This window comes from Mytilus trossulus, chromosome 8, assembly GCF_036588685.1.
Source record: "Mytilus trossulus isolate FHL-02 chromosome 8, PNRI_Mtr1.1.1.hap1, whole genome shotgun sequence".
Lineage (NCBI taxonomy): Eukaryota > Metazoa > Mollusca > Bivalvia > Mytilida > Mytilidae > Mytilus > Mytilus trossulus.
Window position 1 is genome coordinate 26,961,633 of NC_086380.1, and position 72,089 is coordinate 27,033,721.

At 32.4% G+C, this 72,089-nt stretch overlaps 3 protein-coding genes across 3 annotated transcripts; 1 reads left to right on the forward strand and 2 right to left on the reverse strand.

Moving 5' to 3' along the window:
- The first annotated feature begins 6,090 nt into the window (after positions 1-6,090).
- On the forward strand, positions 6,091-25,430 carry LOC134681789 (potassium voltage-gated channel subfamily C member 3-like). Its single transcript, XM_063541435.1, has 4 exons — positions 6,091-6,252; positions 14,017-14,106; positions 22,588-23,060; positions 24,379-25,430. The coding sequence occupies exons 3-4, from the start codon at positions 22,596-22,598 to the stop codon at positions 25,270-25,272; spliced, it is 1,359 nt and encodes a 452-aa protein (XP_063397505.1). The 5' UTR covers positions 6,091-6,252; positions 14,017-14,106; positions 22,588-22,595; the 3' UTR covers positions 25,273-25,430.
- Positions 25,431-37,751: 12,321 nt separating this feature from the next.
- Positions 37,752-39,332, reverse strand: LOC134681790 (uncharacterized). The gene is made up of 2 exons (XM_063541436.1): positions 39,299-39,332; positions 37,752-38,921 (listed from the first exon to the last, which is right to left on the reverse strand). Exon 2 carries the CDS (start codon positions 38,916-38,918, stop codon positions 38,388-38,390), a length of 531 nt encoding a protein of 176 aa, XP_063397506.1. The 5' UTR covers positions 38,919-38,921; positions 39,299-39,332; the 3' UTR covers positions 37,752-38,387.
- Positions 39,333-58,112: 18,780 nt separating this feature from the next.
- On the reverse strand, positions 58,113-62,700 carry LOC134727524 (uncharacterized). Its single transcript, XM_063591905.1, has 4 exons — positions 62,583-62,700; positions 59,701-60,201; positions 58,724-58,795; positions 58,113-58,144 (listed from the first exon to the last, which is right to left on the reverse strand). The coding sequence occupies exons 1-4, from the start codon at positions 62,698-62,700 to the stop codon at positions 58,113-58,115; spliced, it is 723 nt and encodes a 240-aa protein (XP_063447975.1).
- Between the last annotated feature and the right edge of the window lie 9,389 nt (positions 62,701-72,089).

The window sequence follows — 72,089 nt, forward strand, 5'->3', positions numbered from 1 at the left end:
CATATGTATGTGTTATATTAAAATTTTGCAAATTTCAATTTTGAATATGATAAATAAAGAAACAAGAATGACCAGCAGACCGATGATGATGTCAGAGGCATCGTCATAACCTCCAATTGCAAATTCATCATAATTCCGATTGTATTCGTATCTCGATATTTTTACTGCGGTACTAGTATATTTTTAATGATAATCTGGCTTTGAAGTTCCTGGTTTCTTCAATTTTTCATGGCATATTTCGTGGATCTGAAAAGTTTATAATATGAATACTGAAATGATCTCGTGTCTATACATTGGGTGTTACTTAATATTTGGAAGTATCTTGAAACGAAACTATGTCGAACATAATAAAAAAAACGTAATAACAATAAATGGTACATTTTAATACGTTGGATGACCAATTTAATGTCACTGTAGTGACTCAAGAGGCCAACATATTATGAAAATCCGAAACATAGCACACACATAGTAACGTGCATTATACGAGTTCTCAGTGACTGTATCACAATTCCGTTCCCAAGAACAAAGCAAAGTTAGATAGGCATCAACAATTCATACCAACGACGAAAATAACCTTTCATAATTTTCTGTCAACCTCGGTAAATGATGAAGGTTCAGTTGAAAAAATAAACTTATTTGGCCTTTTCAACTTTTTAATTCGATCGTTACCGATGAGTCTAAGACGAAATACGCGTCTGGAAATCAACATTTTAATCATGGTATATATGATGAGATTCAGGATTTCATGCTCTTTTATAACGAGTTACTGGAGCCTGAATCACTTACGAATATCTTATACATATTCTTATTTTGTACTGTTAATCCTCTGTCAAGACAGGACCAACCTTCAAACTTGTTTAACCCTGCCACATCTGTCCGAGTCAGGAGCCTTTATCACAGTGATTGTCGATCATTTGTTGCTTTTAATCATATTTGTAAAAGGCCCCGAAATGACAAATGTGAATCATTTAAAACAAAAAAGCTTATGACAAGATTCTGTAGAAATCATTAAACGAAAAAGAAATATGATAAAAACAAAAACAAAAATACAACCACCGAAGAACATCTTATTAACATGGAAATGCCAGATACAGACGGTGGCGAGATTGAACATTTATGCCGATTTCAAACTCTGCCCAAAACCCGAGACATAACAGTATAACAGTACACAATCAGAACAACATCAATAAAATTGAGAATGGAAATGGGGAATGTGTCAAAGAGACAACAACCCGACCATAGAAAAAAAAACAACAGCAGAAGGTCACCAACAGGTCTTCAATGTAGCGAGAAATTCCCGCACCCGGAGGCGTCCTTCAGCTTGCCCCTTAACAAATATATACTAGTTCAGAGTGATAATGAACGCCATACTAATTTCCAAATTGTACACAAGAAACTAAAATTAAAATGACACAAGACTAACAGAGGCCAAAGGCTCCTGACTTGGGACTAGCGCAAAAATGCGGCGGGGTTAAACATGTTTGTGAGATCTCAACCCTCCCTCTATACCTCTAGCCAATGTAGAAAAGTACACGCATAACAATACGCACATTAAAAGTTGATACCATACACACACACAAAAACCGCTAACAAAATCACAAATGTCACAAAGTACAGATCTGAGAGTACTAGCAGTAACTGAAAGCTAGTCCTAAAACAGACACAATATTCAAAATCAGTGTTAGATTGGTAATCTTTAAGAATACATTTGTTTGAAGAATGATAAATACATTTGTATTCGTAATTAGAGTTTGTTCATTAACTCATAATTTTGGCTAAAGATCTGAGAAAATATTATAAGATATCAAATTCTTGCAGTTTAACAATTTTCTGATATTTAATCAGTATATAGCGCTTCTCCTGGCGCATACCATTCTTTAATTGTTTATATTGTAACTTTTATATTTATTTTTTAACCAAATTTTCAATGAGTGAAGGTGGCGTCACTTACCACATCACGAACAAAGGGTAGAAAAAAGTGACAAATTTTGATAAAAAATTGCTTAGAATAAAATCTATTCCTATATCACGCTTATTTAGACATAATTATGAACCTTGCCGCGAGTTATACAACTTTTGTTTTATTTAACTATTACGATTTATACATATTGCAAAACAGGGCGAAAGATACCAGAGTGACAGTCCAACTCATAAATCGAAAATAAACTGACAACGCCATGGCTAAAAATGAAAAAGACGAACAAACAAATAGTAGTACGCAAGAAACAACATGCAAGTTGGTGCGAACAAACTAACTGTCCACAAGAGGAAAATCAACAATAGGAAAAATCAAACAAACAAACAAACAAACAAACAAACCCAAATAAGGAACGCAAAACTGTCCATTTATCAATGTGCAATACATACTCATTATCATTGTATTCGCTAAAATATTTGAAGTTACTTGTTTGGCTTAATAGATATTTTGATATGAGCGTCACTGATGAGTCTAATGTAGACGAAACGCGCGTTTGGTGTACTAAATTATAATCCTGGTACCTTTGATAACTAATTAAAAATACAACTTTACAGTGCCGTTCATTTTGTTACAGGTTCTACTGTTGTGTGTATGGACATGGAAGACAACATCGCAGTAAAAAATGGGACGAACTCTTCCGTTTGCAATAAGATTAATACACGTGTACACGAACAGATAATCTTCCAAACCAAATATTTATATCAATAGAAGAAAATGTAGAATAAGTTAATTGTTTGAAGTAATTTGTGGTAACGATTGACTTAATAATTTACCAGTATTACATAGATTGCCTTCATTTAAATCAAAAACGTCATTCTAGAAATATTCATATCGAACGAGATAATAACAAATGTAAACACCTCGAGTTGACACCAAACAAACTTAACCTTCCACAGAGGAAAATTTACAATAGGAAACGCAAAATTGTACTTTTATCAACTAAATGCACGTAAGTGGGTCTTTATGGAGTTTATTCATAATCTGTGATTCATAATAACAGTACAGAAATAAGTATTTGGTGAAAGGGTGGCCACACTATTTGACCATTTAAACGTAGGACTAACTGTCGATAAACTTTATTGCCAAACCGTACATAGTTTTTCCTTCAGGTACGCACATATACTACATTGTCATTTTAATTAGGACAATCAAAGACGCATTGACAAGTCGGTTCAATTGGAAGATTCAATACAACTATTGTAAAATTGGAAATGATTGTTGACAAGGAAAGGAAAATATGAGTTCGTTGCCATCTAAAACACAGAAATTCCAAAACAATAAAAACAATGCGTGATGTAATCCTTTTTTTTAAACTTTCAAAGAGATAACATCAATGCATTCAATAGAAACTCTTTGTTTTAAAAGCTGCCTTGTACCCAAAACATTCTCCGAACAACGAAATGTGCAACTCTTGAAATTTCGTATCAATTTGAAAATACAAATAATCCCTTAACCAACCATTTCAAACAATGAATGTTAAACTGACGATAATACTGTTTGAGTGAGGTGTTAGCAATTTGAATTCGAAGAATGATATATTTAGCATGAAAGATATGTCATAAATAACCATCTGTGCCGATAAACTTCAATTGGCTATGCTAGACTTTACAGGACTATATCACTATTTGGTTTGTATAACAACTTACTAGTTTCAAACGATATATGAACATGGAAATGTGGTAGGATTGCCAATTATACAATTTATTATCAATAAAGACAACCATGTAACGATAACAGGGCACCGATATGTATCGATGTTAATTTCCATCCTTTATATGATTTCACTTGTAATAGACCACCAACCTGGTAGTCAGCACCCTGTGCTACAATGACATAATTTCATTGCAATTCTTTTTATATTGACTGATGATGGATGTTTTTTTTTTATCCCTGTTAAAGTTGATATTAAAAAGATATGACACATTTTTTCTTACATTTTAAAATATATCTTTTACTTCGTAACAAGTTTAGCTTCCCAACCATTTTGGTCTCAGCAACACTAACATGATTGACACGTCTAGCATAGAAAAATTGTGCGTCGTATGTCATTTATTTGAAATCTTTTAAACATGATTTGAACTTGACTTGTGGTTTACACTTCAGTTTTATCATGTATATTTATTGTATTGCTTTTGTCTAGAAATTTAGTATATTGAAGGACTTTTTGTCTTATTTTAAAAAAATATGCTTTAAATTGTAAAAATATTCGAATTAGCTCTCGCCGCGATATAGCCTTTGTGTGCTAATGCAGCGTAAGCAACCAACAATCAATCAATCAATATATTGTATAGTCATTTTATAAAATTTACTCTTTGCAAAAGTATGAAGTATTCTAAATAATAAGGATGTTCTTATCCCAGGCAGAAAACTCTAGCCGTATTGCATGGGCACATTTTCTTCAACTTTGTACTTGTTTTGGCTTTCGAACTTTTTTCATCTGAGCGTCACTGATTAGACTTATGTGGACGAAACGTACGTCTGGTGTATTACATTTAAAACCCGGTACCTTTTTTTAGCGTTGGTGTTTTTCTCTGTCCTATGTGTTCTCCTATTTAAGTGTATTGTAGTCCTGTCATGTAATGTTGTCATTTAAATGTTATATTTAACGTTGCCGTATAAGCGGGAGGTTTAGCATGTCACAAAACCAGGTTCAACTCATAATTTGTTTCTTAAAATGTCCTGTACCAAGTCAAGTCAGGACAATGGCCATTGTTAGTTTATAGTTAGTTTCTGTGTTTGTTACATTTTAATGTTGTGTTTCTGTTGTGTCGTTGTTTTCCTCTTATATTTGATACAGTTCCCTCAGTTTTAGTTTGTAACCCGGATGTTTTTCTCAATCGATTTATGAGTTTCGAATAGCGGTATACTACTGCTGCCTTTATTTACAATGCTCTTTATCGTTGGTATCGATTTGACTTTCCGTCGGTTTTTATCAGATCACCATTGTTGAGTTTTTGAAGATGAATCATGCGTCTGGCGTAATAGATAAGATCCGTTATAATTTTGACGAGTTTAAACATTGTTCTTTTTTTTTATTTGTGGTTGAAAATGACATTTAACACCGTTATAGATTTGACAAACGCGTTTTTTATATATAAAATCACCATTGAATAGCTATAGTATTGCGAAGACAAAATCGTCTGTCTTTGTCCTAGATTAGAACCGGATGTATTGTAGCCATACATATGTAGTTTTTCTTGAACTTTCATTTCCGTATGCTATATTCAAACACATGTACGTGCATCACTACATGTAAATGCCTACAATTGATGTGTAGGGATTTTTAAAACATTATCGTGCATCGGGATGAGACGTATTTTGACGGTTTGATTATCATATTAATTTTTGCACTGCATATACCTTTATCTTACCTCCTATACATTTCTAGGAATGTGATTGGTTAAAGGCGCCCTCGTGGAGACCGTGTGAATTTGATATTAGTTTAGTAGGGAGGCGGGCTTATCTCATCTACGGTTAGTAGTGGTGTTACGTCCCTTTATAAAAACAAAACGGTACTGAGAAAAAATCGTAAAGGTATCAACAGACGAAGGAAATGATGATTAAGATTGAAATAATTTCATAAAACATATTTAAACCTAACAAGTTGTTATTGTTGGTATCTGTTTTTGTAGGATCAATGGAAGTAGTTTCTTAATGCTTACAGTATTGAAGACTTGCTCATTTTGATAGGTCACTAGTAAAAAATTTCACACATTAAGATAGTCTGTAAGATAAATTCGTTACATAGTGTGCTAGTGACCTAATACATTATATATGTGGTTAGTAAATTCCATATGGGGATTCGAGGTTCGCTCTAACCTCATATGGAATTAACTGACTCCATATATACCGTATTTGGTCACTAACACACTATGTAATTAATTATCACTTACATGCATGCAAATTTCAGAGATCGAATACGAGAACGCAAATAATAAAAGGGGCGTATATTGATCATTGGATACTCTTTTAAAGGTATCTTGTTTTTGATATTTTATAATCATTTAAAGGTTATTAACCAGAAGTAGATGATTAATTATTTTCTGGTTAATAAGATACATATAATATCGACTGTTTAACGAAAGTGTTATCTTATAAATCTGTTATGAACGTCACATTGGCTTCACTTGGTATATCTACTGATGTGGAATAATCGAAGGTAACAGGTGGTACTGTTCATTTACCGACGAGACATCATCGTTTGTGTTCCTGCTTTGTTTATTTTGTTTTATTTTGGTGTCTATAAGTATTTAGATATAATTCGGAAACACGTGGTAAGTTTGTTTTACAATTTTCTCTTTTTAATTTGATTTTTCACTATATTGCCTTTAAATTTCATAAGTTTTGAACAGCGTTGGTAATATTAGTTTTATAGATTTTATTAAGTAATGATATGCGTGTTTATTAAAATGATCGGATAATAATATTTTCTCCGTTGTACCTATACGATGCATGATTTTTACAATAGATATTAAAGCTTATTTTATTTTAAATAATATAGGGGCGAAGGTAACTATTGACAAAATATAAAAAGGCTTGTCGCATTTTAATTCTTAAATTATACATTACATTTTTGTAGTTTTTTGTTTCAAATTTTATAATTCGAATGTTGTTCTATACTTTGAATATTTTGCATACAACTTCATTCGAAAATAAGCTTCCATCTTTTAAATTAAACGTTGAAATCCATTAACTAATTAACACTGTCAGGATTAAACTAAACATAACAAAACAAAAAAACAAACGCAAACAAGAAATACAAAAGAATACTATTATGCTAAGGTAATTGTTTGCCGCAACAAATGTTTCAAAACCATAACGCATCGTGTTATCACCAAAAAGTGTGCTTTTTGTCATTTCGTATTAGATTTACTAAAAACGAATATCTGTTGTTCGTAATTAAAAAAAAAGTAAAATATACCTGTTTGTTCTCTGCTTCACCAATTTATTTATTGTTATATTAAATGTAAATTGTTTTGTCGACTGAAGTTTAGCCAGCAAATGAAAATTTAATGAACATCTTCTTTAACTCTTCAATATTTTCACTTCATTCTCCTATTACATCAATATGATGTTTTTTTCTTCAATTTTTCAACTTTCGGTTTACTGGTTTCTTTAAGGAATAATTACTCATAAGTCCTATCATAATCAATGAACATAAACCATTCATATTCACAAATAGCTTTGTATTCGAAGCATTTTATTTGATAAACATTGTTAACCACGTTTTGGATCAAACAAATGAAAAACCAAAGTCAGGTCAAATATATGAAAATATTCTGAACATGAGAAGAATTTTCACAATACAATTTCAGGAATATAGCACTTGTTATCCATTCGTTTGATGTGTTTGAGCTTTGGATTTTGGCATGTGATAAGTATATTTAAGTTTAACACAATTTTCAGAATCTACTGCCAATTTATCTCGTGGAACTATATAATGATAGGAGTAATACAAATATAGAAAACACATATAAGCATTATTTTTGTTCTAGTATATAAATAAACTCATCATAGATACCAGGATTAAAATTGTGTATTTGCGCCTTTAAACACGATCTTGCGTGCATATCAAAAGACGCTTATATTAAATAACTACAGGCCTCTCTAGTCTTAATATTTCCAATTTGGGATAACGCCATAATAAATGAGGTAATTATAAGTTTTGTCCCATTATTTTTGTACTTAATATTAAATTTGTGTTTTGTGTTACACAACAGTAAAAAATAAAAGATTAAGCGATGCAATCTCCACCAATACTTACTGTAATATCCGGTGCTTCGGACGGGTAAACAAATCTTTCTTACCGGGCAAAGGCTTCATTTTTCTCTTAGTTAGTGTGCAACTAATTATAAGGGTCATTTGGGGATCAAGGAAAAGAGTACATGATAGTAATAACGACAAGTGAACCAAAACCCTGAAAAAATGTTTCTGTTGACCAAAAATAGATGTGTATTTGTGTATCTCGAAAGAAATATTTCAATGCACATTAGTGGACGAACATGAAGTCTGTACTTTTGATGGAAGTTCTTACAATAAAATAAATTCAACGCTTAAATCATATTAAAGTTTTCTTGTTGGTCCAAATAGCTATTTTCGACTACAAAATTCGACTTTATTCAATTGAAAATATTTACCCCTGAACAGGCTATTTTTCGGTCTTGTCATTTCTACAATAAATAGTATACCAGATGTAACACAACAATTGATTTCCCCTATGAGCCTTCGTTGAATTTGCATTGTGCAAACATTATATTTTTTCAAATAAAGAAATAATTGGCATGGTTACAGAAAAGAGGAGCGCAAGATACCGGAGGATCAGTCAAACTCACAAATCGAAAATAAACAGATAAAACCAATTGTATCCTGTTCAGTACAAAAGCCCTAAGATCTAAGTTCAGGGGTTAATTTTTTTCTGCAATGCAATGTAGGATTAATTTCAAATTCATAGGATTTTTTTTCGACCCTTTGTCATATGAAACCGTATGTGATAACATTAAATCTGATAATTTTGCATAATTTTTGACCGAAATTGTTTATATTTTGGTCAATCTAAATGCATTTGAAAACGAATCAATAAAAACAACCGTTGGGTTTAATAAGTAGTTGCGCAACGATTAAGTTTTAAGGCATTGGACTGAAACTAAATTAAGGCTTATATCAATACAACATATTAACTAATTCTTGGATTTTATTTTATGAAGCAATTCCTCAATGTGTTTTAAGATCAACATGAAAAAACCACTTCAGAAAATATTCAAAACAAAATACTATAAGTTAAATAATGACAGAATCACTCCATGTAAAATTATTACAATATGGACGCCTTATTATTAACATGATTATTTTCACATCAGAAAACAATTACATCTAGAGTGGTTTCGATCCTAGGGAAAAATCTATAAGATCCTACCTGCTTACGTAACAATAGAGAGTTTTTAAACGTTTTGAGCAGGTAAGCATATACAAACTGGAACTAATAAACATTAAATATATGAATAATATACACTAAATATATGAATAATATAAACTAAATATATGAACAGTTCGTTATTAGGGCGCTACCATCTGATTTATTTTGTGGATTGGGGGTTTCTTTGGATTAGGGTGGGGAGGGACGCTAGGATGATTTTGTTTTGTCAGCAATTTTTTTAGTTGTAACCTTTGTCCTGTCTTTTTATTTTTCACTCTTTTCATTCCTCCTTTTATAATAGTTTATCCTAACTTTTTTAAGCTGGGGTCACCCATTCACGATTTTTACTACCGTACTTGACAGGACCATTCCCGATTAAAATTTATTAAAAGTCTGATCAAGATCCTGTGAATCGTGGATGGAAATTCAAACTTAAATTAAAAGTTGTAAAAAAAAATTTTGATCACGACAACAATCAGATAGTGTTCAGGAAGCGTCGATATTCAACCGTTTCTAAGCGAATTAGTCCCGATAATCCCGTTCTGAATCCGCTTCTAATACGATTTGTATATTTCGACAGGTAAAATTCAACCGAGTCTGTCACGACTGCGTCCCGACTCTACCGAATGTTATCCGACAGATATCAGACAGTGACCAGACAGTGAACCGACGCTGACGGAAGTTATCCGTTCGAAAACTGTTGGCATATTCGGGACGATCAGGTACTATCGAAGCGTAATCCTATCAAGGTCCGCTCTATCGCAATGCAAACGGCTTTGTCTGGTCTCAGTCGTATTGTATTCTGTAATTGTCGGGACTCTGACGTGGGTATCATTGACGAATTTCGTATTAATAACGGGACTCTTTCGGGACGGTTTCGGCAAAAAACGGTTCGCAATCGGCAAGATCTGGATGCAATTTGGACTCAATCGGCAGAAAAACAGCTATGAAAAATTACTCCAGATCATTCCCGTTCAACAGGACACCGTCCAGAAAACACAAGACATTGTTCGGAATTCGATCCGATACAGCAGAATCTATCACGACATAGCCAAGATTGTAATCCGACTAGACAAAATCGGCTGAGTTGCCCCGAATGTTACGGGACGCACTTAACTGTCGGGGTGCTTTGCCGAACTATTCGGACCATTCCCTACCCGTAGGAATATGTTACGAACTAAAACGACTGCGTTCAGACAATGATAGGACATTCCAGATAATTGAGGATACTAATCCGACTTTTTCACTTTTCGTGTCGTATTGCTGTCTGGTCTCAAACGGGAGCAATAATCGGCAATGTGTGAACCCCGCATTATATAAATTATCATCCTACATTTAATTTTTCATTACTCATTCTGCCTGTTTTTTACTGAAAACTTTTGTCCTGCCTTTTTGAAAAATTAAATCAAATGGTAGATCATTTATATGAACTAAGGTATGATGTAGATTCTTTTCCTGCACGTGAGGCCTTGTGTGAATAGAAAAGTTTTGATTAAAAATAAAAACCACAGGACTATTGAACGTTTCCAGGAAAAACGTTACCGATTTTATAAATAAGTTTCAAAGCAAAACTTAAATTTTCATGTTTCCAATAAAATCTGAGTTATTGATTAAAAAACTATTAACCATATTATTCTTTAAATTTTAATTTAAAAATGTTGTGCATGATAGTTTTTTCATTTGTCGAAAAATTATTGTAAATTAAGAATATAACTAGAAATTTCTCCCTGCTATAGAAAGCGAGATGGCTATTAAATGTTCTTATTGTCGGTGATTATTATAAGGCTTTTATTTATCGATTGATAATATTTAGATATAAGTTAATGTTTTCTTGATGCAAATACAATATGATTTATTAAATAATATCGCTGACGACAACAAATGCTACCATAGTATTGTATGTGAATGTCAAGACTAACATATTACTGAACTGCATGTTATTAACTTTATCGGTTTCATTTTTGGTTAGTGTTAATGTCTCTCTCTGCATATGGTTAGATAAAAAATACAAATATTAACACATGTTGAATTTCAATGTAACTAATTTACGAAAAAAAAAAAATAAGAACCAGCGTTATTTAACATAATATTCTTGAATTTCAAAATTAGTATAAAATGTCACATTTCGGCAAAATACAACACCCAAGAATTTTTTTTTTTGGCCTCACACATCACTGACAAGATACGAATTTTCGTAATCCGCATCTGGTGCACTAATAGTTATCAAAAGTACCTGGATTATAATTCAGTACGCCAGACGCGTGTTTCGTCTTCATAAGACCCATCAGTGACGTTCATATCAAAATATTTATAAAGCCAAACAAGTACAAAGTTGAAGAGCTCTAAACTTTGTATCGTTTATGAAAAAAAACAAGTTTGAGTTGTCATGTGCTGAACAATTGACGTTTTTTTTTGTATCAGGATAGGCTTATTCTGACGAAGCATGCAGCCGCGTGTTCCTCGATTTTTTTGTAACCTGGTTTATGTAAGCGAAAAGGAATACCTTTGACTCGATTACACATGTTTTTCTCTACCTTCTGTAGTTCATTAAAACTCGGTTCATTGTACTATGTTTTATTATGTCAAACCATGCAACTGATAAGACAGTTAAATCAACTACTATAGAATAACAACAGACAAGTCATCACAGTGAACAGTAAATAAGCACACGTACAATCTTTTAAGACTCGAATTCCACTTTATTGTTGCTATCGAAGTGCTGCTTAATATTTCTTTGCACATATTTTTTTGATTTCAGTTTTCGAATGTTGGGATTCCAATTTAGTTATTATCATGCTTATGTCATATTTTCTTTCTCTTCCGTTAAATCATCTTCTTAATTTATGAGAATCAGCTTGAATTTTAACATGTAAAACGTAGTAAAATTTTTGAAGTGTTACATTACGTGGTCATTATTTTTTATATTAAGAAATAATCTTAATTTATAACCCTTTTTTAAGATTTAAAAAAAAAATATTTATAAGAAATAGTTGAGGTTAAAGTATATTGACCAGGGTAATTTATTTTTTTATACTTAAAGTACCGATTTTGATCACGTATAGTAATACAACCTTTAAATGAACTAGTTTAATATATTAAATTGGACGGTATTGAGTCTTTAGTAAATCAAAATCCATACTTTTGCTTTCAAATGACATACCACAAGTACCATTGCTCTTTTGGCAAAAATTTCATAATAGCCATGTAATAAGTCATGTATATATTGCAGTATAGTTGTAAGTTTCACATTTCGTATTTTATAGTTTCATTCAAAGTTCTTATTAAAGCCAATTGACTTATCATCGATTTCCCTTACATTTCCTAGAAGAGTCCGTAAAAAAATAATTGGTAAAAAGTAAAATCACAATAATACTGAACTCCGTGGAAAATTCAATCGAGTATATAGTCATATGGCTTAATCAAATGACAAAACACATCAAACGAATGGACAACAACTGTCATATTCCAGAATTGGTACAGGCATGTTCAAATGTAGAAAATGGTGAATTGAACCTTGTTTTATAGCGCTTAAACTTTCACTTGTATGACAGCGATGCGTGAACAAAACAGACATAATAGGTAAAATAGTCAAAATATGGATACAGCAGTCATCAATGTGTCACAATCTCAAAACAAAACAATCATTTACAAAAAAAAGCACAAAAGAATCTATCAAATTAAAAAAAAACATTCATTGTTAGAATTTAAACTATAATAAAACATATGAAGTCAGTTTCCTTAGAATATAATTTAAAAAAGGGACTAAAGATACCATAGGGACAGTCAAACTCATAAATCGAAATAAACTGACAACGCCATGGCTAAAAAAGAACCTGTAATGTATTATCTGAAATCAAAAGATACACATTTGTAACTAAATTATATTACGAACATTTATTTGTATTCAATCATCTCTTTCTACATTCTAATGAGAAAGCGCATATGTTCAGGAAATATTTCATTAACGACAATACACGTTTCGTTCTCATGTTGGAATGTCAACATTTTAACTTCTCTAATTGTATAACAAAATTGCTCCGTAGCTATATTTTGTTTGTTTATTTATGTTGTTTAGAGTAAAAATGTTAAAGTTCAGAAATACATGTTTTATTTTACATTGTATTAACACCACATATTATGTATATAGATGTGTAAACAAAGGGTGAAAATACAAGAGGCAAAAATAATAAGTCGTTTAAGATTTTAGATTACTAAAAAAAACTGAAGAGAACACAAAAAAACAGCATAAAACATTATATAGAAAATTAAGGACTGATCGACACGAAACCCACATAAAACATGAATGAACTAAGCTGTAGACGAAACGCGCGTCTAGCATATATACAAAATTTAGTCCTTGTATCAATGATGAGTTTATTTGCCCCGGAAATATCCTTAGTTTCTACTCACAAATGATAATAATAATTTGACTGTGAATATTTCTAGATACAAAATACCATTTTATACAAACTGTAATGATACAGATAAGGTGATGTTCTTACTTTTCATGCTAATTTATATGAATAAGAATATATGACTGCCAATGAAGCAACTCTCCATCCAAGACACGAGGTTTAAAAAGATAAAAATTATAAATACTGCCTTTAACACAAATCATTGGCTCACATCGAACAGCAAGCTATAAAGGAAACCAACATAACTGTGTAAAATAATTGAAAAAGGAAACCCAAGGGTCTAGTTTACATCCAAAACGAAAAACCATATTAACAAACGACAACCACTTATTTTCATCTATCTCATACGTGTTTTTCCTATGCATTATCTGAATTAAATGCTTGCGTTCGAAAACCTTCAAAGTATACTCATTTCCATACGTAATACCATTCGCATATACTGTGGTAATATCAAGCTTTAGAATAAATACAGCGTAAAATACATTTTCATCACAATGAAATTACAAAATTGCAGAAATTCTTGTTTAATATAAAAATGTTACGCACAGATTTAAGTCAATAATAAAACTAATTGTGTTTGTAAAAAATCTCACTTAGGAAAGTAAATGATCATCAATTAGTTACTTTTACTTATCAACTGTGAAATAACATTTATGTTTTTTAAAATTATTAATATATTGACTTAAGTATGTAACATATGTATTTTTTAGTGTGTTTACTAAAGATGCAGACATGATGATGCGAATAGAACAGATTCTAATATTTCACCTGTGATGTTAATTCTGCATTCGCCAAACAGGGTAAGTATTATATTGATAGATATAGCCCTTTGATTTGTATTCATTCAAAAGGTTTAAATCAGAGTTAGGTTACAATTTGAACGAATTTGATTATCAAAGATGTTTTATACTATACCTGTTCCAACAATTTAACATTTATCCATAACATTAAAATATTGTTGAGTACTACATTTTTCTGTTGAGGACTTCATTGATGCAATGTTTGCCAAATTTAACTTATTTTGAAAACACAATGGACATCTGTTCACAAGCTGATTAAAATCATAATTGATATTGCTGTTGGCAGCACAAGATGAGAGGAGAGGGGTAGTGGTTGGGTGGGGTAGGTGAAAGTGGGAGAAAAAAACAACATTTGGTTTTGTAAAAATTAAAAAAAAAGAAAGGAAACAGCAAGCCAGAGCAAAATTAATGGAAAAATATAGAACTTTCAAAATGTATTCGATATTTTTTTTGGGTATTTTTAGGGCATTATTCAAATATTTTTTTGTAAAAGAGGCAACGAAAAGTTGAGGTTCAAATAGACACAAACACATCAAATGCAAGACAAACCTAACCTTGACATTTTCTGTTTAGATTGTTCTGTTTCATTTCATGATTAAAGCGAAATAATTTCTCTTTACACATTAATTCATTGACTATTTTCTATAACCTTTTTCTTTTTTGAAATCATTTCTGATTTTTGGTCACTTTTACAGTGTTATAACTTATTTTTATATGATGTATTATTACATATGCCCAACTTCATTTTTTGTAAAGTTATAGGCGTCTTGCTGCATAGTAACTTGCATTTCTGTATAGTAACTTGCATTTCTGTATAGTAACTTGCATTTCTGTATAGAAACTTGCATTTCTGTATCGTAACTTGCATTTATGTATAGTGACTTGCATTTATGTATAGTAACTTTCATTAGCATATGCTAATATACAAATAAAGAAAATCCATACGCATTATTTAGTTAAATGAACCGCATATCACAAATTAGCTGCACATTTAGATTCAGATCAATGGACATAAATAACATGAAAACCACCAGTACAATACTCCGCCAGTTAATGAATATGTGATGCTAGGGGCCAATATACTTGACCTACAGGTTATATTAAGCGTTGTGAGTTGATTATATATGAATGTGGAACTGTGTTGTTATATAAGGGGCATACAGCTAGACACATGATTTATCTGATACATTGAGAAAATAACAACATAATAACAACATAAGATGCGTAAGAATATCAATGACGATGATGGAAGTTAAATGAGAAATATTAGAGTACCAGCTTATGTTGTAGTAAAATTTGTCATGCTTAAATATGATTATAAGATATGATTTGTTTCATATCTGCAATGATATGCATGGAGTCATAACATAACAGACATCTGAGATCTCCGCTGTTTCTATAAGGCTGAGTGCTTTGTTTTCTGTGGTTTTCGTTTTTTGTCATGGTTTTGGCGTCTTTGTTAGATTATTTGCATGTTTCTTTGAACTTTTAAATCAGGTGTGGTGTATGTCTGTAGTGATTTAAAAAAAGATGTGGTATGATTGTCAATGAGACATCTCTCCCCAAGTGTGACCAAATGACACAAAAATTAACAACTATAGGTCACCGTACGGCCTTCGATAACGAGCAAGGCTTATACCGCATAGTCGGCTATAAAAGACCCCGAAATGACAAAATGTTAAACAACTGTTTACATCGTTTTGTCATATTAATCCTATTCTGTCTACTTGTGTTTATCAACAACGTATGTCAATACAATGGAACTATAAAAAACTGACACACCAGTGAGAGGTAAAGCTAGCTATAAAATCACGAACAAAGTCAGGAATATAATAGTTTTTTTCCACTTGTTCCGTTAATTGATAGTGTTTGAATTTTGTCTGTTTTTATGTTCTTCCCTTGTTTTGAATTTGCCTGGTATTTCAATATTTTTGTTAAACTTTTAGAAGTTCTTCGACATCTGAATTTACTGTGTATCTTTCTAGAAAAATGTTCAGAAAAAAATACCAGGATGTTGATCTAAATTGTTGTGTTAAGGATTGATGTTTGCATTTATAATTTTATAAATATGAGATTATAAGAACATAATCTAGTAAGATGGTAATGTATCAATGTGACAGCATTTAACATTTAACTCTGGTTTATACCTGTTTTCCTTAAGAACATACAGTATCTGCTGTAAATAGGCTTACCTAACAGTGCACAAATCTATAAAACTTAATCTGCCTTTCGAATCGATTCAATTTCTTTGCAGGTTTATTTGTGAATCTAAATTTTATTCCAAATGTCATTCTTTGTTTATTTTTGACTGACATTACATAACATGATAACGTTAGACTACTGAAATAAATAAAAATATCCTCTGCATTCTCCAAAGGAAGACAGTAAAACAAATCCCTCTGTTTTCTTCTAATTTGACTTTTAATCCGACAATTTTACTCATAGCGAGATCGCTTGAATAGTATAATATACCATGAAAATTTCTGTTAAAAAGAAAATTAATACACAATTAGCATAATTATATGGTAAACCGATTTCATTCTGTACTTGAAATCTATACGTTGATAATATAAACTGTCCTAGTCGGAATTGCCCAGGCGCTTATCATTTTCATACATGTTTGACTAGAAAGATACATTTTTTTTGGTTATAAAACAGTAGACTAACAGAGAGTAGACAAACATTAGTATCAATATGACACCTGCAGCAATTAGAATCACAAAGAAAGTTGGGAAACATACCAAAGGAACTTCTTATCGACATACGTTTCTGTGAAGTCTTTTGTTTTTTTATTGACCATGATGTTGTTCATTTTTTTTTTTTTTTTATAAAAAACATTTAAGGAATATTATATATGTAACTATACGGTTTTGATTTTTTAATAAACGTCGTAAAGTCGTCTAAACTTTGTTAACTCGTTAGAAATCTTGTCACAAATCATTGTTTTTATCCTCTTGAAAATATTAACATTCACTTAGTACACATTTATATCGACAGACACATTTTGTTTCAGTTTGCCATATAATTTTGGCTGTTCTGTTAAGCACGTTTGAACTAAATGACCCTAACTATTTTGTCAATTAACCTTTCAAAAGATTTTTGGATTAGCTGCACCTGATTTTTCATGAACACAAATAAAAGAAATCAAGCACTCTGAATATCTGATTTAAGACTGAACAATAAATCATAATGGACTTTTATGCAACTGCCATACAACTGAGAGGTTTAGCTAGCTTTAAAATTTGGTTAAATCTACCATATTCTACAAAAGAAATGCCAGCAACAAATCATTTGTTATCCACTCGTTTGATTTTTTTGAGCTTTTAAGAATGGCATTTACTTAGAGACTTGCCGTTTAGAATTCCTTTCGGAGTTCGGTAATTTTGCTATTTTACTTTTCATTAAGTCGTCAGTCCTTTGGTCGATAGTCAGATTTATCCACTGTGATAAATAAAAAAAACTGTACAGACAGTTTGTATCCTGAAATTAAAATCCGTTCGGTCTATTTTCAGATTGTTTTGTTTACCTGTACAAAAAACATATACCAAATTGTCTTAAAAGGCACCGAATAGTACTTAATTGTCTGAAGAGATACAGAACAGTACTGAAGTGTCTAAAAAGGTACCAAACAGTACTAAAATGTCTTAAAAAGTACCCAACAGTACTGGATTGTTTGAAATGAAGGCAATAGTAGTATACCGCTGTTCTAAATTTATAAATCGATAGAGAAAAAAAACAAATCCGGGTTACAAACTAAAACTGAGGGAAATTTATCAAATATAAGAGAACTACGACACAACACCGAAATGTAACACACACAGAAACGAACTTGAATGTAACAATGGTCATTTTCCTGTCTTGGTACAGGGCATTTTATGAAAAAATTGTGAGTTGAACCTGGTTTTGTGGCATTCCAAACCTCCCGCTGTAATGGCAGTGTTAATTATAATATTAGAATGACAACATTACACGACATAGTTACGATAAATAAACAGATAAATGGGAAAAATATAGGAAAGCAACAAACGAATAATAGCCACCAAAAGGTAACAGGTAAAAAAAAATTGTTTATACGCCGTAATTAGGTACCAAAGAGTACTGAATTGTCTATAACATAAATAGGAAAAGGGCTTAACAATTAATACTGAAGGAACAACAAGAAAATGTCAGAAAATTGAAATAATCTCTAAACCAGACTTCGCGTATTAAGGTTCAGATTATATTAAAAATAACTTTTTATGACTGTAATGCATTATTAGTTACAAATTTAAACAAATGCTAATTAAAAATGATTTAGACATACATTTATAATGTATCTTCTGCCAAGTTATCAAAGGTACCAGGATTATAATTTAGTACGTCAGACGCGCGTTTCGTCTACATAAGACTCACCAGTGACGCTTATATCTAAATATTTATAAACCCAAACCATTACAAAGTTGAAGAGCATTGAGGATCAAGGATCCAAAGAGCATTGAGGATCCAAAAACGTAACAAGAATTTTGTCAACTTTAGTAGATGTCCATAGCTTTATTCATAATTGAAAAAGGAGTTAACAGATTGCCGAAATCCCACTTATTTTTGATTATTCATATTAATAATTTCAAACACCCGACTGATTGTGCCTTAAGAGGGAAAAGTGAATACAATATTAATACTCACGTCCAAATGTTTTTCCAATCAGCTAAAATTGACATTTGATCAACAGTTATCTTTTATCTAAATCTGTAAGCAGTGTTTCAAATACTCAACTTAGCTTTTACATTTGTTATACCAGACTCAATTTGTGTCTACATGAGACCTATCAGTGTCAATCGCAAAGATCCCATTGAAGGCAATCCACTATGAATTAAAAGACCATCTAAGACCTAACGTTTGGAAAACATATCAAACAATTTAGTGAAAAAAGAAAATATGCTATTCAATTAAACCAAAAATCACTTTGAAAAAGTTGTTGTTTGGTCTATCCAGTATATGACCTAAATATCATATATACTAGATAAAATTTTAAAGATTAGATACCTTCAGTAAAGAAGGCGATTTGTTCAAAATTATTGTATTTTTATATGAATCACTGACCATAGCTTTTACATTTATATTTTCGTCACTGACATCCATACAATATTACTTTCATAGTATTGGAATACCTATCTTATGACTAATGATGTATGACTAAGGTTTCATTGAACTCAAAGATCAATCTTTTGAAAAAAGAAATTGTCTTGTGCCAATGAAAAACTACTATTTTGATATCTAAAGTGAACAAAATGTAAAGGAATGATCTAAGTAGTGCATCCGCCATGATTACTTGCCTCTTTACATTAAGATTGGTAGTTGCAACCACGCTTGGTGGTCTATGAGTTCCGACTAATTGACTAAGATTGATAGTTTTCTTGCAAAAGGCCGTTGTTGTGGTTTCCACTAGTTTATTTCCCTTTTCTATAAATAACAACTGGTCACAATGAAATAGTAAAAAAAGTGTTGGATGCCTGAATGCGATCTTTAACTCCAACAATCATTAACAAAAAATTCTCAAGAACATATCTAAATTAATAGTAATGAAAACACTGTAGTATTATCTTGCATGATCAATAATGTGAAGTACACATCTGAAAACAATCGCATATCAAGGTGGATCCGCAGTACATATTTCCTCGGAAAGAATTTTCTTATTCTTTTTATAATCTTAAGAAAAAGTAAAAGTCATCGTTCTATTTTTCGAACCGGAGTTGGGCAAAATTGCCAACAATAGCATAGAACTTTCATGAAAAAACAATCTTTTGTGAAAGAAAGAAAAAAATGGAGGTGACATAGGACTATACGTGACAACATATTCAAATTCCCTTATAAGAGCGCATCTAACATTACAGTTGAAAACAAAATAAATGGAAAATGAAGTTCATGAATATATGTATAGGTACATTAACCTGACTACTGAAGCTTCTAATGGATAAAAAGTGTTCTTAAAGGATTTTGCAAACAAAAGGCAGGATGTGTCACGATCATACGTCCAATCATGTATAGAAAATAACTGACTGTTAAAAGGTCGGCAGCCATTTTCTTCGTGAATATCAAGGCGGGAAAATGTGTCTAAGTGCTGTGATTAAAGCAAGATCTGAATACCAAATTAAGCAAATAAGCTTTACATGTTATGTAATTTCGCAAAATACATAAGGTGTGTAAATAAAGATCAATCAGAAATGCCGAGACCATGTAAAAAGTGCATACCCAGTAGATTAGAGAAATGCATTTGTACGATAATACTTAAACCAAATAATCATTTGTACAACAATTTTAAAACTCAGGGAATAGATTTGAATAAAACTACCGTGTTAATACAGTTATAACTTGTAAGTTTTCCAGTTACAAGGTCATGAATTTGGCGATATTGGATATATCCAGTACCTGATGACCACTTATATTATTGAAGGATTAAGTATTCAATTAGTAAGTAGTAAGTGAATTATATACCATTGACAATATTTTTTGAAAAAAGTTTAATGTTCTATAAATGACATTATCATAAAATTGATAAAACGAAATACTATTTTGTGAAGTGTTTTTTAAGAAAAGTATCCTACGTAGCAACAAAGTTTATTAATATCATATAGCTAGTTATATCAGTTATTGAAAGGGAATGCATGCAAAAAGTCATATCATCGCTTTGGTCATCGCTGATTGAAATAATGTAACAAGACTAGCAACCACAGTGTTAAGATGATATTCCTCATTTGAAAATATTCTAGAAAGTTCATATCTTTGAGAAATAAGATATCTAAATTTACTTTTTTCCCCCATTCGCGTTATCTGTTCTAAACTTCTTTCGTAAAATTCAACAAACTATTAATTTTCTTTTTTATCATTCGTCATCCTAAGAGTTTGAATAAACGTGCTTAAATTGATCATTTTAAAGATACTTCTTATAAACCTGAGCAGTAAAACAATACTTTCATATAGTTGTTCGCAGACATAGTAAAAAAATAAAGGCTGACACATTTGGATTTAACACATGATTGGACAGATGACCGTCAAGTTCTTGCTGTGTCCAATACATTGGAAAAAATCACTGTTGTACAAAAATAGCATTCTATTTTCCGTTTTCAAAATTCCAAAGAGAGTATAATATTTGTTTTTGAAAATATGTTTCGAAATTCCCTTTTTTTATTCCTTGGTCTTCGGTCATTATTAAGATGTTTTATGCTGTTTCCTAAACTATAAGATTAATGCATTGGGAACACATGGGTAATGTGCACCTAGTAATGTTGTTAAACACAGATTTTGCAATTTGTTAAGGGACTTTCCGTTTAGAATTTCCTCGGAGCTCGGTTTATTTATTATTCTACATTTTGCGAATGTTGTATTACAGCAAACAATGACTGACTGACTTTAGATTGATTTTGAATTTTAAGTATCAATTAACAGAATTTCAAAAGCATACTAGTATGTAGTTAAGTAAAATAATAGGATTCATACTGAAACCTTATATTTGCCCGCATTTGATCAAATGATCAATTGTTACTTGAGTTATGCGACATGCTTCAAGAGCGAGATTTTCTTTAAATATCAATACAATAGCTAGACTTTGAAACACAGATAAATGGTTTATATTTCAATTTCTACAACGAAAAAACAATGGTATGTTGGATAGGGGCAGATATTCCGTTTTTGCAACAAATCACTTTCTGATCCCTTAAACAATTAACATGCTAGGTTCTTTAACATTGATATATATCAATATATACGATGTAACGTATAAATATTTATAAAAGGTCCCGGATAACAAATTGTGAAACAGTACAAAAAAGAAAAGTAACGACAAGATTCTCAGTTTATCATACAACATGGCAACGATATTTTCGTACTTTATATGATTTTTTTTTACATCATTTGATTCGAATATTACTTTTGAGTCTATTGTACAAGAAACACGCGTCTTGTGCAGTATAAAATGTCAATCCTGGTATCTATGATGAGTTTGTTTTTGAAGGAGTTGAAACATTAGTTGAAGTTATTCTTTATACGTTTTTTTTTAAAATTGCAATATTGCAACTACAATGCACCATCTAAAATCTTGTCTGTACAAAAAAACAATAACAACTGAACGGATATGGCACCCTATTGTCAATCAGAATAGATATATATTTTTTATTTATTTTTCTGGCAATTACCGTTTGCACTTTTATCAAACTATTTTTGTTACTGTAATAAAATTTAAGAAATGTATTGTACACGTAAATGTTTACTTATTGAAAAATATATTGATTATTTAATGCAAATTAATGACCAGTGTCAAATGTTAAGGTTATGGTGTCGACAAACAAGCTGTATAAGTATTTAACTCGACGCAGTGATCAAAGACCTGTTCTGGTAGACTGGTGAATTGAAAGCATATTCCTTTTGATTTTGATACTTAGAAAAGAAAAAGAAACATGGACAGCAATGTTAAACTTGTAAACTTTAGCTTTTCTTTTCTCTCCACAGATGTAGAAATGGAGCATCATCGACGACATTTGAACTTTGAAAAAATAAAACTCAATGTCAGAGGAAGGCGTTTTGAGGTAATTTCGTCAACGTTGAGGAATATTCCTAACACTCGACTATCGTCTCTTGATAAGAACTCAAAATTTTATGACGTGGCAAGAGATGAGTATTTCTTTGACAGGGACCCGGATGTGTTCAATTCTATTATTAATTTATATGTAATGGGAAAATTACACATTCCTAAAAATGTATGTGGAGCGGTCATGAAAGAGGAAATGACGTATTGGAAAATTCCTCATCACAAAGTTTCCGAATGTTGTTTGCGAACTTTTTATCAAGTTGAAGAGGACCAAGGGATGATCGAAGAGATAAAACGAGCGTATGAATACACAGAGACGTTACAAACAGAGACCAGTTGGAAAATCAAAGCCTGGCTGATGTTTGATCAACCTGGGTCATCAATACATGCCAAGGTATTCTATACATATTATCCTACTTTTGACTTTGTAGTATATATATATTTTTTTTACGGGATCATATTCTTTAGGTAGGACATTCTGATATTCGATAAAGTATCACTGTATTAAGACCCATTGATGGCCTTCAATTGTTTTCTGCTCTTTGATCGGGTTGTTGTCTCTTTGACACATTCCTCATTTCCATTCTCAATTTTAAGATCGCATAAAAGAAGTTAAAGCAAGCTTACAATCCCGTCAATTTTTTAGGTATAGGGCATAATACAGATGATTTTTAAAAACATGAACCATCCTCTATGTTCAGTCAGACACAATAATAGGAATAAAAATATATTTTATGAATGTCACTTATGTAAGGGAGCTATGCAAATGATCTAAAACAATTCATATTTCCCGAGGTCATTAGCCGAGAGAAATACATTTTTTTAGGGTGAACATATTTCAAAATGAACACTACCGGTAAAAAGTAGTTATTTATTCTATGACATTTTTTCTGTTTTGATCTTACGGATGAAATGACCACGATACTGACTTTTAAATATGCTATCAGTCTCAGATATCTAAACTCGTTTACAACTTGTTGTTTATCAACCGCGGGCAATGTCGCATTAGGTATCTCCATTTTGTTTTAAATTTTATTAAGACACTGTAGCTATATTTCCTAACATGGCAACAATATCAAAATTTATTTGAATTTATAAACAAAAAACGTACAATGAGATATTTTAAGGATGACTGCTGGTCATGTTTTTGAATTCTTGTCAAATTTTCGATTTTCTCAGGTTTTATCCATCCAAATGTATAAAAAAAATAATTTACACGACACCCCACTTTTGTCTATATAAATCTGTTCAATAGATCATTTCAGATTTAGTGATCCGGCGGCATGAAATCCTTGTTATTTTTTCTTGGTTTAAAGGGTAAAAAACAATTCCAATGTTAACAAATAGTAAAGTCTGAAGAAAACCCTTTTCCCGCCATTTTCTAAATGTCTCGTATTTTGAAAACTACACACGAGACTAATGATTTTATTACTTTATTTTGTTTAAATATCAAAGTTGTTTTCATTTTAAGCAACCACATGAAATCCTTGTTATTTTAAATTAGAGCAGCAGACATCCTTAACCTGTATTTGTGTGTTGATGTTTCATTTTGCTGTTACTTATACAAATCGTTACGTTTAATTGAAAGGGAATGGGATGTAGAGGGGGTGTGCATAAAGTAAAAACCCATGCAGTTGTAGCATGAATAACAAAATCTGTATTTGAATATTGTCATTATTATATTTTTTTTATAACATTCAGTTTTATTTCAGGTATGGCATGGGTTTTACATGGTAGTTCTTATAATGAGTGCTGTAGTGTATTGTTTGTGGACCACGCCTTCACTAAGGACGACATTATACCTTTCTGCTGTAACTCCAGAGGATTATCCTTTCATCAAAAGTGGCGCTAGCTTAAAATTAAAACAGTTAATCTTAATGGATCCTATACCGACATTATTTGCACTAGAAATTTTCTGCTTACTTGTATTTACAATAGAGTGGACTCTTCATTTCTCATTTTGTCCTCAAAAGGTTAATTTCCTAAAAAGACCACTTAATCTCATAAATGGTCTCTTAGTAGTTTGCATGTGGATATCATTTGGTCTGGAGTTTGCTAAGGGACACCTTGCCGCTAATTCGTCTACAAGGGAGTTGTATTTCGTATGTAAAGCGGTAAACATGATGCGATTGGTTCTTTTTCTGCGGTTAGAGAGACAGATAAGTACATTACGGGTATTGATAATGACTATAAAAGGAAGTATGAAGGAACTATGTTTACTATTGATATCGTTTGGAATGGCAACCATGATTTTTTCTACACTCATATACTATGCAGAAATTCATGCTAACGATGGATTTGATAGTATTCAAATTTGCATGTGGTGGTCTGTTATTACTATGACAACTGTTGGTTACGGTGACTATGTTCCGTCAACAACGATTGGATATTTAGTGGGTGTCGTCTGCGCTGTCTGTGGATTGTTGCTATTAGCAATGCCAATTGCGATCATTGCATCGAATTTCTCAGAATATTATTCTCATCAGAAAAATCGTGATAGGTACATTACAGCAATCAAATCAGAAATAAATAGTAGTCAAATGAATGGTAGTGGAACATCAGTGAAATCCAATAAAACCATTCCCATGAACCACAACTGCACGTGATCACTAACACTATTCCCGTGAACCTCTAGCGACACGTGGTCAATTACACCGTTCCCGTCACCCACTAGCTGCACGTGACAAATAACAACATTCACGTCATTCACTAGCTGCACGTGATCAATTACACCCATTCCCGTCAACCACTAGCTGCATGTGATCAAAATATTTTGTATGCATTCCTTCATTAAATCATTTTGTCACAAAATTCATGTGCTTTTTTGACAGTTTTTGAATGTGAAATAAAGTATTTGCGTTAAAGTATAAACACTATGGAAGATGGCTTGAACAAATATATCAAATGACGTGGAGTAGCTTATGGTCAAACTGGTGTATACACATTTTTACGGATAAGTATATTAAGAGACGTAAAAAAAATCTAAATATATGTTTAATAACACTGATCTTTGTTAAATAAGGCCTGACGTTGCAACGGAATTCGTGAAACAAAAACCTATGCAAAACAAAAAAAAAAACAAAAAAAAACCGTCATAATTCGGGGAATCAAAAAACCCTAACTAAACCAATCGAAATATAACAATGACTGATAAAAGTATTTATCATAACAAATCTCGTGTCAACCATTTTGTTAGTAGGCAAGTAGATGTCACTGAAGTGGACAGTCAAAAACCATAAATCAAGGAAAAATCGACAAAACACCATGGCTAAAACCGAGGAAAAGACATGCACCAGTTATAACACTACCCAGAAACCGATACACTGAGTAGTATTAACCCCACAAAACACGGGAGTTATATCAGGCGATCAAGGAAGGTAAAAAGATACTGCCCTACGCGTTGCAACCTTTGTGTTGCTAAATAATGATAAATCCGGTGACAATTTGCATTCGTTGAAATTGATGGCAGAATTGAAGAAAATAGGACGAAATTGTGGCTAAGACAATATGACATCCATGACTATCTGTACAACAGATATTCCATAACGGCAAAAAATCATCTTGTCCTTAATGCAATGTTCGAAAGGTGACTTCAACTTCACCATTTTTAAAAACCATGGCTCAATAGCGTCAACTTTCTATCAAGGAAAATATGATAAATACGAAAGCTCGGTATTGTGTTTCATGTTTTTAAAACTTTTATAGGTGTGCCATTTCTGTATATTTGATCTCTTGTGAAAATTTGTATTGTTGGCAATCATACAAAATATTTTTTATTACCTTTTGGTTATATGGTACCTCTAGTGATGATCAGGTGAGCGAAGATCTTGATTTGTTTAATATATATACTAGTATAAGAAGATGTGGTATGAGTGCCAATGAGACAACTCTCCATCCAAGTCACAATTCATAAATGAAAACCATTATAGGTCAAAGTACGGTCTTCAATACGGAGCCATGGCTCACACCGAACTGCAAGCTAAAAACGGCCCCACAATTGACAAGTGTAAAACCATTCAAACGAGAAAAAAATCAAACAAACAAATGCTTACCCTTTCGGTGCACCTGATTTCACACCGATTTTTAGTGGAGTTTGTGTTGTTTCTTATTTATTATTTGTAACTGTTGATGTAAATTGTCCTTTGGTTTTGTGAGTCTTTGTGTACTCCTTGGTTTTGATTGTTATTGTCTATATGGTGAATAAAACAAACAAGATATGAGAACACACAAACAAACGACAACTACTAAACTTCATATTCCTGACTGAGGACAAGTGCAAATGATTGCAGCGAGTTTAAAGAGGTGTCAATGCAACCTTCAACATGATCTCAAACAATAGTGAAATATCACAACATAACACGCTTTTTATCCAGCTTCATCATTTTAGTCCCAAGACAGCAGTTCGGTAGGGAGAAGTTATTGTTGTTTGCTATCTGTCTACCTTTTCCTTTTATTGTTTTAACATAATTATATATTGCCCTCGTTTTTAGCTCACCTGGCCCGAAGGGCCAAGTGAGCTTTTCTCATCACTTGGCGTCCGGCGTCCGTCGTCGTCCGTCGTCGTCCGTCGTCGTCCGTCGTCCTGCGTCCGTCGTCGTTAACTTTTACAAAAATCTTCTCCTCTGAAACTGCTGGGCCAAATTAATCCAAACTTGGCCATAATCATCATTGGGGTATCTAGTTTAAAAATTGTGTCCGGTGACCCCGCCAACCAACCAAGATGGCCGCCACGGCTAAAAATAGAACATAGGGGTAAAATGCAGTTTTTGGCTTATAACTCAAAAACCAAAGCATTTAGAGCAAATCTGACGTGGGATAAAAATGTTCATCAGGTCAAGATCTAACTGCCCTAAAATTTTCAGATGAATCGGACAACCTGTTGTTGGGTTGCTGCCCCTGAATTGGTAATTTTAGGGAAATTTTGCTGTTTTTTGTTATTATCTTGAATATTATTATAGATAGAGATAAACTGTAAACAGCAATAATGTTCAGCAAAGTAAAATCTACAAATAAGTCAACATAACCAAAATGGTCAGTTGACCACTTTAGGAGTTATTGTCCTTTATAGTCAATTTTTAACCATTTTTCGTAAATCTTGGTAATCTTTTACAAAAATCTTCTCCTCTGAAACTACCAGACCAAATTTAAACAAACTTGGCCGCAATCATCATTGGGGTATCTAGTTTAAAAATTGTGTGGCGTGACCCGGCCAACCAACAAAAATGGCCGCCATGGCTAAAAATAGAACATAGGGGTAAAATGCAGTTTTTTGCTTATAACTCAAAAACCAAAGCATTTAGAGCAAATCTAACAGGGAGTAAAATTGTTAATCAGGTCAAGATCTATTTGCCATGAAATTTTCAGATGGATTGGACAAACTGCTGTTAGGTTGCTGCCCCTTAATTAGTCAATTTAAGGAAATTTTGCCGTTTTTTGTTATTATCTTGAATATTATTATAGATAGAGATAAACTGTAAAGGGAAACAATGTACAGCAAAGTAACACCTAAAAATAAGTCAACATGACCTAAATGGTCAATTGACCCCATAAGGAGTTATTGCCCTTTATAGTCAATTTTTAACAATTATTTGTAAATTTTAACTAACATTTTCCACTGAAGCTCTTAGGCCAAGTTCAATATAGATAGAATGATTGTAAGCAGCAATAATGTTCAGTAAAGTAAGATATACAAACATCACCATCACCAAAACACAATTTTGTCATGAATTCAAATGCGTCTTTGTTTAATATTCACATAGACCAAGGTGAGCAACACAGGCTCTTTGGAGCCTCTAGTTTCTTTTCTTTCTCTTTTTGTCATGACGGGCCTTTTATGGGTCCTTGTCTTATGCCGAATAGTGCACTATATTGGATGTAAACATCTTCGTTGTTTGGTCTCTGGTCGAATAGGTGCGATCAACATAGTTATCTCCTTTTTTTGCCTTGTCACCTTGTGAATGAGTAAAAAGTCATCCTCTATATACATCGGAACGCGTTGTAAAAGAGTAAAGCGCTATTTTCTTTTCATTTATCATTATAATTCCCCGTCATAGAAATTCCGATCGGAGAGAGACCAAAGAATTCTTGGACGGTTTAATGCAAAAATGATTTTGTTTTCGCGTTTAAAGGAGGGGTGTAAGTAAGTGCACTAACAGTACAATTTTTCATAGAAATAATATTTCCAAATACTAGTAGTATCACCCTTTTTCAAAATATTTTAGAAATTATTATGAATTAAGGATTGTATCTCCCTCATGCAAAGCTCTGATTCCTTTTACAGATTTGGCTATACTTTTTGGAATTTTTGAATTATAGCTCTTCATCTTTTATATAAGCTTTGGATTTCCAAATATTTTGGCCATGATCATCACTGAAGAGACATGTATTGTCGAAATGTGCATCTGGTGCAGGAAAATTGGTACCCTTAATGTTATTATGCAGATAAGAGCGCTAACAATTGCAAGTGTCGATATAAAATATTCAAATTTTGTAATTATTTTAGAAGAAGTTAGTCGGCACTGCTTTTTGAACTTGTTCAAGGCATCAATAGTTGATATAAACCTATATAAGTTTTATAAATCCCTGCCAATAATTGAACACGTCAGAGACAGGACGAACAGTCGGGTGGATGGACATACTGACAAAGGATGAACGCTGACATTTTTTTGTTGTTCCCTCGCTTCATAGAACAATTATTTGTAAAAAATTGGTTGGGCAGTCTTGATTTTAAACAAAGTTTGATAATGTAACAACTACAACTGAAAATATAGCATCATTATAGAAAGTAACCGTAAAAAAATAAATGAATGAGGAGTATTAATTTATGGTATTAAACATGTCCTATTCTGGCGAAATATGTGTACAAACAGTATGGGATTGCTATATGTACATTTGTAGGAATCACTTTTTTATACAAAGTCGATCATCTTAAACATGTGTGAATTTCATAAATAAAACATATTTAAGGATTCGAACAGATTTTTTGTTTTTATCAATTACATGACGTAATCATGCAAGTTTATACAGGTATTAAAATTTTGCCAAACCATACTTTGAATAATATAATAATAGTATGATAGATTTATAAGTATTTGGCGTCATAAGATAAAATTTTCACTCTTTTTGAGTATGAGTAATAGTAAGAACATCTATGAATAGCACTATATTATAAATGTACATGTATTTAAATGTTATATCTGGACTCTACTATCAAGTGTAAACAATTTTGGGTCTTGTATTTGGCGTCCCCCTTTTATCACTAACTGGAACATTCTGAGGTGGGGGTGGTGGTGGCGGTATATATACTGGTTTAGATGATGGATTTCCTCCTACTGGAAAAATTCCGCCTAAAATAAAGGAGAAGACGTTTATCATTCAAAACAAATGACAAATACTTTATATACAACAACTAAAAGAGACACAAGATTAGACCAATATAGCATGCATATATTTACTGCAACGATCAGCTGATATGAAGGCTAAGAATGTAAATGGGGGCATAGAAACTGAATAGCACTCCGAATATAACTTTATCTTTTAAACTATTCAAAATGGACAACTGTAATTTTTCTATTTTATGTATTTTACTAGTATTTTATGTATGTTAAGTGACAATCTTATAAACTTGAAAGAGTAAATACTTGTTTTATTCTCTATCACTTCAAGTGCTACGAATTATCAAACAGTGAACATCAAATTTTGCAAACTTGATTGAAAATCTGGACCTTAAATTCTCTGTTTTTTACAATCCAAAATAACGAAAGACACCCATACCACCTTAACTGGTTATACAGCACTCACACTGTCGGATAAGGAGTGCCATACTCCTGATTTGCTATTAACATTTGATATATAATAGTGCACGTGGTGGTTCTGTTGTACGAAGCGATGAACCTTCCAGCGAGTTAATAGATATAAGAAGATGTGGTATGGGTACAACTGAGACAACTCTCCATCAAAGTCACAATTTATTAAAGTAAATCTTTATAGGTCTGTTAACACTGTTAAGGAAATTTCTGAAAGTTCTGTTTAACATTGCCCCGAAGCCACATTACCAGAATCTTTATCAAGATGTCATTTACTGTAGCAAAAATATCAAAAGATATTACGAACCAAACTCACATAATGATACCATTTGATGTTCCTCGTAAAATCTTTGGTTTAGCTATAGGAAACACCAAAAATCATTAATTCATCAAATGAAATAGGTGGTGCAAAAATACGCCATTAGATATAGAATCTGTGAGTTCTTTCCAGTGGTTCATGAGCAGTAACGGACACAAAACGAATGTATAATAAACAGAATGAAAATCACATATTATCTTTTTTTCAAGGTATTTGAAATTCGAGATGAGACGTCTTTAATGTGGTATTCTAACAATGGTAACATAACTTAGAATTGTATTCTTTAAAAAAAAATATTTGTCGGAAGATTTCCCAAAAAAAATGTTTCATAATAAAACTATCCATATGACACGTATACATACAGTCAGGATTCTACGTCGTCAAAATTATCTCCCCATTACACCACTTCATTTTCATAATCGTAGAAATGGAAGCCACTGTAGGGATGACGCGCTACCAGTTTTACTCTTTGAAACCGACAAATTTATCCACATTGCACCATTACGATCCTTATATGTCAGTTGTATTTTAAAGGACAAATGTATCAACTAGCTAAGTAATGAGCATCAGTTAATGATCTTGTCTGCATTGATTCAACTTAAAACTATTGTCTGATCGGTTGTCAGGTGGAATTTTTGAAAATTCATAAACATTTAAAAAGAATTCTAATGAAATATTTCGTGGAAGGGCAGACTATATTTATTTAGTGGATGAAGACTATACACCCTAGTTATCACACACAAACGATTAGAATTTTTCGAAGATATGCATTTTCATCATCCAACTTGAAAGAATGTCGTCAAGTACTTTCAGTAAAAAAATAGCTATTCGAACCCCCCTACTCTTTTTTTGTGATTCATTAGATAGGTATATTTCACTTTACCCATATATTGCATCTTTTAGTACTGTATTGTTTTACGTTATAAAGTCAACCTGTATCTTTGATATATAAAAATAATAGAATCTGAAGCGAGACGATGTATGAAATATTCTTGATTTGTACGATATCAAGACAAATTATTCAACTCAAACACTCCCTAACATTACGAGGTGCACTCGAATTTCTCCTTTCGATACTATTGTTACTTATTTTTTATTTATTTTTCTTGAGTCACATAATGGAAGGGCAGACATGAAAATTACTGAACTGATAGATTGATATGTTTTCCGTCCTTGGTATAAAATAAAATAAAAAACGGAGCTTATGCATGTTTTTCATCCATCTTGAAAGATACCCATTTCGTCGACTTGATATATAATTGTTCTGCTTTACAATGTACTAGATGAATTGAAAAATTATGCAAATGGTGTTTTTAAAATAAAATACTTCGTAATTGAGAAGAAAATATTACTTTTGTTTGTTTCTTTTAACTTTTTTTTTGTCACTATAGTAAACATTACAGTACACATTTATCGCCTTCTCAAACAAAGAGCTTCGATTCTTTTGTTCTATTTCAACCTGCATGGTTTCCGACTGCATATTTATAACGATTTCAATTCTTTTTTTTTAGCCTTTCGGGATTTCTTGCGTAAAAAGATACTGCTTCGTGTTGAAGGCCAAACTTTGACCTGTATTTGTAACTTTTTATGCATTGCGACTTAAATGGAGACACTTATCCCACATCTTCTTAATATCTATAATTTGTCGGATTTCCTGTTTTAACGGAAAATTACGAAAAAGCCGTATTTTAAACTTGAGTCTGTTTATTTCAAAGAAAAATAAGATCAATAATATAAAACATATTTTTTTATTTTTTCGTTTGAGATAAAGATGGAGGTACAACATGATAACAAAATATACGTCATCTATAGTTATACTAAAATAACGAGGTCCAATGTGTCAGCCGTCATCGGGTAAAAACAACAAATCAAAGAATTCTACTTTATATATAGCTAATATAGGACAATTGTGTAGAATAAAAATTACACAACTCCAGACCCTTTTGTTTTCCACATAATTAATATCGCCCATTATTATAAACAAATTCCGGGTCGAATCCGATACTGATACCAATAGTATATTCACGTGTTACCTATTACTTTATCTGTACGTTCCGCATCTGACAGGCGCACCAACGGTGTATTTAGGATTTTGCTATATACACGGGTCATTAATTAATCACGGGGTTCACACAACTAAATTCAAGCATTGTCAAATTGTTACCGCTATTATAGTATTTTAATCAGTAAGACTTTCTTAGATAACAATACGAATATTAAATTAAAATACTGGGATGGTGTTCTCGAAAGTATCCTAAGATTCGTCCTAAGTCATAGATAAGACCAATTTTAGGATGGACTTAGGATCGACTTAGGACACTCTTAAGTAGTGTCTCGAAGCTCTCTCAGACGAATCTTATGTTAGGATGTCCTAAACATATCCTAAGTCGAAATTTTAAATCGTTAAAGTAATTTTTTCGTAAAACATTTATTAATGACGAAATTATTTTAAAAAATTGTTTACAAATTTTATAATAACATGTATAGAATGAAAGGCATAATTACCAATGTAATTATATCAAAAAGGATTGTAATTTAAACTAGAAAACAATTTCTTTTGAAATGAGAATTAAATTTGTAGTGTATATCGTATCGTGAAACACGAAGTTCAAAGTTTAAAATCATGCACAATTTCTTTATATACGAGTTAATAACCGATGGTGCGTTCCATTTCATGTTCATTTTCATGTAAAATAATGAGCAAAAAGCGAAATCCAATTTTTTTTGTGCTAATATGAAGATAGGATGATCTTAAGACACCTTATTGGGTGTCCTAAAGTTAGGACGAAAATTGAGATATACCATTAGTTAAGAGAGCTTCAAGAACACGACTTATGACAAAGACTTGTCATAAGATAGACTTAGGACACGTCCTAATCCTAAGACAGTTTCGAGAACACCACCCCTGGACTTAAAATAAGGCGTATAGGTACAGTTTTCAACTTGTTAGCGGGAATGACGTAAAACATCGAATCAAATAATTCAACTTATAAATATTAATATAGGACAATGCTGTTGATTAAAAATACTCCATTCCAGGGGCCTATTTATCGAAACTGTCCTAAGATCGATCCTAAGAATTTCTTAGGACAGAAGTTAGGATAAAGTTAGGACCGACTTACGACACGTCTCAGCATGTACATCGAAGCTATCTTAGGAGTATGTTAGCTAGGACGTCCTAACTGATGTCTTAAGTATTGGCGGGGAAAAAAATACAAACCGAATATGAAAAAAATATATATTATGACATCATACATGTATTTTATCAATAATTTTATTTCAAATATGGTTAATAAGAATCTAAAACTAATATGTAGTTTTAAATTAAAGGTAATAAATATTTTTTTGTAAAATAATTGTACATTTAAAATGTATGAAACAAAACATGACACACAAATAAAAAAAATAACAAACTATTATACCTGTAGACAAGATATATAATACGTAAAAATCATAACATGTTTTGGGGAGAGTTGAATTCGAAGTGTAACATTTTCATTCTTTAACAGTTCAAATGCAAATCTCGTGCATTATTCATATCATTACGGAGAATTTCGACTATTTTTACTACTGCTGTAAAAATAATACGCGTGAAAATGAACAAACGATGAAATTTGAATGTATCCTAAAGTTAGGACCATCCTAAGACCATCTTAAGACACCTAAATTGGTATCCTAAAGTTAGGACAATTCCTAGGATTTTCCTAAGTTGCGCCATGTTTGATAAACCCATTTAGGACTAAGATGTGTCCTAAGTTGGTCTTAGGACACGTCCTAATCCTAAGAGAGCTTCGATAAACAGGCCCCAGGACCTTTCGTTTTCCAAATAATTGATATACCAATAATTGATAAGTTCCAGGTTGACGGGTTCAAACAGAAAAAAAATTGAAAGCAGAGAAAATAGTGTATCTTATAATCGGCATGACTTTATCAGATGACAATACCATTACTAAAATAAGACCTTCGCATTGTTATATACTTTAATTCAGTCACGGACCCGCGATATCACTGTTGTGTTCTATAGTTATATATTAATATATCTACATTGGCTAGTGGTTTAGGGGAGGGTTGAGATCTCATAAACATGTTTAACCCCGTCGCAATTTTGCGCCTGTCCCAAGTCAGGAGTCGCTAACCTTTGTAAGTCTTGTATGATTTTTAATTTTAGTTTCTTGTGTATAATTCGGAGTTTAGTATATGACGTCCATTATCACTGTACTAGTATACAATTTTTTTTAGGGGCCAGCTGAAGGACACCTACATGCACGGTTGCGGGAATTCTCGCTGCATTGAATTTGAAGATCCATTGGTGGCCGTCGGCTGTTGTCTGCTCTATGGTCGGGTTGTTGTCGCTTTGACACATTCCCCATTTCCTTTCTCAATTATATATATATTATGTCTAGAACTCAGTTACTTGTACACGAAATAGAATTGTCCTACCTGGCATTGTATTTGAGTGACTTTTGTTAATATTATTATGCCTGCTCCTACTAGTACTATATGGAAGCAGATTAAACTTATGATAAGAGCTTGGTTTACTGAAAATTTTCGGTACGCTGTAAATATTTTTGATAAAATCTATAAATAGAATACGGAAATTTTTATTTCATACATGTAATGAATCATCTATTCTTAGCTGTTTCTGACATCTGTCCAATTTTTAACATGGTTTACACTACCTTGATGATTTAAAACATCCTCATATAGATGAACAAGAAGAATCAAATGAAATAGTAATATATTTTCTACTAACTTTTCTATTTTCTTCATTTTTTGTTACCACATATATGATTGATTGATTGCTTTTTGTTTAATGTCAAGCGACTGATATATCATATTCAGGTTGACATTAGGCAGCAACCATTTGATTTTCTGTGCTGTAGGGAGCTCTGCATTTTCTTCCCGAACAAACTTTGTTTGTGGCGACAAATCGAAAAAAAATAATTCTTTCAATTTTAGCATTACATATCGTGGCAGCTGAGGGTGAAAAAAAACAATTTTATATTCTCAGGGTCAAAAACAAATTATTCCCCCCCCCCAAAAAAAATTGAAACACTTGTTCCCCCAAAACAATCCTTGACCCCCTCCTACCCGGAAAATCATGTTAAAAAAATACGAGAAGTAAAATTCCGAAAATCTCCTACTTATATGATACGTGCAAGAGGCTTCAGAATTCGCCCAACAGATTTTTCAGACACTATACAAGAGAAGTAAAAAAATACCAACGGGACACTCTAACTCATAAATAAAAAAAAAAGAAAACAGCAACGCCATGTGGAAGAGAAACACCGATAATATACAAACCACAACAAAGAAAACTCAAAGACCGAGCAATAAGATGAGGATAATCTTAAATACCCTGTGCATTAGAAGATAAGGAATTCAGCTCCACATATGAAATTCATATGTTGTTCAGGTAAAAACAAACCATGCAGACGAGAAGTCAAACTCGGTAGGCCGCGATCGTCGTTTCAAATTTAAGGAACATTTCCACAAATGCTCCTGGAGACGGGGTGTTTTACTGATTACAACTTTAGTCACTTACCTGAAGGTATCGTTGGTAGAGTTTTGAATCGAAGAAATACAAAAAAATAAAGATTTCGTATCTATGAATATTTTTTACGAAATAAGTGAACAGAATGTACTAGTTTACAAAAGAATAGTAAAGATAGTTCATATTTCGTATCTTCTTTTTTTTTCTCGAAAGTTAGTGTTTACAAAATTATTATCATTATTATCATTATTAATATTATCAAATGTTATTATTATAATTATCATTGTTTACCTCTGGAAAATATGGCGGCCGCCTCAACATTATGCTCATTCTCGGATCTTGACAATAAAAACATTTTGAGACAAAGACTTAAAAAGTAGATATATAGGAAGATGTGGCATAAGTGCCAATGAGACAACATTCAATCCAAATAACAATTTATAAAAGTAAACCATTATAGGTATTTTTTTTTTAACTATATACAAGGTACAAATGTTGCGTTAATATACTTAAGTTACCCACGGCTGTTTAAGCACAGCGAATGAGTATGTCAATAAAAACTGACAGTCCCGAAATAGCACAATCGTGTTGAAAGTAGATTTTTATACACCAACCAATCAATTAATCCACGCCTCCTATCATGGCCTATTGAATTATTTCGTGGCGGTCAGTACTTTTTGGTGAAGGAAGTTGGAGTGCGGAGTGCTCGGAGAGAACAATCAAACTTCGGCAGTTTAGTGATTCAATTAGTGGACCAATCGACTACCAAGGCCGATAAATGATAATAACTATGAAATCTAAAATAATTGATGTTTTAATCCAATTGCAAACGTCAACTACGATTTTCAGTTGTGCAACAACGATATTTGAATCGGCTTGATCTTTAAATATGCAAGTCTCGTTGAATGTCCACTGCTTGTAGAGATTTAAGTAAAATCAACATATCTTTTTTTTTTCTTTAGAAAAAACATCCTTGAATAAGATCCTTGTTTCAATTACATTAACCGGATTTCCCCATCCTATTTATAAAGTCGGTAGTCTCGTACTTGTGTACTTAGAACTAGTTCAAAAGGTCATAGGTTCAGACCCATAACGGGACAAATTTGTTTACATAGAAGACTCGTCTTTTTGTGATAGTCGTTTTGTAAACCACCAAATAAAATCTTCGGTTCATAGAAAGATGTGGTGTGAGTGCGAATGAGACAACTTTCCATCCAAATAACAATTTATAAAAGTAAACCATTATTGGTCAATGTACGGCCTTCAACACGGAGCCTTGGCTCACACCGAACAAAAAGCTATAAAGGGCCCCAACATTACTAGTGTAAAATCATTCAAACGGGAAAACCAACAGTGTACGTTAACGTTATAGTAGTCTCAGGTTTAATCTATATAAAAAACGAGAAATGAGAAACACGAATAAATTACAGAAACAAACGACAACTACTGTACATTCAGGTGGTACATTAGATCACTGACTTAGGACAGTCATCTTAATGAAATAATCGGTCTACGACAACACAAACAATTGTCCTGAATATACAAGAAATTGAATCATATATCCCCTCGCAATGGTGGTACATTTACTACATATTCAGCAAATTATTTTGATGTTCAATGAAGAACAAATAACCATTTAAAAAACCCGAAGAAAGTAAAGAAAATATAACAAAATCAATCATGTTTAAAAACACAAAATAGACACTATACACAAGTGTATCAGTGGCGGATCCAGAAATTTTCATAAGTGGTGGCCCATTGACTGCCTAAGAGGGGGCCCCGCTCCAGCCAAGCTTCAGTGATTCCCTCTATAATCAACCATTTTTCCGAGAAAAAAGCTAAGGAGCTGGATCCCTCTAAATCTGCCTCTGTGCATGAATCTCTAATGAATATTAATTGGTGTCAACCAAAACGATTATATTCAGATCAAAACAACAATCTAAAATAAACAAATAAATAAAATAGCAAGTTGTTTTGCTCTAGTCTAATATCTCCAAAGATCGCATTAAAAGCATTTGTCTATACCATGTAAACTGTTAATTGTTCTTTTTATTACGAGTTAATTGAGAGTACCAGATATCAATGCATCAGACATCTTTTTTTTTACTTCTGTATCATCTTTTTGAAGTCATGATAGTTTGTCCCATCTTCCCACATTGTGCCATGTATGATTCGCGTTATATACTTGTTGTAAACTTTCCAAGATAAGTTACTTGCTGATTCATAATAAACAAGCTTTGAATTACCGTTACAATCATCAACAAAAACTGCAACAGCGACCTCTAGAGTGTCCTTCATTGCAGACCAGGCTTCTGGTTTGATGTCATCAACCACATTTAAAACTTCAGAATCATACATTTTACACATCTTTCCTGGCCCGACCTGTATTCCATATTTATCAAAAAGCGATTTGACTTGCGACACAATGTCGTAATTGTTTTCAAAGTCTTTAAGTCCGATTATATTGTTCCATACAGTCCAAAGGTCTTTTAGAGTATGAATTTCTTGATATTTTCCAACGGTAAAAGAGTTTGCTCCGACAAATATATCAGAAATTTTCCATTCAGGATCTGGTGCGACAAGAACTCTGATAGTTGTATCTGAGGTATTTGTTATATTCATAGAATTTCCCATTTTCTGAAACAAGTAAGCATAACATATATTTTTTGTCTCTAGAAGAATGTCATTAAGGTAATTTGATGAATTAGAAATGTGAAACGAGATTTCATTGACCATGCAGTTGTACATTTCTATAAAAAAAAAATCAAAAACAGTTTTACTCTAGCCATTACATACTTTATTTCTTGAATTCAAATCATTTAGAATCTAATAACGAACATTTTTTTTGTTTCCTACTAATATGATTACCTAAATGCAAATGTCTAAGGTGAAATTACTCAATATTTCAAAATTTGCAGCCAGGATAAATAAAAATGTTAACTTATCTATTAATTTGAATTATTCCTTACAACTAGCTACCTAGTTGTTTTTCTTTCAAAAGACAAACTACTTACAAAGTAAAAACAAAATATACCTGATAATGCGGTTTCTTTTATAACCTTTGCTTTGATTAATTTCTATAAATGTAGATAGTAAGGGGTGATTAAATTGTACAGGATGTACTAATATATATATTGTACTGTCTTAAAAAAGGATAACACTAATCCGAGCAAAAAGATCAAATCAATAAAGTGTACTAGGATATAAAGTTAAAATGTAATTCGAATGATATTGATGACATACGATATCCCTTTGAGCCTCTTTGTTGTTATATTCATGTACAAGCATTGTTTTTATCTTTTCAAACACGTGCATTTCTTTTGAAAATGTACACATACATAAGAGCCAGGCAATTACGCAATGTATTTGTCGTTTAAGTTGGTTTCAAAATACTAGGCTAATATAGTAGTATCTATGAATCAATATCCTTTCATGAAAAACCCATGTAGGAATTCTATAGGTTTCTTTTCTATAAATGTCAAAAATGCAACTTTCCATAGGAACTCACTTCACGGCTAAAAATGTACCAATTTTGATATGAAGTTTTGAAATAAAATTATATTCTAGAATGGAAAATTTATATGCTCTACCATCTATTTCAAAGCTCAAAATATTGGACTTTGCGGCATATTTTTAAAGTTTATGTGCCTATTATTTCTAATAGCTCAAAACTTACCTATAATTCTGTATTACCCCTACCTCCACTTTGGTTTTTCTTAGATTTCAAATTGATCGCTTTGCATATATGTACATTTACAGGTAACATTTCCAAGTTATGTCTCAACGAGATGGAGCATCGAGAGCATATCTGTGAATCAGTACGTAACCAAATTAATTGTCTATGACTATTGTGTAACTCACACACATCTGTATTTACAAAGAGTAACTTTTAAATGGTATGCATGGTTTCTTTACTATGGTTATGAAGTTGTTGCATTTGATGTGATTTAAAGAAAAAATGGAACAACTTTTTCATATTGCCATGCTGTTGGCATTGAAGTAACAGTTTTAAACAATATTACTTTGTATATAAATGCCATTTACTATACTGCATACTGGTTCTAACTGACGAACAACCAAAGACGCTGTAAATGTGCTCAAAAGAAATTACTTCGCCATTGTAAAACATAAAGAACGATACACTTCTTTTAACCTGTAATAATTGTATGACAAAAAAGTAAAATAAGATAAAAGAGCGAAAAAGATATTGGTCATAATCTAGGTACAGCTTAACCAAATCAATGAATGCTTATAATCCGTTTACCGGACAGAAAGACAAAAGTAAAATCACAAAACACTGTTCCAGAAATTATAACATTATTTCCACTTTTATATCCATTTGGGTACCTAGATTCAATATTCAAAGAAATATAAGGGTCAAACATATCTTTAAATTTGCAATCGCATTATAGCGTATAAATCCGGCATAATCAATTAACATCATTGCGCAAATTCTAACAATCGACATATGAGAACGATTAGTACCAATTTTATCTACTATCTTTAAATAATTTATTCATATTATTTATAAGATAGTAGATCTGCTGTCATTGGTTCTTGTTCACTTTTCTTTTACAAAGAACTCTGTTCGCTCCTTTATTCATCAATTTGAATAAGCATGTGCATAAAACAGATCACACATAAAATTGAAATCACGATACCTCTTTATACTGTAAAAATGAGCTAATAATTCTCATGAAGATACGAACTGTTGAAGAATTTAACTTAAAATTTGCAACGCATTACATGCTCATGACGCTTGCGGGATGTTTCACATCACAGGCCAAAAAGAGAAAACTTTCAGATAGGAAATACAAATACGTTTTGCCCGACAAATAAACCAGTGATTTTATACTCTGAAAATTAACCTAACTTGAGAATCAACTCAGTTAATTTCGCTGGACCTGTCGAAGGCGAAAGCGTCAATGGTTTCTTGAAACAAAAGTCATGAATTAAACCGATTAATCGTATAATTTTATTGTCTGTAAATACGCCAATAGTTAAGTTACCTCATCTGTTATTTAATATATGAAAAACACTGTGGGTCACAGCTAAGTCGAAAAACAAAAAAAAGTCTACTGAAGTTATCTGCTTGTTCATTTTCAAATTGTGTAATCCACTTTGATAATTATCTTATTAACTATTCAAATTGTATATATATTTATACCACGTCATATCAAACAGGCTTCATGCTCTCCATTTAACATATTTGCACATCAATTTTCAGTACAAATATTTAGAAGTTTTCCGGCTAACTCAGCAGACATACTTGCTAGTATTGCCATAAGATAACCTACTCCAGCATACATACTGATATTGATAAAAACGATATATTATTGAATCTTGTTAATACAATTAGCATAGATCTTTAGTCACCGATAAACAGTTCAAGTACAGTTTTGGCTTGAGAGGGAATATACAAATACGATTCCTACGTATCTCTTTTGCAAACAAAAATGCATAAATTACGCATCATAAATTGGCACACCTGGCCAAAAACCGTAATCAACGATAGTATCATCCTGCGAAAATATACCATATTTCCCTTTTTTATGTTATGATTCAAATATTTGTTAACTGAGGGAAGTTCTTGACTTAAAATAATATTTTTCTGTTTTAAATTTTCTTCTGAATGAAGTATTTTTGTAATTTTACTTTTTTTACATAAAAATTTACATAAATAAGTTTATCACTGTTTCAACAATATAAAATTAGAGGTTTCAAAAGTATACTTGACCTTTAATCGATTTTTACAGTCTGGATTTTACCTATATCATAATCCAGTTATCGCGAGAGCAAAACGTTAAAATGACAGTTGTTATATTAATAAAGATTCGTCATAGATCTTCATTGTTCTTAATGTATAAAGAAAACAGATCGTACTTAACAGGTAAATTAAATAAAATATTGATTGAATATTGTATCTACCTTATTCATGTAATCATTAGTAATACAGCACACACATCATACATGGTAATATGTACATTGTTTATTTTATACTTTTGTTAGTTTGGAAGAATGTTTTAGATCGTTATAAATACAACATAAGAATTTTGAGGGAAGAATGTTTTAGATCGTTATGAAAATTTGATTCAAATCGCTGAACATGAATTTGGCAGCTAGTGCCCCTTTAAGAAAACTTATTTAAATCATACATATTTACAAAATATATTAACCGGCAGATAAGGGGGAACGACGTCATTTTTATCACTCGTTATTTTAAGCACAATTAACATTTAGCCTCATGTATAGAAGTTTAAAATGCAGTCTTGCAGAATTTGAAATAGTAATGCTAAAAATAGTGAATTATTTGTTGTATCTTCCGAAAAGTGTCGTAGAAAGGACTGTATAGATGAGATAACGGTTCTTAATGAAACTTGACATTATGAAAATGATTTGATATATACTTGCACAAAATCTCCATATAAGAAACATCTTTCCCGTGTTTAGAAATTAAAGCCAATATTAAATTCATAGATAGTGTAATTGTAGTCATTGAAAATGGTGCTTAAACTATGTAAATTAGACGTGTATATCTTTAAAGATATACATGTTTTCATGTTTATTGATGAGTGACTAAATTACACATTTAAAACAATAACATTATTTACAGAGATTTAAAGATATAGCACTGTTTTCATTCAAAGTTTTTACTATTAAAATTCAATGTTTAATAACTGAAATCAATTCGAACTTTATGTATACATGCCTGTTTTGATTTTGTCAAGAAGAAATTACAAATGGAACATGTAAAAGCTTGTTAATGCGGGGTTCACACATTGCCGATTATTGCTCCCGTTTGAGATCAGACAGCGATACGACACGAAAAGTGAAAAAGTCGGATTAGTATCCTCAATTATCTGAAATGTCCTATTATTGTCTGAACGCAGTCGTTTTAGTTCGTAACAGATTCCTACTGGTCGGGAAAGGTCCTAATAGTTCGGCAAAGCACCCCGACAGTTAGGTGCGTCCCGTAACATTCGGGGAAACTCAGCCGATTTTGTCTAGTCGGATTACAATCGTGCCTATGTCGTGACAGATTCTGCTGTATCGAATCGAATTCCTAACAATGTTCTGTGTATTCGGGACGGTGTCCTGTGGAACGGGAATGATCTGGAGAAGTCCCGACAATAACAGAATACAATACGACTGAGACCAGACAAAGCCGTTTGCAATGCGATAGAGCGGACCGTGATAGGATTACGTTCCGACAGTACCTGATCATCCCGATTATGCCGACAGTTTTCGAACGGATAACTTCCGTGAGCGTCGGTTCACTGTCTTGTCACTATCTGATCTCTGTCGGATTACATTCGGTAGAATCGGGACGCAGTCGTGACAGACTCGGTCGAATTTTACCTGGCGAAAGATACAAATCGAATTTCCATCCACGATTCACAGGATCTTGATCAGACTTTTGACAAATGTTAATCGGGAATGGTCCTGTCAAGAACGGCAGTACAAATCGTGAATGTGTGACCCCAGCTTAAGAAAATATAAAAAAAACTTTGCCACAACTGAAAGCAGGTTACACTCATGCATACACTTGTCCGTGTTTACACGTCGAAGGATTTATATATAAAGAGAGACGAAAATAACAAAGAGGTATTCAAACTCATCAATCGATAATAAAATGACAACGCCATAATAAGGAATGAAAAAGACAAACAGATAAACAATAGTACACATGACACAATATAAAATACTGAAGAATGAGCAACAGGAACCCTACCAAAAAACTAGGGGTGATCTCAGATGCTCTGGAAGGGTAAGCAGATCTTGCTCAACATGCAACACCCGTCGTGTTGCTCATGAAATAACAACTCCGGTAAGCTGTCTAATGCGGTAGGTCACATTCATGAAAGGAAAGGGGATTGTAGATAAGACGTAAGGAACATACCCGATATCATTTGTGAAACGGTTATTTCATAGCGGTCGACCAATGTAAATAATCTGTTCTTCTTTGGAAATGCGTTGACATCATTGATTAAACAAAATAGGAGTCGGTTTTAATGAAAATTTAGACAGTACATTAAGTATAAGCTTGAGTCATTTTGTTATGAATTATCGTATAAGAATATTGATTTTATCAATTGATACAAACTTTAAAAAAAAAAGTATTCGCTTTTCAAGTTAATTGTAGTAAATCCACATCCATCTTTTGTGTTGGTCATTAAACTCATAATAGATTCTATGATTAAAATTTTATATTTACGTCAGCCGCGCGTTTCGTCTTCAAAAGACTCATCAGTGACGCTCGAATTAAAAATGTTTAAAGGGCCAAATAAAGTACGAAGTTGAAGAGCATTGAAGACCGAAAAGTCCTAAACGTTTTGCCAAAAACAGCTTATTATTTGCCTACTACATTTTATTTTGAAATTAAAGTATAGAACTGTTAGATGCTTCTAACATTATATGGATATATTTTATTTTACCCTTATTGTAATTACAAGGTAACAAGTGGACTACATTTCTATTACCTTCTGTTTCACCTGGATAAATTGGTCATTTTGTTTACAGGGACCCCTTATCCTGTTCCTAGACGACTAAGGTAATTGTATACAGGAAATATTTAGGAATGCAATATTTATATTTCTTAATTTTTTTTAATGTAAATGTAAACATTAGGATTTAGATGAGTATACAACAATGTCAATGGACGATACGGAATAAAAGCATACACTCGATTAATTGTTATAAATTACAAAATTTAATGCTCATCAAAGTTGTCAAAGAGTATAGGCAATTCATGTAGTGTTTTGCAAATGTAGACGTGTATATACTTTCAGACTCCTTGTCATGAGGCCGGTTTCATTATCAATAGACATCATCTAACGTATGTATATGTGATATAAGTGTCAAATACATACATTTCACAATACTTTTTAATTAGTTTTCCAAACTCAAAATCCTAGCAAAGATCTTTTTAAACCAAAGCAAAAAGAGAACAAGCAAACATGAAAGCAGTTTGGAAAACAATTTTATTAACAGTGTCATAGGACAAATTGGGATTGGGCTATCAAGGAATAATGAAGAGATAAGGGTACATTTACGAGAAATTTATGAAATCGATATAAAAGAGACCCACTTAGAAAACCAACACAGCATAGGTGAATTGCGTGAGATTGAGAAGGAGCTTTATTCGTTATCCATCAGATAAATTCACACTCAATCAAATTGTGACAGTAGAAAGAAGGCATATAGACCAAGAATGTAGTGATATGAATTATTCGTAAATAAAAGGTGTGTTTAATTTTGTAGATATTGCACAGGTTAAATAAAAAACATGTGAAGAATCACGATATTTAGGAATTTCATCGAAGCTGATTTCAACAGAAAATCATATGTACTTCCTACCATGGCAACGGCAAGCTGCTCATCGTTCGTCGCTTCAACATCTGCAATTACAAACTTTGCACGGTTAGGGTTAGCCACTCAAAATGAACTGCCAAACATTCTTCGGGAACTCCTATTGATCAAAGAGCCGCCACATCTTTTAGAAGCACATCTCAATAATAACAGCTACTTATCAAGAATTCTGAAAGCACATGAATGGAATATCATCAGAACTGTTCGTTTAAACCAATATAAGGAGTTTGATGTGCCACTTATGTATAAGATAATACGAAATCTTAACTTGGTGCCATGTCCAACACAAGGATGGGATAATCAAACGCCACCATTAACAACTGAGATAACAGTAGGAGATGATATAGAAAGAATCAGGCGTATAAGAAATGAAATAGTACACAGAGGAAATACGAATGTCCAAGATCCTGAACTGGCCAACTACTTCTCTGTATTTAAGGATCTAGCAAGTAGACTCGAGATGACTCTCATGTTGTCAAACAGAGAGTTTGTATCAACAATTGAGAATGTAGAAACTTGTTGCATTGATAAAGATACAGAGCAACACTACATTAAACGGCTGAGAGAGTTAGAAAAATACGAGACAGCACTGACTATAAATTTTGCAGAGGTTCGCAAAGATCTTGTTTGTCTACGTTCACAAAGTTAGTAGCATTAAAAGTAATTAAAACAGTTAAATAACAGGCCTAAGAATACATTGGCATATTTTTACCCAACCGGTTTGAATTATGTGTACGATAATATCAATTGATATATTCTCAAAGCATTTTCTGAACGCTATCTTTACCTAATTTATTTAACAATTCTAACGATTTGTTTAGTTTTTAATCACAAAATTGTGTTTTTTCCTGTGTAATCTATACAAAATGTGTCATTTTGTTACATTCTAATGCTTGAGAAAATGTGCGGTGACCCATCATTTTTTAATTTTCTTTTTAGCAGATATCAATATATACTACGTTTTGCCAATGTATGAACAAATTGTATCCTTGTTATTTTAGACTCCATACCACCTCAAATCTTTTATAAATCCTTTACGGGTATATTTTGAACAAAAATCCATAAATAATTGATCATTTCGTAAAAGAATTTAAAAAAATAAAATAAAATCGAAACGTCCTAAAAGAGGGACGAAAGATACCCAAGGAGACAGTTAAACTCATAAATCTAAAACAAACTGACAACGCCATGGCTAAAAATGAAAAAGACAAACAGAAAAACAATATGACACAACACAACATAGAAAACTAAAAAATAAACAACACGAACCCCACCAAAAACTAGGAGTGACCTAAGCTATATCCACTAATGCAGATTGGCTTTCATGCACATAATTGTGATTTTACCATCTGCCCATCAGACTCAAAGTCCTGATCATCTTATGCACTTAAGGAAATACTATTGTTGTGTTTAATCTAGCCTTCAAAATTATTGCACATAAAAATTATACATTTCTCTTTTCTTCGATAGTTTCAAATATAAATGTCTTCAAATAACTCGTAATAAATTCGAACACAGACTAATGCTACAAAGAGATGTGTATCTAAACGTAATACATTTTTGATAAACATGTTTTTCTTGTATTTGGAATGTTACGTAATATGGAATTCATTGACGAACACCAATAATATACAACGAAGGCTCATACAGGACATAACAAGGGACTATTGTCTTTGCTAGTAGCGATACTCGTCCAGATAATAGGAAATTGGATGTACTATCATTTAATAACTTATCATGAACACTATAATTACATCAACAACATTTCCAATCAATTACTTACAAAATCTCTAACAAACATCAACAACTATTTGCAATCAGTAAATGTATTGATAATATTGTTCTTAAAGAGATACATTTTATTCATTGTAGTGGCGGGTCAACTTTCGAAAATACACAATGTAACAACAGAACAAGAAGAAATAATCCCAAAGCATATTCGAGGTAAATGTTTATGAAACATGTATGAGTTTCATGGAATTCAGATAAGACTTGTGTATAGTTCATATAGTGGAGTTTGCTACCTTTATAATACTGAAAATAAATTCCAACACAAAGGTTGTATTTTATAAATGAACCGATGTGTGGTTATCTTGAACATGTTGAATACCGATTTTGATTTGAAATATAAGGCAGCATCTTCTCCGTCTGTGTGTGCATTACGAACATTCAATGATAAATGAATTCGCTCTTAAACAGCGGTATGCTTAAGTTGCCTTTATTTAATTTACCCTCCGAGAATTCATGAAATCACCCCAGTGCTGCTCAGTCTTTTGTTTTTTATGTCGTGTCTTGTGTACTGTCATATCTCTGTTTGTCTTGTTTTATTTTCAGTCATGACCATGAGTTTGAATGTCTCTCTGGTATCTTTGCCATTCTTTTAAGTAAGACTTTATAATTTACTCTTTGTTTTAACATTAAATGCATATAAAAGTGATTTTAAGTATTATCAAAATTACCGTTCCCGAGTTGTGCTTTAAATCGTTTTTGATAAGTAGTATTATATTGATATGCCCCAGCTGTAGTAGAAGGGGCATTACGTTTAAACACTGTCCCTACGTATGTACGTTCGGTATGTAACTGTAGTATGACTGTAGTATGCCTCAACCAAACGTTTTGAAACTTAAACAAAATGCTTAATACCGCAAAAACATATCCAAATTTGAATTTTGGTGGTGTCACATTAACCGTTCTAGATTTATGCCCGTTTACAAATGAAAAGAAATCTGAATTTTTCATTTCCGTTCTCTTACTTTAGTTGGCCTCAAACACATATTTGAAAGAAATATTACACAATTCTTATTACCACAATACAGATCAAGTTTGAATTTTGGTTGTGTTACTTTTACCGTTCTAGAGTAATTCCCCTTTACAAATGAAAAATCTGCGAATGAATTCGTTATATTTTTCTTACATGAGTATGCCTTAGCTGAATGTTTTCGTTTCCCTATGATAAATTTGGTTACCCTCACTAAATGTTATGAAACTTATACAAATGCTTATTACCACAATATACAGATCAAGTCTGAAATTTGGTTGTGTCACTTTTACTGTTCTTGAAAACTACTTATACGAGATATTTTGAACATCTGATAAAGCAAAATAATGAGTATATATAATATTGAATAATGCAGCAGTTGATATCGAATCAAATATTATTCCAATAGGAATGCTAGTTTTGCAGTTCTCTTAGGGTAAGCCTGCCGCCTATGCACATACAAACTTGAAACAACAAAATATCCTACAATACTTAAAGTGGATATAAACATTAAAAGATTATCAATCATATATTATCCCAAGGATCTATTCAATTTTTTTAATTTAAATACTCATTTCGGTAATATTTCATTTGAATAACGATCATAACTTGTATGTGCACAAAGTCAGTGTGTGTGTATGTGTTATATTTTTACAGATCAAATTAAAAAAGAAATAGAAAAATGGAAACAGGAAGATATAAAGTATGTCCCTACTAATGCTTCAAAATATGTAATAAGTCGTTTAAAAGACGAAAACTGTGTAACTGTTGTTGGAGGTCCTGGAGTTGGCTGTAGCTTTAAAGATGGAAGGGATGGGATATACTGTTATTCCTATTACAGTTCCGACTGATATAAGAAACTTTTATCAGCCTGGTCGTCGAACTGTTTTTGTAATTGATGATATGTGTGGTCATTTTACTGCTAACAAACAGCTGATTGACAACTGGAAACAGTTACTAGGTGTAGTTGATAACATTGTATCAGATAATTGTAAAATTGTTGTATCATGTAGATCGCAAGTATATAAGGATAACAAATTTTGTGTTTTAGCCCAATTTAGATCATGTGAATGTAATCTAATTTCGAACGATTTACTGTTGTCAAAAAATGAGAGAATACAAATAGCTAAAGCTCATTTAGGCAAACACGGAAATGAAATACCAGCAGCTATATTGATGCAATATGATTTTTTCCCTCTGTTATGCTTTCTTTATAGTAGACAAGAAAACACGGACATCAATAAGTTCTTTAATTATCCTTTCGTAGTTTTTGAAAAAGAGCTAAACAGCCTTTGGAATGAAGGAGAAGTAGGCCAGTGCAAGAGTTGTGGACTAGCGCTTTGTGTTATTTATAATAACGAATTAGATGAGAAGTACCTGACAAGCATGGAACCATTTGTACGTGTTATAATAGATGATGTGTGTGAAGCATGTGGAATTAATCGAGGAACATCAGGGATCAAAATAAAGGAAGAACTGGATACACTTGTAGGTACATATCTTAAGAAGGAAAACAATGTCTATATAACAATCCATGATAAGCTATTTGATTTTCTAGTATATTTCTATGGAACAAAAATGTTGGACTGTCTTATTAAACATGCAATGATAGGCGTTATCAACGAACGGTTTCACTGGAACCAGTTACGTGATATAAATGACAAAGATACAAATGAGTTTATAAACATAATTCCAGATGATAAATTCACCCTGTATTTAAACAGACTTATATTAGACTGGTCAAATGGGAAAATTGAAGATGTGTTTATCAACAACTATAATATGAAAAATGAACAATTCAGGGAATTGTTTGTTACTCAGTTATTGAAATATGAAAATGCAGAACAGTCATAACTTTCCCGCAGTACATAAACGATAGGCAGTTTTGTACTTGTTCTTTTAGAAGTATGTTGTAGGGCCGGGGCTAGTTAATTTGTTTTCGTGGTTTGTTGGTCAAGACGTGGAATTAAATCAGTGTACTATTGTTACAAGACGTCTCGGTTTCGCATGTTATTGAACTTAAATAGAAATGATAAATACAATATTAAATTTAGGTACAGACGTTAACAAACCAGAAATTGACGGTTCAACTCCATTACTCCTAGCATAATATGATAGAAATAGAACAAAAGTTAAGATACTTCTGATTCATTTTTCTAAGGGTGACATTAGTTTCTATTACAGTCAGACAATTTAGGATGAAATGAGGGAAATGAAAAAAAACAATAGCTTTATTGAATCATGAAACGGCAATAGTGAAGATGAAATGATATAAAATTGAGAATGGAAATGGGGAATGTGTCAAAGAGACAACAACCCGACCAAACAAAAAACAACAGCAGAAGGTCACCATCAGGTCTTCAATGTAGCGAGAAATTCCCGCACCCGGAGGCGTCCCTCAGCTGGCCCCTAAACAAATATATACTAGTTCAGTGATAATGAACGCCATACTAATTAAACATGTTTAAAATGTTTAAAATGGTTTACAGACAATTGCATATCTTCCATTGTGAATGTTGTAAATCAAGAACCAACCACGGCAAAAGATACTACAGGTGGTGCTACGCCACTTCATCTGATGTGTGTTTTTTAAATGATATTGATATGATTAAACTATTATTAGAGAGATATCCTGACATCAATTTACGTAAAAGTTGTTCAATGCCTCTTTTTATTGCCCGTCATTTCGGATTTATGGATGTAATGTTGCCTTTGAAGTTATTTAAACAATTCGAAAGTGACTGTTTCAGTTGATATTCGTGTTTTGTCAGGGCATCATCCGTTTCTCTTCGGTCAATTTGTTTTAAATATCCCAATATATCTTCTTGTCATATTAAGACGAACTTTTAACGCTCTTCAACTTTTATTTTGTTTTATTTTGATGTGGCTTCCAAATGTTTTAATCGGACATCACGGATTAAGTTGGAGTACACACAACACGAAAATGGCGACAAAGTAAATGCTTGGTATCTTTAATGTGTTCTTTTTGATTTTATTTATCTTACGAAAAAGTGTATATGAATATTTGCATTAATCAACACATTTTATTAGACTCAATATATCAGATTGAGTTGTAATGACAGTTAATTTCAGTATTATTTCTAGAAGATATTGTGATTTATATGTAATTGAACCATAGTACATGTAGTTTAATTCAAGTTTGAACATTTTATTATTCGAAAAGTGTTTACAGTCTAGTTCAATAAAATTTTCATTCCAATGCGCCACTTTTTTCCTCTCAGAATACATATGTAGACTTTTCATTAAATAATAACTTGAAGTATACTTATTGCAGAAAAAAATACTGGGTAAGAATATGAAAACTGCTGTATACCAGACCGACACACTTATCCTGATATGTAACTGAAATATATTTGTTTAATTCGAGGCTACCATTCAATGATCTTACTCCTTTATCAATGTTTGTGTCACATAACTAGCGAAGATTGAATAAATTTCACATCAATCAATAGTCAAGACTGTTTTATCCGAAAATGGATCGACACCATTACCTCCCGCATCTAATACGATCATTGTACAGCGAGATAACTGGTACTGTAATTTATTTTGATGATTGTCACTTATATGTTATGTTAACGTTAACTTCTCTATTTATATATAAAAAAAGGATTTAACATTATACAGTATCGATAACTGTGATGATAATTTCAGTTATATCGTGTTTGTTAAAATTGAATCAAATACCTATAGACTTTGAAGCAAGCCATACAAAAAGATAAATTAATTTTGAAAATAGTAATATGTATTTATACACACAGCGGTGACTAGGTAGATATGATTTTTTTTATTAAGTTGTTCGAATTCCTTATGTTGTCACATCGCAATACATTGAAATAATACGTTTTAGTAAAATTCAAGAATTGTGTTCATTAATGTGTATATTCATGTATGTTAACTCAGTTGTAAACAGATTGTTTAATGTTTTATTTGCACAATAAAATACGTTTAAATCAGGACAGGGTAAATGTTTTTATAAAAAAAAAAAAAAAATTAAAGGTAAATAAAAAAAATGGGAGGACGTAAATTCTGTGACAAATCCAATGCTATATCAACCAACGAAACTAAGAAATACAACTGCTTCATGTGAAGTAGTCAACCAGTAGTGATGCACAAAAAATACACATTTGAATACCAACTGCTAAACATGTTGATGCAATCATCGACGTTGTATTTAATTGTTATTTGAAACAGAACGGTTCTTTACAAGGTAATGTTGTTCTTGACCTAAAACAAGTAATTTGGATCAACGATTCAAATAACATACAGAAAACACACTGCGTAAAAAGTTGATGTAGTCTATCTTTTAACGTGGTGAGAAGAGTAGTTAAACGAGTACATACTCGAATGTTTTGATTCTACTGACAAATTCTTAGGACTGTGGTTGTAGATTTAGGAGTAGATCTGTAGAATGTGTAAGGATTTACATATGATTGCTACTGTTGGTTTAATAAACTTCATCACAATATTTCTAAAAGTCATCTTTTTACTACAGAAAGAAGGATAAAAAAATAAAGAAACACCGGCTACACATCGTCATCTGTTTAATGTAAATACCACACATTCACAATATGCGAAAGTCTCCTGTTTTGTGAACAAATTTAGGACAACTGAGATGTTTTCAGTTTGGTATGAATCCCAAATTCTTTAATGGTATATTCAAGATAAAAAATCAAGGTAACAAACACAGATCGAGTGAATCAACTCAAAACGGGTCTTAAGTGGATGCTTTGACAACACGATCAGCTATTCTTATGAACGAAACACTCACAGCATCATTAAGCATTTAAGCAAAATATTAAAATCAGGAATAGGACACAATCAGTTAAAACACAGAAATCTCCATACTGGTATTCTAACATGAATATTCTAGATTGTGTAAACAATTTCTTTGTGAGTTGAGACACTGACGCATCGTGTTCGTATTACGGTCAACTAATTTGAAGAAGTTGTCGTAACATAAGTAGTTTTCATTTCAAACGTTCTTCCTTATAAAGATGTAATAAAAAAGCAACAGTAGTATACCGCTGTTCTAAATTCATAAATCGATTGAGAGAAAACATATCCTGGTTACAAACTAAAACTGAGGCAAACACATCAAATATAAGAGGAGACCACAATAGAAACACTAAAATGCAGCACAAGCAGGAACAAACAATGATATACCAATGGGAATCTTCCTGAATTAGTACAGGACATTTAAAGAAAAATGTTATCCATTCGTTTGATGTGTTTGAGTTTTTAATTTTGCCATTTGAATAGTGATTTTTTGTTTAGAATTTTCCTCGGAGTTAAGTATTTTTGTGATTATACTTGTTGACTGCTAATGAGACAACTCTCAACAAGAGATCGAATGACAGTCACATTAATTAACTTAAATGTACCGTATGGCCTTCAACAATGAGTAAAATCCTTACTGTAAACCAGTAGTCAGCGATGAAACGCAAAGAAATGACAAATGTAATACAATACAAACGAAAAAACTAACTGCCTGATTTGTTTACAAAATAATGAACGTCTTAACAATTATGGGTTGAGATCTCAAAAAGCATGTTTAACCCTGGCGCATTTTTGCGCCTAGCCCAAATCAGGGGCCTCTGGCCTTTGTTAGTCTTGTATGATTTTTAATTTTAGTTTCTTGTGTATAATTTGGAGCATAGTATGACGTCCATCACTGAACTAGTATACATATTTGATAAAGGGTCAAATGAAGATCGCCTCCGGGTGCTGGAGTGTTTCGCTACATTGCAGACCTATTGGTGACCTCCTGTTGTTGTCTCTTTGACACATTCTCGATTTCCATTTTCAATTTTATGATACAAACCAGCAAATGACAACCACTTCAATACAAGCACATACTAGGTGTTGGGGTAAATTGGTGTTGACTGTTTAATGTAAGGTTTTGTATTACTTACAACTTTTGCGAATCTTTTTTGCAAACTGGTATATTTAATATTTGATCTCTTTTGATTTCTGTCATACTTGGATATAAGTGTATTTTATTAACAATTCAACTAAGAATTTGACCGGTCCTGTGCGTACTTTTAAATGAGATATAAAGGATAAATTGTTCTTGCTGGATTACAGTCAATGAATGTCTTTCATATGTTTTTTTTAATATAAACTTGCAATTGTAGATTACAACATCATATGAGGATCTGTTTTTAGAGTAGAATAAATTCCTCATACTAGGTTTAACCTTTGGGTACTACTTGTGTATTTTTCGACAAAAGTGTTGATGTTGACTATTGTTTTGTCTTTTGGTATTAAAATGGTAGTGTCTGTCCTTTAATTTTTGTATTTGATACCTTTCACGGAATTTATTTCGATTGATTGTTGCTGCCGCTGGCAAAAAAGTACAAGAAAGAGTATTCCTATGTAAATCCTACTTTAAAAAAGAAAAGAGTATTATGTATAAAAGTATTTTAAAATTTGCTAGGTTTGCGTTTAACAGTGAATCGTATGACTACTTTTTTCAATAACACCATCTCCTTTACAATATCAATGAGTTTTCGAACGTTGTATTAGTACATTCAGGGCCTCCGCTCCATTATTTTCAAGGAATGGACAGTTATTTGGACTTTAGCTATAAAATTTTTTTGCGTTACACGAAATGTATAAGAAAAGTATCACTGAAGAAAACATGACAATTATGATTTATGATGTACATGTATCATTACTTATATATGTCTTCATATTAAACATTCTGTACTACACTTAGTATCAACATTATATTATCACAATATAAAACGCTGCCTTCTGTCATAATACATGAATATTGTTTAAAAGATATAAAATATGATTCCAACATTTTACTGAAATGATGTGTTTGACCAATGCCCAGTATAAACATATCGGACTGACGTCGATGTACATTGAGCTGTTGCGACACATTAGGAAATATCTAATTTCAATCACTTGTTTCGATTATAAAGGATTATCGAGACATCTTGTTATAATCCGATGTACATATCTTTTATCAATGCTTGATTTTATTTGTTCCAGAGATGTATGACTAAAGTGTTTGCACATCATTTCGTTATTGCATAGAGTAATCAGTAATGCTCAGGCATTCACAGGAGATTTAGTTTTATTACATATGAAAATGTATTTGATAACCATTAGAGAAACAAACATCTTCTTCAATATTTCCTTTCGGATTATCGGATTTTTAATAAAGATAGTTAAATTATCGATTTTAAGGTCATCGCCGGAGCACGGATTATGAAAATATTATTTCACTATCTCTTTAAGCTCCAGTCCCACTAGAGTGCGATCGCACTTCGCTCAACGCGATCTAAAATTAATTCAGATCGTGGTGATGTCGCGGTATGAGCGGCATGAAAATGTAAATTTTCGTTTCTTTCACGATGCTACTACGTCCTCATTACGCTTCAACAACGATCCCTCTACTATTATACCACGTTCTTACCGCGTTTATTCTTCGACCTTACTACGCTTATCAATATCTTTATACGCTCTTCACGTTCTCAGTACGACGGTACCACGAGTTATCCGATTACAACACGTCTTACCACGCTTCTACTGCGATGATAGCACGTTCTTTCCACGATTATAATATATTCATACCGCGATCTTACTACGTTCTCAGCAATAACATCAACATCGTGAGTCTTATCAGTACAGTTCCCATCCCTCTGTTTCTGATTACGTAATACGTAGATTTTTCGGAAACAATACAGTCATGCCACCAAAACCTATTAGACCACCTGGGCGTGGTGGTAGGGGTTGACGTAGAGGCAGACGGAATATAGTAAAATATCCTAATCAAGCAGAGATGTCAGACCAAACAATTCAACTTAAATTACAACTTATTACTGGTCCATAAAGCTCAAATGACGATATCGTAGTGAACCATAACAGAGATGACACAGATGTGTCAATAGGTAAAGGAAATTGTGATATGAGTGCAAATGAGAAAACTCTCCATCTAAGTAAACGATTATAAAAGTAAACCATTATAGGCAAAGATACGGTCTTCAACACGGAGTCTTGGCTCACACCGAACAGCAAGCTATAAAGGGCCAAAATATTAATTACTAGTGTAGAATAATTTAAACAAGAAACCCAACGGTCTAATCTATATAAAACGAGAAGCATGGTTGAGCCGTTAAATGGATAATTACATACAGACAAAACAAATCCAGGGAATAATAAAGAAGAGCGTGATGAGGACAGCAAGGGTGTGCTAGAATTGTACAATGGTCGTGAACAGCGTGGTATAGTGGTAGTGGAAGCGTATATGGGTCGCGGTAAGAACGTGAGGGTGGTAGTGAGATCGTAATAACGTCGCTGTGAGATTGTAGCGCAGTCTCTCCGAATAGAAACACGCTTTCGCTGCGCTCTCAATAACGATGGTACAGCGACCTTTGCGATCTTACTACGATCTTAGTGCGCTCTCACTACGCTTCTACTACGTATACGAAATGATTTAAACACGACCGCACGATGATTGTTTTGAACATGTTCAAACTTGGCCACGCTCATCACGATCTTGAAGACCTCACCACGACCATGATACGACCTTACTGCGATCTACACGATCGTACTACGATCAACAAAATATTTTTTCACAGATGTATTGCGATCGTGGCCTAGTGGGACTGCGGTATTAGGTTAGAAACGATAATCCACTGGTGTCAATGTAAGAATCCCCTATATTTACAAAAATGTATCACTTTAAATACACAACGGTGAAATTAAGAAAAAAAATGTACAAAACTATTGATACATGTAGCTTATTATTATATTTTTTAATTATACCTTATATTTTAATTAGATAATAAGGCTTGTTTTGCTTTTGAGAATCGACAATGTTTCTTTTCTATACCCATTGTTAGAAACGACACTCATGATATACTTCATGGCATTGTTTTTTTTAAAGACTGATATAAACTATATTGTAGTAAAATATGAAAATACATTAAATTTTTTGTTTTTGTTTTCATTTTTACACACACTGCACAAAACACTACAAGAACCATTTCAATAAAAATAACCACAGATATATTACAAAGCGTGAGGTTGAAATAAAGAAGACAATGAAATAATTTTACATCCCCACTATTTTTTCTAACAGGGGTGATCTGAGTCGGATCACTCCTACCAGATCACCCTACCTTGCATTTTTTGTTCGGCATGCTTTCTTTTTTTCTGTAACATTTTGGCGGGAATGTCGAACACCCAATACAATTTAAAAATATGTATGCAGAATAAAGATTAACTTTTAATTTATGTAGAACAAAAGCCACTAAATTTCTAGTGTCTATGCAGGGAATCGAATCAAGACCTTAACCATATGAAGTCACGACAGGCACTCCTACACATAGTAAATACTAAATAGGAATAAATCTAGTGTAGTATAATGATTGTATGGCATTCTAAACTATAGTTTATGAAGCGAAAATGTTATTGCATATAATATAGAAAAGCTGTGATGTAAAATAGTTATTCATCTCGATCGGACTTGTTATGTCAGTGCCTCCAGCCAACGGGGGATCTTACACACTGACACACTGCGTCCTCAGGTAGCAAGTAATTTCATACATTGGCCATTTCGTACCTCTGCCATTTCGTATTTAATATTTACCATTTCGTACCAACGATAACAACCATTTCGTACCATATGGTTCAAATGGATCTACCATTTCGTATCCTATGGTTCAAATGGATCTACCATGTCGTACCTCATGGACTAAAAACAATTTTACCATTTCGTATCATATATTTGTAAAAGTTATAAAAGTTGTTAAAGTCAGGAAATGCAGTGAAAAGGGACACCAACCGGAAGCGATAAATACAAATGTTTGCATAAAAACTTGCACCTTATGTGACCAATCAAAGGATATCATATGATATACATGTATACATTTAGGATCAACTACACCTTACGATAGAACCCATTCTTTAAGTCATTAAAGTATGATGCTGTAAAACAATGGCTGGAGATACCAGGAGAACTTTCAAAACTAATAGGTCGATGGAAAACCGAAAAATGACGATAAGACAGAAGTCTCCAAAACACATCATAGAAAGTCTAAGCAATACGAATATCACTCTTAACTCTAGACGTTCTCTGGTGATTCAGAAGGTTAAACAGATCTTGCTTTTAGAATATTTACAGAAGTCTTGACAACACGTACATATTTATCAAGCTATATCGTCTCTCTATCAACAAACAGTTGCATATAAAAAATGCTTTCAATACGAAATGAAAACATTGACTCCGTCATAAACGAATCCGCCGGCCAGGAAAAACCAACAACCAAGTTACCTTGGTCGATATGGAAACCTGTGTCAAACCCTAATGCTCGGAAATCGTCACGAGGGGTGTACTTGGACAATACTGAAAACAAGCTTATATTTACATAAATAAAATATCATCAAAATGTGTAATAGCAAACACAATGCCAATATATAGTATAAAAACAAGAAAAAAATCAAACAATAACGGACCAACATTAAATCTGAACTTGACTAGTTCGAAGTTGGCGATAGAATGGTCTGATAGCGCGAAAAATTACCATTCACGTGATACTATAATTAATATTACATGTCCATACATATATTGAAAGAACCGTTGGAACAATAATTTTCCTCTATACTTCGAAACGCGGAAATAACACACTATACTTATATATAACTATAAATATATCAAACACATTTTATAATTGCCGATCGCCCACAAGATTAGAGAACTCAAAGATAGGACTGAAAACGGATAGAAAAATATATATCACTAAACCTAAACTCTTAGAAACTGAAATTCTATTATCAAACGAACCTGAAATGTACCCGTCTTTACTTAAAACAGATTTCCAAAGTCCATGCCTCTTTATACTGATCTCTCATTAAGATCTGACTTTGCTGCAACCGAAGCGCCACCTGAAAGTATTGAGTGCAAACCTAAGTTAAGTTGAGGAGTAACCATTTTCAACCTTTTAACAATATTTTGCCTGGATGCTGTATAACTCAGCTTCTAATTTTTATAAATAACTTAAGCTGCACCATCCGATCTGAATATGGGTCTGAAAACAAAATGATCAGCATCAACGTCTAAACTAGATAAACCCAAATAACGCTTATACATCAAAAGGGGACATGCTTGAGAACTCACTTTGGAAATCAAAATGTTGTTGTCCTGTCTATATTGATCAGTGTTGCTATGCGACAAAAATATAGATATGTGTTCCTCACATATCTTAATTTCCCTACAAGTAAATGAACTTAATTCATCAAAACGTAACAAACCTGCATAAGCTATAAGTATCATAGTTAAATCCCTAATCACTAATAAATCACTAGAATCCTGATATATAGAACATAGTTCTCTAAGCATAATGTTATCAACTGGGTCTTTTTTCACGACTAGTTTACCGTTCCAGTTTTTGCACGATTCTAACAGTAATGTTTTGAATGAATTGCTTGTAGGGTCTATGTAACCGTTTAATTCGTGAGCCCATTTTATAGAATAAATCGCGGACTGCAATACACTTGGTGAAGAATGTTTGTCAATAAGAAATGTTAAGTATAACGCTACATGTACTGGTTCGGCTGGTAAATCAGAAAAACCATGTTCATTAATGAATGACTTCCAACGATTAAATCCGGCGAAGTACTTCTTTGACGTATTTTCACTTTTGAAGTCCATTAGGTACAAAGCCATCTTTCCTCCCAAAGATCTCAACACATTGTTTTCTCCTACACCACTGCTCTCAACGACATACTCAACGTTCTGTCTCAGTTTTAAACCTAAAAAAACGCATAAATCCTCATTAAAAGCTGACAAATAAAGCGATCATACCAAATCTTACAGATTTTCACCAAAAATCCCATTTTAACATGTATCTTTTACTATAATGTTGTCTCTAGGCTAATACATAACCTCCTTTATAAAATCTCTAAATCCGCCGTCTTTATATAAAAGTGGCCAATAAGGAGCAGATTTCCATTCAGGAATAACCAACATGCATTTAGCCTTGTCCTTAATAAAAACTTGCTTATTGTCATGTCAATTAACGATGGAGGTGGAACTAACCAATTAGTATCACCTCCCCAAAACTGACTAAAAGCGATTATTGCCTCAGTACCTGGGCACCAAATTTTCGAAATAAAACGAGAGCTCTGAGTAGAAAATCTGTCAACAGTAAAAGGGCCAAATGTACAACTAAGATCATTGAAAACGTTATTTTTGTCGATGCTCTAATCATCAGGATCCGTATGTCTACTTAAAAAATCAGTTCTCGGTACCCAATTGGTTTTTAAACCTATATTCTTCTTCGAGCAAGAATAGAGAATATCTCTTACTACCTTCTGTAATTTGTAATTTTTGCTATTAATATTCAATATATGTGTCACATTCTTATTATCAGAATTTACTTTAACTGTCTCATTCTCAAGAAATGAATCATTCGAGTTCAAAACTGTTCTAACCGTCTCTAATTCTTGCCAGGTAGAACTTTCAAATTGTTCAACCGCATACCAATTTCCATAAATCACATGATTTTTACTCTGAAAATCCAAAACTGTGGAAAAATATCCACCAAAGCCTACATCTGAGGCATCACAAAATAACTCAATATCATACATGTTAGTTAAATTAATTGAAAAAATATCAACACCTACAAGATTAAGTGTTCTGCAAGAGTTTTTCCAAAAACCAAGATCATCAATAGCTTCTACTGTTATTCTAACAGGTGTGTTCCAACTAGTACGCGCTTGAGCACAATCAGATACAAATCTTGTGTTACGTCTAACGCTATCACCCAAAACGATTTGCATAGAAATATGCTGACCAATAATACTAGCCAAAGTTCAAGCACTGAACAAAAGTACTCCTTTTCTAATCTCGCATAAAATACGATCTTTTTCTGCTTTGTCAATTCTCTTATCACTAACAGAAATTTTTCCTATTTTTGTGTCCCAAAAATAACCTAACCATTTCACATACTGTGAATTGAACCAATTACGTTTTTCATGTGCAATAAAAAATGAAAGAACTTCCAATTTTTGTTTTACCTCTTGACTGGTTTTAAGACACGAGCTCAAATCTCGATCACCACATAAACCATCATCCAGAAACATGATGATTCTTTTGCCTTTAGATCTCAATTCTCTAATTCTCGTAGTACTTATGAAAAATTGTACCCAGCAGTAGCTAAACCAAATGGTAGTAAATTAAAAACAAAGTAACTAACTTTGCCTTCAAAGTCCCATGAAAATTCTAAAAAAAATGTATTTGACAGATCTCAATATGATGATAAGCCGACTTAAGATCGAAGGAAAACAGAAAGTCATCCTTTTGAAACATATCTCGGGCTACTTTTGTATCTTTATACTTAAATCTTTATTTGAACAAATGTATGTGTATGTGTCTACAATCTGGGACAAGTCTGGGTTTGCTCGATTTGTTGTATGTAACCGTTAAAGGGTTAATTACCTGCGGAATCTTTTGTATCTCAGAAATACATTTTTTTCTATAAAAGATTGCTGATCTCATCTTGAACAAATTTCTTATTGTTAAATGACGATCTGTTGTTTTTAATTACAGCGTGTTGAGGCTCGGTTTTGAATGTTATTTTATAACCGTTTTCAATAACCTCAATAATGTGTTTGTTTTCGGTAATCAATTTCCATTGACCTATATTGACCTTGAGTCTACCAAATGGTGAGACACATTCATGCTGCACGGTTGTATTTGTATCAATACACATCACCGTGTGAGTATTTTTAACAGTATTCAATTTTGTAGTTACAGACTTATTAGGCGCAAAGAGGCCTTGTATTACATTAATATTATCAAAAACTAAAATTTGTGAATAAGAATTACTTATCTTATTTTTCATGTCTGGACATTCGTCTACCCAATGACCCTTAATTTATTTCCACACTTTCAGGCTTAACGGATTGGGTTTCTTTTGCTGGATTTTGCTATAAGGTGTTGGTCTTTGTTTGCCTTTCTTAACTTTTTCCGCCTAACTCTTTCTTTCTGCTCTAAACTGAGCCCTCATCATCTTCTTGTCGTCTTCTGAGTCGTCAGCGATTAAATTAGCTACATACTCACTGACGACTCTCCATCCAAGCTGGGAAGAGTCGGCCAGTTTTATAAGCTTTTGCCTTTCACGCACTAATACCTTCAACAATCTTCATCTTCGCTGTCCGCACTGACTCAGTTCCTAATTCTGGAGCTTCCAGGTTAGCTTTAGCTTCTTCCAGCTTAGTTAACACTTTCACCTCATGACGATACTGCATTTCCTTTACGCTGAAAACTATAATTGTCAGTAATGGCTTCTTCAAGCTTGGCTATCTGAGTTTTGGAAATCTCCTGCTGTGACTGTTGTAGATTTGTTTGGAAAGATGAAATCCTACTATCCATCACTGTAGTTATGCTGTTTAAAAGATCTTGCTGTGAAGAAGAAACTGCATTTTTCACCTCGCCTAGAATAACTGTCTTAATTGAATCATCTAAATTGGTGTCCATCTTGACCAGTTCGAAGTTGGCGAGAGAATGGTCTGATAATGAAATTAACCCGCGAAAAGGTACTTTTGGACATTTTGGAGTCGTCATTAAATAGTTTTTTGAACTTAAGGTGGTATACCATCTTTTGGACAAGTTTAAGATACACATATAGTATGCACTAATATTGGGTTATTGATGACGTGTTCTGTTCTTATATTTTATATTGTTTGATCCCTACTGATGTTATTTTCATACATAATTTAAAAAAACATACAATTTTCAATTTAAGGTCCTAACTTTTCTGATAAATTTTTGCATTTGTCTTTAGGTGTAATACCACCAAATCATGGTACGTCACATCCAGTTGTATACGAAAGTAGGCCTAAATAATATTCCCTTGAACTTGACATAAACAGTTATATTGGGTGTCTGAAAGCATCATTCTTTTTTATTTGATGGTCTTATAAAATATTTTGGAACGTTAAGGTTACATAGTTACAAAAGCAGGTAACCAGTAAATAACAGTGTAAAAAAGGGCCGTTTACTTCCGGTGATGGTTACTTTCATATATGAAATAAAATGTGGTGTGAAATTTTCACCGTAGCACTGGAAAGGATTTAATTTTATACATGCAAAGTATTTCCTTGGTTGAAATAAAGGTACAAACTGTACAATTTTTTTTAAAAGTGCCAATTTAACAAAGACTAATCAGTCAGGGGCGTTACTTTAACAAGTTTTTTTTTTAATTACTTTTATAAGTATTTTTTTTATTTTAAAAATAATAAAATTACTTAATAGAGTTATTTCAATTTTCAATAGAAACTTACACTAAATGTTGTTTTCATGATTTTAAACAACATTTTATATCATAAAATACAGAATTTATCAGATTTGAGAGGAGCAAAGAGATAAAAGGTTACTTTGAAAATAATGACAAAAATATTACCTGAATAAGTTATTTTTAACATTTTTGAAAAAAATAGCAATAACACTTATCTAAGGCACATATTTAATTGATTTAGGTTACAAATTATAAATAACTTCAGGTCTTAATTAATTCACAAGTATCTATCTATTTATATCAGTCTACCTTCAAGATTTTAGAGGAAAATGATAATTTAATAGTCCCAAGAGACCAATCTTTGACCCAGAAGCGTCGGTATGAAAGATAAGTGCGTCGGAAAGTTAATTAGTGTTTCAGAAGAATTAGATTTTTAATATCAAGGGAAAAATAACCAGATAACTGTGAAAATTATTTAAAGCTAGTAAAATCTGTATTCTTGGACACCTATAAAAATAATATTCAGAAAAATAACTTATATAAGTTATATTCAAATAAGCCTCGTTTTCAACATTACTTGTATAGGTAATTTTAATTGTTACTTTTTTAAGTAATGCCCCTGACTGCTAATAGGGAACAAGTCAAATGGGTGAATTACTGCTTGTTTCTGTATTGTGAATATGTGTTTATAATTTATACTTGTATTTATCATAATAAAAATATTGTTTACACTAAATGGGTGAACAGACAAGACTGTATTCAGTTTACTGTGTCAAATTTTAAATCACCCATACAGTTTTGTTTACACAACATGTAAATTTTCATTGCAGTGTTAACCATGTTCTGAAGAGCATTCTGTGGTAAAATCTGATATGTGAATTGGTCTGCAGATGACACTTCAGCATTAAAGTATGTATAACTAATGTCATGCTTTTTTTTGTTGTGGCCGCAAAAGTTTCCAATTAAATTTGCCTTTATTCATTGGCGTCTGCATTTTGCAATGACAATAAATCATCTGAACACTTATTTGACCTGGATTTATACACACCAGAATCCAGTCTCTCATTCTTAAACTTTATAATTCTAACCAATTTTTTTTAACCAGTATTCCAAGGGACATAATCCTTTTAAAAACATTTTGAGGTATTTTTTGTATTACCCTTTCTCCGCATTTTCTAATGTAAAATACAAGAAAGTGGACTTTTTGTGTGAATCTATAAGAAATATACTGTTATGAGTAAATAAAAAAAATTTTGATACAGTAACAATAAATGACTGACTGAAAGGGAACCATTATTTGTCACAATAGGGGAACAGACCAAAAACTCAAGTTACGCATAAGGACTTATAGAATTTCCGTGTAGACTGTCATCATTTATATACTTTAGACAGTTCTTTCAGCTAAAACACTTTGATTTAACATTACATTTATTTCATTTTTATTTGGAAAATAATCACATTTGTTTTATTTTTTAGACAAAAAATATCATAGTTTGATGAAAAAAGAAGGAAGAATGAAAAATGGAACAGAACAGACCAAAACAGACCTTCAAATGAACTCTTAAAGGTGCAGTAAAATTGTTTATCATCTTAAAGTTGTCTTTTGTATTCTTTTTAATTGTTTGAATGCATAGATCATTAGTATATGATCAGATATTAGTCAACACTGCATTTTATAATGATACACTGAAACTAGGATTTTTCGAAGAAATTAGACTGACACTGTTGTAGGATATGGCCTTACAATATAGTAGTTTCTCTGAAACTATAGCTCTGACTGAAACAAAACTTGACAGTTATGCTTGAAATATATTGCAATTGGAGGGAAAAAAATTACATTAAGTTTATTTGACATTCAGGTGTTCTTTAGGTGTAATACCACCAAATTATGGTACGTCACATCCGATTGTATACGAAAGTAGGCCTAAGAAATATTCCCTTGAATTTGACAGTTGTAGGAAATCAACCCTGCATTTCAATGCACTTTAATTTTTCTGAGTCATTAACATGTATATTGGGTGTCTGAAAGCATAATTCTTTTTTTTATTTTATGGTCTTATAAATATTTTGGAACATTTAGGTTACATAGTTACCAAAGTAAGTAACCAGTAAACAACAGTGTACAAATTGGGTTGTTTACTTCCGGTGATAATTACTTTCTTATATGCAATGACATGTAGTGTGAAATGTTCACTGTAGCACTGGAAAGGATTAAACTTTAGACAGGCAAAGTATTGAAATAAAGTTAAAAACTGTACATTTTTTTAAAAGTGCCAATTTAACAAAGACTAAAAGCCATTGTTCAACTACTAAATTGTCTATTCTTCTTACCAGCACACTTGGTACAATTAAGAACCTGATAATAAATTGTTCAAATAAGGCCTTCGAAAATAGTGGAATAAATTACTTTTGGAGTGTCAAGAACTCGTTGGAAGTACTTGATAAATTGCATGCTTATATTGGTGATTTTGAATCTGTTCAAAGTTAAGATTTTTCTACCCTGTATACCACATTGCCTCACACTCTCATTAAGAAAAAATTCACACACCTAATTAAATGAGCATTCAAAAAATCAGAATGTGAATATATATGTTCAAACTCTTTTAGGTCATTTTTTAGTAGCAATAAACAAAAAACCTATGTTAATTGGACATGCTTTGATACTATATATGCCCTTGAATTTTTACTAGATCACATCTTTGTTCGCCTTTGGGATTCCGTATATCGTCAGATTATCGGAATTCCAATGGGGACTAACTGTGCACCACTTATTGCGGACCTGTTTTTGTATTGTTATGAGTTACAATTTATGACAAAAATAAGCAAAGACCCATCGAAACAACATCCGATAAACAAATTTAATAATACTTTTAGATATTTGGATGATATTTTGACTCTCAATAATGACGAATTCAGTATGTATATTAATGAAATTTATCCTGTTGAACTTACTTTCAATAAAGCTAATACTAACAATGACCACTGCCCTTTTCTCGATCTTGATATCTATATCACTAACGGAAAGCTGAATACTAAAATTTATGATAAAAGGGATGATTTTTCATTTCCTATCGTTAATTATCCGTTTTTAGATGGTGACGTTCCCTTGTCACCATCTTACGGTGTTTATATATCTCAACTTGTACGATTCGATCGTGTATGTAACAATGTTTTAGAATTTAACGAGAGAAATTTATGTATTACTAAAAAATTATTACACCAGGGTTTTCGATATCACAAACTAGTCAAAACATTTATTAAATTTTATCATCGGTATAAAGACATCATTCGTTAATATAGCTCAACATGCAGACTTCTAATACGTTCAGGTATTTCACATCCAATTTTTATGGAAATATTCTTTATAAAGCACAAAGATGTCAGTATTCACCTCAGAAACTTACAAAACCTTTGAATAGACTTATTAAGAAGGGATATAATCACGATACTGTTGTCAAGTCATAAAAGATTGCATATTTTGGCGTTAATATTGAGTCACTGATAATGTTCTTCTCATATATTTTATGATGGTATGATACTAAACCCCTAACGGGAAGGATTTTGCCTGATGTTCATATGATGAAATCATAAACTTTCATTCAGTTTAATTGAACTTTGGAGCTGGCAAGTCAGTTAACTGCTAGTAGTCTGTTTTTATTTATGTATTATTGTCATTTTGTTTATTTTCTTTGGTTACGTCTTCTGTCATCAGACTCGGACTTCTCTTCAACTGAATTTTAATGTGCGTATTGTTATGCGTTTACTTTTCTACATTGGTTAGAGGTATAGGGGGAGGGTTGAGATCTCACAAACATGTTTAACCCCGCCGCATTTTTGCGCCTGTCCCGTCAGGAGCCTCTGGCCTTTGTTAGACTTGTATTATTTTAATTTTAGTTTCTTGTGTACAATTTGAAAATTAGTATGACGTTCATTATCACTGGACTAGTATATATTTGTTTAGGGGCCGGCTGAAGGACTCCTCCGGGTGCGGTAATTTCTCGCTACATTGAAGACCTGTTAGTGACCTTCTGCTGTTGTTTTTTATTTGGTCGGGTTGTTGTCTCTTTGACACATTCCCCATTTCCATTCTCAATTTTAATAGGGTAAAATCAATGGTGGTATTACACCTTAAGAAACCTGAAAGTATGTCTTGTTTTGCTTCTGCCAACTCACTGTTTAAAGTTTTACAAACTCTTTGAAAATGTAATGTGTGAAGATTAAAACCAAAATAACAACGTCATGGCTAACAACTGTGATAAATTCGTTTCATTTCACAGAAAACTACAGATTTAAATGGTAACCACAGAAAGACAAGCGGACAAGCGAAGACCATACATTGTTAAGACAATTGCCATAATTATGAATTAAAGAATGGTCTCTATGTATTTTTTAAAATCATATCAGTGTCAATCGCGGCTGCATTAATGTGACAGAAATAAACTTATCGGGGCCTTTTATAGCTGACTATATGCGATATGGGCTTTGCTCATTGTTGAAGGCCGTACGGTGACCTATAATTGTTAATGTTTGTGTTATTTTGGTCTTTTGTAGATAGTTGTCTTATTGGCAATCATACCACATCTTCGTTTTTATATGTGAACTAAAGGTATAGTAATTTAAAATTGGACGACATATTCTTTTAACAATTCAACTTTTGAAGATATTGATTGTCCTTTCTCTTTTTGATATAGAAATATGACCTCCTTTGAATAGAGTTATAGGTAGCCAACCAAAAGCCATAGTGTTGATAAAAAAGATTAATTATTTAATGTGTTTTCGAACCAAACTTTGGGTTATGTGTTTTCCTAGTAAAGAATTTAATTCTCTAATTACAGGTATAAGTTTTTTCTTTTTGAACATTTTTTGACCTGTTGGTGACCTTCTGCTGTTGTTTTTTCTATGGTAGGGTTGTTGTCTCTTTGACAGGTTCCCTATTACCATTCTCAATTGTATGTCCTGTCTTCACTTGATGTACATTTGCATAGTATAATGGTACACAACATTGGTCACGACATAAGTATAGTTGAAGTAATAATTTTTAAAATGGTGTACATTGATCTTACCTTCACAACTTTCTAGAACCGTAAAAGCTATAAAACAAAAATAAAAATAGATATAAATCAATTGCTTTTAAAAAGCAATTGTAAACGGTCTTCCCCCCTTTGAAATTGATTGAATTGGGGAGGGGGGGTTTGTTTGTTTGTTTTTTGTATGTTTGTTTCTGTAAGGGGTCTATTGTATCTTGTTACCGGAGAAGTTTCATGTTTAGTTTGGAAAGTTTTTATCTTATTTTAGGTCCAACGCGCGCTCCAGATTGAAGAGACATCACGTGACGCGGGTTTATTATAACGATAACTTAGTATTTTTATTTCTCTTTAGGTGGGGATGTTGAACAAACAACATGTATAGAGACGGAATGTACACATTTTTTTTTTGTCATTGTAGGAAATTGACATCTCGATTACAGTTCACCAGCAGTGCATGATTTTGATTTAATTGATCCGGTGTAACTTTAAAACACGTTAAACATTATTTTCTTTAAATGTGCATTTTTCAGCACCAGTTTGTAACACATATAAGTATTTCAATCTAGGAACAGACATTTTATTGTAGGATTTCACTGCGATTTACGGACCTAGCAATCGTTTTTACGGCATTGCCATTTCTTTTCTCTAGGAAAAGTCTTGAGAGATATCGTCACCACGTTGTTTTATGAACCTTTAGTAGATGCTGACTGCAAATTTTGGGGTCGATTGGACTTGTAGTTTCAGAGTACATGTTGATTTTTTTCAGAACAGTCGTAAGAACAATATTAAAATTCAATTTTTCATGAATAATTGAGAAATTGTTCCTTCAATATACTGTCATAAATAAACAGTCATACATATTGATTGATTGATTGATTGATTAGTTGGTTGGTTGATTGATTGATTGATTGATTGGTTGGTTGGTTGGTTGGTTTATAACTTAAACACTTGGGATAGGGTCTCTTGAAACAAACGAAAAAAACAAATGAGACCTTGGACCCCGTTTTAAACACACGAGACGCAAACGCGCATGCAATGATTGATTAGTTGGTTGATTAATTGATTGGTTCGTTAGTTGGTTGGTTGATTAAACACGTTGGATAGGGTCAATTGAAACAACGAAAAAGAAACAAAGAAGATCTTGGACCCTATATTAAACACATGAGACGGAAACATGATTGATTGATCAATCATTGATTGATTGGTTAATTGATTTATTGATTGGTTGGTTGATTAAACACGTTCGATAGGGTCAATAGAAACAGCGAAAAAAAAACAAAGAAGATCTCGGACCCTATATTAAACACATGAGACGGAAACATGATTGATTGATTGATTGATTGATTGGTTGGTTGGTTGGTTGGTTTGTTTGTTGGTTGATTGGTTGGTTGGTTGGCAAACACACATAAAACTCTTCAAATAGTGCCAAAATCATATATATACATGACCTTGACTTTTGACCTTGTGACCTTTTTTAAGGTCATTGCTTCACAATGTTACTGCAAAAGACCCTATGGGTCAAGGACATTTTGCTTTAAGAGTTTTGCCTAATAATGGCTTCATATAAACCATCAATTGGGATAAGGTCCCTTACACAATGGTAAAACCAATACAGTTGAAATGTAACAAAGTTGCCCCTAGAGGTACCAAGCATTTTTCACTATGTAAATTTTCTGTATCTATAACCATTTAAAAGTTATAGGGAAATCAAAGACAAATACAAATTTTAAATACGACTTTGACCTTTGACCTTGACCTAATTTTCATTTTTTGGACCAAGGATCTCGAACCGAAAGACCCTAGGTCTCTATCACTAATGCCTTTCCAGTTTAAAATGCATTTCAAAATTTCAAAAACAAAAGGGGACATAACACTCATATGGAATCTCTCTACGGCTTCGGTCAAAATAAAACAGAACATCCTGAGGATGTAACGCGCCATTTGGAAAAAAATAAATTGGTCGGTTTCTTATACGGTTGTGAAGTTTAAGCGATAACAAAAAACAGTGTTCGGGGAGATAATTCTTATATGGGAAAGTATTCGGTTAAGCAGAGTTGGTTTCAAAAGCGTATAAACTGTTCGAAATCATATTCCAAATATCTAAGCGTCATTTTGCGAAACAAAAAAACAGAGAAGGAAAAAAAATTAGGTGGAAGAAAAAAAATATTCAAAAGAAATCCAATAGGTCTTTCCACCAGGGAAAGATGGAAAGACCTAATGAAAACGAGGGAAGGTTTATTACATACAAAACAATTTGACTCCATGTACAATGTTATAACGCTGAAAAGTAAGAATTGAAGTTTTCATTTCTTTGTTTTAAATTGAATGTGCCTATGCATTATATTAAGTTGTCATGTATTTCACTTGAAGACAGAGGTTGTTGCTCTATAGCGGATAAACATTTTCGTGGTTGCATGAAGAATATTTAAACAAGGGGCCTTGGTGGCCGAGTGGTCGAAGTAGTTACTACTGAAAACACTAGCCCGTCAACACTGATGTTGTGAGTTCAAACACCGCTCGTGGGGTGCACTCGACACCAATCTTAATTGACTAGGATTGTAAGTTTTCCTATCAAAGATCGGTGGTTCTCTCCCGGCACTAAAAACAATTTAAAGAACTGATCAACCTTATGAGTTTTATCGTCTGCATATTTGCCAGTAGTTAAATACCCCATTTGTTATTTAACATATAAAAAACAAAGTTGGCCACAAAATTGTTATAATCAAAAAGAATTCCTGAAAAAATTTTCTTGTACATTTTCTGATCGTGTTATTCACTCAATTTCTATACTATTAATTTTGCAAATTGTATGAATAATTATAACACGTTTTTATCAGGTTTCATGCTATCAATTTGACATATGTTCACAACATTTTTATTTTCAGTATAAATATACGCTAAATATGTAATAAAGCTGTGCAGGCATACTATCTATATTGAACTATTTAGTAAACATATTTAAAATTTCTCGAAGAGCTCTTAAGTCTTTCTGGTTCACTAAAATATAATAAGCAACTTAGAAAACACTGCCACCAATAGAACCTACTGCAAAATACATACTAGCAATTAAAAATATAATATATTCTGAAAGCTTGTGCAAAAGACGTACTAATAAATTTAATATAACCGTTTTGCCATCAGAGGAATATCACGAGTGTCTCTTTTGCAATCAGACATGCATACATTAAGCGTCATAAATTGACAAAAAAGTCAACAAATTTGAATCAAAGAAATGACCTTCCCACACAAAAAGCAGTTTAACGATTTCATATATTTTTTAAAACTTAGATAACATCAGGTACTGCAATCCATGAACACATAAAAAGTCTAACTTTTGCACTGGTCATGCAATACTTTTGATTAAATTTGATTA

Bases quoted from the DNA above. Each gene is read 5' to 3' on its own strand.
- LOC134681790 (XM_063541436.1), bottom strand. From the start codon at position 38,918: ATGGGAAATTCTATGAATATAACAAATACCTCAGATACAACTATCAGA.
- LOC134681789 (XM_063541435.1), top strand. From the start codon at position 22,596: ATGGAGCATCATCGACGACATTTGAACTTTGAAAAAATAAAACTCAAT. The intron at 23,061-24,378 runs GTATTCTATACA...GTTTTATTTCAG, and splicing joins GGTCATCAATACATGCCAAG to GTATGGCATGGGTTTTACAT.
- LOC134727524 (XM_063591905.1), bottom strand. From the start codon at position 62,700: ATGCAGTATCGTCATGAGGTGAAAGTGTTAACTAAGCTGGAAGAAGCT. The intron at 58,796-59,700 runs GTTTGTTACGTT...GCTTGTTTTCAG, and splicing joins GATACTTATAGCTTATGCAG to TATTGTCCAAGTACACCCCT. The intron at 58,145-58,723 runs GTAACTTGGTTG...AATTGTTTTTAG, and splicing joins AGGTTTCCATATCGACCAAG to TCCATGAGGTACGACATGGT.